At 40.6% G+C, this 72,089-nt stretch overlaps 2 protein-coding genes across 10 annotated transcripts; both read right to left on the bottom strand.

Annotated features, from left to right (window-relative positions):
• Positions 1-20,538: 20,538 nt before the first annotated feature.
• LOC128686883 (uncharacterized) lies at positions 20,539-24,446 on the bottom strand. Its single transcript, XM_053774089.2, has one exon. It carries the CDS (start codon positions 24,438-24,440, stop codon positions 20,709-20,711), a length of 3,732 nt encoding a protein of 1,243 aa, XP_053630064.1. The 5' UTR covers positions 24,441-24,446; the 3' UTR covers positions 20,539-20,708.
• A 65-nt stretch (positions 24,447-24,511) lies between these two features.
• On the bottom strand, positions 24,512-45,758 carry LOC128686884 (uncharacterized). Of its 9 annotated transcripts, XM_070082525.1 has the most exons (5): positions 45,627-45,758; positions 45,178-45,272; positions 41,615-41,741; positions 35,365-35,493; positions 24,512-30,145 (listed from the first exon to the last, which is right to left on the bottom strand). In XM_070082525.1, exons 4-5 carry the CDS (start codon positions 35,491-35,493, stop codon positions 25,115-25,117), a joined length of 5,160 nt encoding a protein of 1,719 aa, XP_069938626.1. In that variant the 5' UTR covers positions 41,615-41,741; positions 45,178-45,272; positions 45,627-45,758; the 3' UTR covers positions 24,512-25,114. The 9 variants fall into 9 exon arrangements, with proteins under 9 accessions (XP_069938626.1, XP_053630068.2, XP_053630067.2 ...); XM_053774093.2 differs by lacking the exon at positions 41,615-41,741; XM_053774092.2 differs by lacking the exon at positions 41,615-41,741 and having other exon boundaries at positions 45,510-45,742.
• Between the last annotated feature and the right edge of the window lie 26,331 nt (positions 45,759-72,089).

Here is a 72,089-nt window from a genome sequence, read left to right on the forward strand (position 1 = left end):
GAGGAATGTATGAGAGTACAGTTATACCAATGCTCTTGTATGGGTGTGAGGCATGGATTGTGAATATTGCAACAAGAAGGCTGGAGGCAGTGGAGATGTCATCTCCGAGGGTGATGTGTGGTGTGAATATAATGCAGAGAATCCATAGTTTGGAGATTAGGAGGAGGTGTGGGATTACCAAAATTATTATCCAGAGGGCTCAGGAGGGGTTATTGAGATGGTTTCAACATGTAGAGAGCATGGAACGAAACAGAATGACTTCAAGAGTGTATAAATCTGTAGTGGAGGGAAGGCGGGGTAGGGGGTCAGCCTACGAAAGGTTGGAGGGGGGTAAAGGAGGTTTTGAGTGCGAGGGGCTTGAACTTCCAGCAAGCTTGTGAGCGTGTTAGATAGCAAATGTAGACAAATGGATTTTAGGGCTTGACATGCTGTTGGAGTGTAAGCAAGATAATATTTATGAAGGGATTCAGGGAAACCGGCAGGCCGGACTTGATTCGTGGAGATGGGAAGTACAGTGCCTGCACTCTGAAGGAGGGGTGTTAATGTTGCAGTTTTATAACTGTAGTGCAAGCATGCCTCTGGCAAGACAGTGATGGAGTGAATGATGAAAGTTTTTCTTTTTTGGGTCACCCTGCCTTGGTGGGAAACAGCCGATGTGTTAATAAAAAAAATAATAATGTAGCATTTTTATTGAAAGTATACATACATGTGGAACATTTTATAAAAATTATCAAATTCTAATAATCTATTTTAAGCTAAAGTTTTAATTAAAAAAAAATGCCTGAAAACAGAATGCCATCTCAACATAAACACCCTTTACTGTTTGCTTTTACATTTGAAACAATCAAGGTCATATAAAAAGCAATAATTCCACTACACTGCAATGTAGTATATTATTTCCTCAACTCAATAATTAAGGAAATGATATGCTAAAGCAAGTGAATTTACTGCAATATGGTTTTCAAGAAGAATAGAAATGACAGTATGTGTAAGAAAATTACACACACACACACACAAACTTCCTGCAGGAGGTTCAGTGGGACAGAGAAATGGTAGGAAAATCAGTAAACGAGATGATGGAATATGTGGCAACAAAGTGCAAGGAGGCAGAGGAAAGTTTTGTTCCCAAGGGAAACAGAAATAATAGGAAGACCAAAACGAGTCCTTGGTTTACCCGAAGGTGTAGGGAGGCAAAAACTAAGTGCAACAGAGAATGGAAAAGGTACAGGAGGCATAGGACCCAGGAAAACAAGGAGATTAGTAGAAGAGCCAGAAACGAGTATGCACAGATAAGGAGGGAGGCCCAGCGACAGTATGAAAACGACATAGCATCGAAAGTCAAATCTGACCCGAAACTGCTGTATAGCCACATTAGGAGGAAGACAACAGTCAAGGACCAGGTGATAAGGCTGAGGAAAGAAGGTGGAGAACTCACAAGAAACGATCAAGAGGTATGTGAGGAGCTCAACACAAGATTTAAGGAAGTATTTACAGTAGAGACAGGAAGGACTCTGGGGGGACAGACCAGATGGGGACACCAGCAAGGAATACACCAACAAGTGTTGGACGACATACATACAGATGAAGAGGAGGTGAATTATTATTATAATCAAAAAGAAGCGCTAAGCCACAAGGGCTATACAGCGCTGCAGGGTAGGGAAGGAAGCAAGGGAATTGGATGGCAGAAGGGAGGGGGGATGATCAGCAGGTTACAGAAAACAGCGGGGCAGGGGATAGTACGGGGGTAGAAGGTAGCAAGAGATTGAAGTAGAAAGGGCTGAAGGTATCAGAATTTGTGAAGTCAGTCAGTCGTTGTCAAAAAGTCAATGAGAGAGTCCGGATGAAAGGTGGGTCCATCAGCGAGAAGGGAAGGTAAAGAGAGAGCAGCGGAGCGAAGACGACGACAGAGGTAAATTCTGCGTGCTCGTTGATAAAGTGGGCAGTCCAACAGAATGTGGCTGACTGATAATGGAGCTTGGCAATTCTCACAGAGAGGAGCAAGACGCCTCTCCATGAGATATCCATGAGTAAGACGAGTATGGCCAATGCGAAGACGGGAGAGAGTAGTCTCCCAACCTCGACACTGGTGATAAGAAGACGGCCAGTAACCTATACTCGGTTTAATAGACTGAAGTTTGTTGCCGAGCATAGTAGACCAACGTTGTTGCCAACGGGTGTGAAGGTGGGAAGATATTGCAGCAAAATAGTCCGTAAATGGAATACCTCTATAAGAAACTGGTAGGTCATGTACTGCTGACCGCGCAGCAGTGTCTGCCTGTTCATTGCCCTGTACGTCAACATGACCAGGGACCCAACAAAAAACAATATCTATGCTTGGTAAAGATGCGGCGTAGCCAAAGTTGGATACGGAGGACTAAGGGGTGAGGTGTATCAAATTTTTGTATAGCCTGTAAAGCACTAAGGGAGTCTGAGACAACCACAAATGATGACACAGGCATAGATGCAATACGGATAAGTGCTGTAAGGATGGCATATAATTCAGCAGTAAAAATACTAGCCGAAGATAGTAAATGCCCTTGTACGACGCTGTCCGGAAACACTGCTGCGAATCCTACGCCGTCAGAAGACTTAGAGCCATCTGTGTACACAGCAATGGCATGAGAATGAGAGTGAAAGTGGTCAAGAAAAAGAGAGCGGGAAGCGACCGTAGACAGTTGGGCTTTCGAGCAAGGGAGGGAGAAAGAACAGACTCGAACAGCTGGAACTTCCCAGGGGGGTAGGGAAAAGTGAGATGCTACATGTACATAGAAAGGTGGTAGTTGAAGAGAAGACAAGAGCGAATGAAGGCGAAGAGAGAAGGGACGGAGTAAACAGGGGCGGCGAACATATAAAGAATGTCTACTAAAAGAGGAGGTGAAGAAACTGCTAAGGGACATCGATACCTCAAAGGCAATGGGACCGGACAACATCTCCCCATGGGTCCTTAGAGAGGGAGCAGATATGTTGTGCGTGCCACTTACCACAATCTTCAACACGTCCCTGGAAACTGGGCAACTACCTGAGGTATGGAAGACGGCAAATGTAGTTCCCATTTTTAAAAAAGGAGACAGAAAAGAGGCACTAAACTATAGACCTGTGTCATTGACGTGTATAGTATGCAAAATTATGGAGAAGATTATCAGGAGGAGAGTGGTGGAGCACCTGGAACGGAACAAGAGTATAAATGCCAACCAGCACGGATTCATGGAAGGCAAATCTTGTGTCACAAACCTTCTGGAGTTTTATGATAAAATAACAGAAGTAAGACAAGAGAGAGAGGGGTGGGTTGATTGCATCTTCTTGGACTGCAAGAAGGCCTTTGACACAGTTCCTCACAAGAGATTAGTGCAGAAGCTAGAGCATCAGGCACGTATAACATGAAGGGCACTGCAATGGATCAGAGAATACCTGACAGGGAGGCAACAACGAGTCATGGTACGTAATGATGTATCACAGTGGGCACCTGTGACGAGCGGGGTCCCACAGGGGTCGGTCCTAGGACCAGTGCTATTTTTGGTATATGTGAACGACATGATGGAAGGGTTAGACTCAGAAGTGTCCCTGTTTGCAGATGATGTGAAGTTAATGAGGAGAATTAAATCTGATGAGGACCAGGCAGGACTTCAAAGAGACCTGGACAGACTGGACACCTGGTCCAGCAAATGGCTTCTCGAATTTAATCCTGCCAAATGCAAAGTCATGAAGATAGGGGAAGGGCACAGAAGACCACAGACAGTATAGGCTAGGTGGCCAAAGACTGCAAACCTCACTCAAGGAGAAAGATCTTGGGGTGAGTATAACACCGAGCATGTCTCCGGAAGCACACATCAATCAGATAACTGCTGCAGCATATGGGCGCCTGGCAAACCTGAGAACAGCATTCCGATACCTTAGTAAGGAATCATTCAAGACACTGTACACCGTGTATGTCAGGCCCATACTGGAGTATGCAGCACCTGTTTGGAACCCACACTTGATAAAGCACGTCAAGAAACTAGAGAAAGTACAGTGGACCCCCGGTTAACGATATTTTTTCACTCCAGAAGTATGTTCAGGTGCCAGTACTGACCGAATTTGTTCCCCTAAGGAATATTGTGAAGTAGATTAGTCCATTTCAGACCCCCAAACATACACGTACAAACGCACTTACATAATTGGTCGCATTCGAAGGTGATCGTTATGCGGGGGTCCACTGTACAAAGGTTTGCGACAAGGTTAGTTCCAGAGCTAAGGGGAATGTCCTATGAAGAGAGATTAAGGGAAATCGGCCTGACGACACTGGAGGACAGGAGGGTCAGGGGAGACATGATAACGACATATAAAATACTGCGTGGAATAGACAAGGTGGACAAAGACAGGATGTTCCAGGGAGGGGACACAGAAACAAGAGGCCACAATTGGAAGTTGAAGATACAAATGAGTCAGAGAGATAGTAGGAAGTATTTCTTCAGTCATAGAGTTGTAAGGCAGTGGAATAGCCTAGAAAATGACGTAGTGGAGGCAGGAACCATACACAGTTTTAAGACGAGGTTTGATAAAGCTCATGGAGCGGGGAGAGAGAGGGCCCAGTAGCAACCGGTGAAGAGGCGGGGCCAGGAGCTAAGACTCGACCCCTGCAACCACAAATAGGTGAGTACAAATAGGCGAGTACACACACACACACACACACACACACGTGCGGGCTTACATACAATTTCTGATTATACTTTAAAAATCATAAACAGGCTATTTTTTTTAATCTATTCTAATAAAACTTTGAACGGTAATGTACAAAAAATTAAGTTGTCTTCTCTCTCCTAAGAGTACAATTTTATAATTAGTTGAGCAATACAGCATTACCAAAAATGTACAGTACTTACAACATTTAGAACAATGCTGTGTACATGTGACTGTGAGCTGCTCAACACTGTAGACTGGTCTATATATATATATAAATATATATATATATATATATATAATCTCAGTAGTAGTACCAGTAACCAGTGTACCAGTAGATGACTCACTACCAACCGTCTCTGCGTGAATCACTGACTGTATTGCTGCTGACCACAGCAGTATTCAAACACCCCCTCACATATGGGTACTGTGGGCAGTCAGTCTTACGAGAGAGAGCAAGGAGGCAGGTCACCGGCTGTTTGGCGCCTACCAATACTTACCGTTATAATTATACGTACTACCAGCCTACGTATTTCTTTACCCTATCCACGTGTTCGAACCCCACATGATATAGATATATATATATATAATTATATATATATATATATATATATATATACATATATATATATATATATATATATAGTAGGTTGGTAGACAGCAACCACCCAGGGGGGGGGGGGTGCTACCGTCCTGCCAAGTGAGTGTGAAACGAAAGCCTGTAATTGTTTTGCATGATGGTAGGATTGCTGGTGTCTTTTGTTTGTCTCATAAATATGCAAGATTACAGGTACGTCTTGCTACTTCTATACTTACACTTAGGTCACACTACACATACATGTACATGTTTATTTATACACACACTCATCTGAGTTTTCTTTGATTTTTATCTTAATAGTTTTTGGTCTTACTACTTTTCTTTTTATATCCATGGGGAAGTGGAATAAGAATCTTTCCTCCATAAGCCATGCGTGTTGTAAAAGTCAACTAAAATGCCGGGAACAATGGGCTAGTAACCCCTTTTCCTGTAAAAATTACTAAAAAGAATAAGAAGAAAACTGTCGAAGTGGGAAGTCTGAATGTGCATGGATGTTGTGCAAATGATAAGAAAGAGGTGATTGTGGATGTTATGAATGAGAAGAAGCTGGATGTCCTGGCTTTAAGTGAAACAAAGCTGAAGGGGGTGGGAGAGTTTCAGTGGAGAGGAATAAATGGGATTAGGTCAAGGGTTTCAAATAGAATTAGAGCTAAAGAAGGAGTAGCAATAATGTTGAACTATAAGTTATGGCAGGAAAAGAGGGACTATAAATGTATTAATTCAAGAATTATATGGAGTAAAATAAAGGTTGGATGTGAAAAGTGGGTTATAGTAAGCGTATATGCACCTGGAGAAGAGAGAAGTGTAGAGGAGAGAGAGAGAGATTTTGGGAAATATTGAGTGAATGCGTGGGGAGTTTTGAATCGAGTGTGAGAGTAATGGTGGTTGGGGATTTCAATGCTGAAGTGGGCAAAAATGTTGAAGAGGGAGTAGTAGGTAATTTTGGGGTGCCAGGGGTAAATGAAAATGGGGACCATTTAATTGAGCTATGTGTAGAAAGAGGTTTGGTAATAAGCAATACATATATTATGAAGAGGATAAATAAATATACAAGGTATGATATAGCACATAATGAAAGTAGTTTGTTAGATTATGTATTGGTGGATAAAAGGTTGATGGGTAGGCTCCAGGATGTACATGTTTATAGAGGGGCAACTTATATATCGGATCATTATTTAGTTGTAGCTACAGTTAGAGTAAGAGGTAGGTGGGAAAAAAGAGGAAAATGGCAACAACAAGCAAGAGGGAGGTGAAAGTGTATAAACTAAGGGAGGAGGAAGTTTGGGTGAGATATAAGTAACTACTGGCAGAAAGGTTGGCTGGTGGAAGTATGAGTAGTGGGGGGGGTTGAAGAGGGTTGGAATAGTTTTAAAAATACAGTATTAGAATGTGGGGCAGAAGTTTGTGGTTATAGGAGAGTGGGTGCAGGAGGAATGAGGAGTGATCGGTGGAATGATGAAGTAAAGGGTGTGATAAAAGAGAAAAAGTTAGCTTATGAGAGGTTTTTACAAAGCAGAAGTGTTGTAAGAAGAGTAGAGTATATGGAGAGTAAAAGAAAAGTGAAGAGAGTGCAAAAGGAGAGCAGATGATAGAGTGGGCAAGGCACTGTCAGTTAAAAACAGTAGGGGAGTTTGTAGATGGGGAGATGGAGAGAATATTTTGAGGAACTTTTAAATGTCGACAAAGGGAAGCGGTAATTTCATGCACTGGCCAGGGAGGTATACCATCTTTTAGGAGTGAAGAACAGGATGTGAGTGTGGGGGAGGTGCGTGAGGCATTACGTAGAATGAAAGGGGGTAAAGCAGCTGGAACTGATGGGATCATGACAGAAATGTTAAAAGCAGGGGGGAATATAGTGTTGGAGTGGTGGGTATTTTTGTTTAATAAATGTATGAAAGAGGGAAAGGTACCTAGGGATTGGAAGAGAGCATGTATAGTCCCTTTATATAAAGGGAAGGGGGACAAAAGAGATAGTAAAAATTATAGAGGAATAAGTTTACTGAGTATACCAGGAAGTGTATGGTAGGGTTATAATTGAAAGAAGTAGAGGTAAGACAGAATGTAGGATTGCGGATGAGCAAGGAGGTTTCAGAGTGGGTAGGGGATGTGTAGATCAAGTGTTTACATTGAGGCATATATGTAAACAGTATTTAGATAAAGGTAGGGAAGTTTTTATTGCATTTATGGATTTAGAAAAGGCATATGATAGAGTGGATAGGGTAGCAATATGGCAGATGTTGCAAGTATATAGAATAGGTGGTAAGTTATTAAATGCTGTAAAGAGTTTTTATGAGGATAGTGAGGCTCAGGTTAGGGTGTGTAGAAGAGAGGGAGACTACTTCCCGGTAAAAGTAGGTCCTAGACAGAGATGTGTAATGTCACCATGGTTGTTTAATATATTTATAGATGGGGTTGTAAAAGAAGTAAATGCTAGGGTGTTCGGGAGAGGGGTGGGATTAAATTATGGGAATCGAATACAAAATGGGAATTGACACAGTTGCTTTTTGCTGATGATACTGTGCTCATGAGATTCTAAAGAAAAATTGCAGAGGTTAGTGGATGAGTTTGGGAGTGTGTGTTAAGGTAGAAAGTTGAAAGTGAACATAGAAAAGATTAAGGTGATGAGGGTATCAAATTATTTAGATAAAGAAAAATTGGATATCAAATTGGGGAGGAGGAGTATGGAAGAAGTGAATGTTTTCAGATACTTGGGAGTTGACGTGTCAGCGTATGGATTTATGAAGGATGAGGTTAATCATAGAATTGATGAGGGAAAAAAGGTGAGTGGTGCGTTGAGGTATATGTGGAGACAAAAAAAAGTTATCTATGGAGGCAAAGAAGGGAATGTATGAAAGTATAGTAGTACCAACACTCTTATATGGGTGTGAAACTTGGGTTGTGAATGCAGCAGCGAGGAGGCGGCTGGAGGCAGTGGAGATGTCCTGTCTAAGGGCAATGTGTGGTGTAAATATTATGCAGAAAATTCGGAGTGTGGAAATTAGGAGAAGGTGTGGAGTTAATAAAAGTATTAGTCAGAGGGCTGAAGAGGGGTTGTTGAGGTGGTTTGGTCATTGAGAGAGAATGGATCAAAGTAGAATGACATGGAGAGCGTATAAATCTGTAGGGGAAGGAAGGCGGGGTAGGGGTCGTCCTCAAAAAGGTTGGAGGGAGGGGGTAAAGGAGGTTTTGTGGGCGAGGGGATTGGACTTCCAGCAAGCGTGCGTGAGCGTGTTAGGGGTGAATGGAGACAAATGGTATTTGGGACCTGACGATCTGTTGGAGTGTGAGCAGGGTAATATTTAGTGAAGGGATTCAGGGAAACCGGTTATTTTTATATAGCCATACTTGAGTCCTGGAAATGGGAAGTACAGTGCCTGCACTCTAAAGGATTAGTTCGGGATATTAGCAGTTTGGAGGAATATGTTGTTTATCTTTATAAATATATGCTTCTAAACTGTTGTGTTCTGAGCACCTCTGCAAAAGCAGTGATTATGTGTGAGTGAGGTGAAAGTGTTGAATGATGATGAAAGAATTTTCTTTTTGGGGATTTTTTCTTTTTTGGGTCACCCTGCCTCGGTGGGAGACGGCCGACTTGTTAAAATATATATTATATATATATATATATATATATATATATATATATATATATATATATATATATATATATATATATATATATATATATTGTTGGAATGATGATGTAAAGAGAGTCGTAAGGGAGAAAAAGTTAGCATATGAGAAGTTTTTACAAAGTAGAAGTGATGCAAGGAGGGAAGAGTATATGGAGAAAAAGAGAGAGGTTAAGAGAGTGGTGAAGCAATGTAAAAAGAGAGCAAATGAGAGAGTGGGTGAGATGTTATCAACAAATTTTGTTGAAAATAAGAAAAAGTTTTGGAGTGAGATTAACAAGTTAAGAAAGCCTAGAGAACAAATGGATTTGTCAGTTAAAAATAGGAGAGGAGAGTTATTAAATGGAGAGTTAGAGGTATTGGGAAGATGGAGGGAATATTTTGAGGAATTGTTAAATGTTGATAAAGATAGGGAAGCTGTGATTTCGTGTATAGGGCAAGGAGGAATAACATCTTGTAGGAGTGAGGAAGAGCCAGTTGTGAGTGTGGGGGAAGTTCGTGAGGCAGTAGGTAAAATGAAAGGGGGTAAGGCAGCCAGGATTGATGGGATAAAGATAGAAATGTTAAAAGCAGGTGGGGATATAGTTTTGGAGTGGTTGGTGCAATTATTTAATAAATGTATGGAAGAGGGTAAGGTACCTAGTGATTGGCAGAGAGCATGCATAGTGCCTTTGTATAAAGGCAAAGGGGACAAAAGAGAGTGCAAAAATTATAGGGGGATAAGTCTGCTGAGTATACCTGGTAAAGTGTATGGTAGAGTTATAATTGAAAGAATTAAGAGTAAGACGGAGAATAGGATAGCAGATGAACAAGGAGGCTTTAGGAAAGGTAGGGGGTGTGTGGACCAGGTGTTTACAGTGAAACATATAAGTGAACAGTATTTAGATAAGGCTAAAGAGGTCTTTGTGGCATTTATGGATTTGGAAAAGGCATATGACAGGGTGGATAGGGGGGCAATGTGGCAGATGTTGCAAGTGTATGGTGTAGGAGGTAGGTTACTGAAAGCAGTGAAGAGTTTTTACGAGGATAGTGAGGCTCAAGTTAGAGTATGTAGGAAAGAGGGAAATTTTTTCCCAGTAAAAGTAGGCCTTAGACAAGGATGTGTGATGTCACCGTGGTTGTTTAATATATTTATAGATGGGGTTGTAAGAGAAGTAAATGCGAGGGTCTTGGCAAGAGGCGTGGAGTTAAAAGATAAAGAATCACACACAAAGTGGGAGTTGTCACAGCAGCTCTTTGCTGATGACACTGTGCTTTTGGGAGATTCTGAAGAGAAGCTGCAGAGATTGGTGGATGAATTTGGTAGGGTGTGCAAAAGAAGAAAATTAAAGGTGAATACAGGAAAGAGTAAGGTTATGAGGATAACAAAAAGATTAGGTGATGAAAGATTGAATATCAGATTGGAGGGAGAGAGTATGGAGGAGGTGAACGTATTCAGATATTTAGGAGTGGACGTGTCAGCGGATGGGTCTATGAAAGATGAGGTGAATCATAGAATTGATGAGGGAAAAAGAGTGAGTGGTGCACTTAGGAGTCTGTGGAGACAAAGAACTTTGTCCTTGGAGGCAAAGAGGGGAATGTATGAGAGTATAGTTTTACCAACGCTCTTATATGGGTGTGAAGCGTGGGTGATGAATGTTGCAGCGAGGAGAAGGCTGGAGGCAGTGGAGATGTCATGTCTGAGGGCAATGTGTGGTGTGAATATAATGCAGAGAATTCGTAGTTTGGAAGTTAGGAGGAGGTGCGGGATTACCAAAACTGTTATCCAGAGGGCTGAGGAAGGGTTGTTGAGGTGGTTCAGACATGTAGAGAGAATGGAGCGAAACAGAATGACTTCAAGAGTGTATCAGTCTGTAGTGGAAGGAAGGCTTGGACTTCCAGCAGGCATGCGTGAGCGTGTTTGATAGGAGTGAATGGAGACAAATGGTTTTTAATACTTGACGTGCTGTTGGAGTGTGAGCAAAGTAACATTTATGAAGGGATTCAGGGAAACCGGCAGGCCGGACTTGAGTCCTGGAGATGGGAAGTACAGTGCCTGCACTCTGAAGGAGGGGTGTTAATGTTGCAGTTTAAAAACTGTAGTGTAAAGCACCCTTCTGGCAAGACAGTGATGGAGTGAATGATGGTGAAAGTTTTTCTTTTTCGGGCCACCCTGCCTTGGTGGGAATCGGCCAGTGTGATAATAAAAAATATATATATACGTACACTATATGGCAAACAGCAATTATTCCCAATCTGACCATAATAAAGTATAGAAAGTGACATGAATTTTACTGCCTGCATAACAAATGCTGTTATGGAGCTCTCAAGGATTGATGGATATTTTTTTTTTTTTTTTTCTTCAACAAGTCGGCTGTCTCCCACCGAGGCAAGGTGACCCAAAAAAGAAAGAAAATCCCCAAAAAGAAAATACTTTCATCATCATTCAACACTTTCACCACACTCGCACATTATCACTGTTTTTGCAGAGGTGCTCAGAATACAATAGTTTAGAAGCATATACATATAAATATACACAACATATCCCTCCAAACTGCCAATATCCCAAACCCCTCCTTTAAAGTGCAGGCATTGTACTTCCCATTTCCAGGACTCAAGTCCGACTATATGAAAATAACCGGTTTCCCTGAATCCCTTCACTAAATATTACCCTGCTCACACTCCAACATATCGTCAGGTCCCAAGTACCATTCGTCTCCATTCACTCCTAACACGCTCACGCACACTTGCAGCAAGTCCAAGCCCCTTGCCCACAAAACCTCCTTTACCCCCTCTCTCCAACCCTTTCGAGGACGACCCCTACCCCACCTTCCTTCCCCTATAGATTTATATGCTTTCCATGTCATTCTACTTTGATCCATTCTCTCTAAATGACCAAACCACCTCAACAACCCCTCTTCTGCCCTCTGACTAATACTTTTATTAACTCCACACCTTTTCCTAATTTCCACACTCCGAATTTTCTGCATAATATTTACACCACACATTGCCCTTCAACAGGACATCTCCACTGCCTCCAACCGTCTCCTCGCTGCTGCATTTACCACCCAAGCTTCACACCCATATAAGAGTGTTGGTACTACTATACTTTCATACATTCCCTTCTTTGCCTCCATAGATAACGTTTTTTGACTCCACATAAACCTCAACGCACCACTCACCTTTTTTCCCTCATCAATTCTATGATTAACCTCATCCTTCATAAATCCATCTGCCGACACGTCAACTCCCAAGTATCTGAAAACATTCACTTCTTCCATACTCCTCCTCCCCAATTTGATATCCAATTTTTCTTTATCTAAATCATTTGACACCCTCATCACCTTACTCTTTTCTATGTTCACTTTCAACTTTCTACCTTTACACACATTCCCAAATTCATCCACTAACCTTTGCAATTTTTCTTTAGAATCTCCCATAAGCACAGTATCATCAGCAAAAAGTAACTGTCAATTCCCATTTTGAATTTGATTCCCCAAAATTTAATCCCACCCCTCTCCCGAACACCCTAGCATTTACTTCCTTTACAACCCCATCTATAAATATATTAAACAACCTACTTTTACCGGGAAGTAGTCTCCCTCTCTTCTACACACCCTAACCTGAGCCTCACTATCCTCATAAAAACTCTTTACAGCATTTAATAACTTACCACCTATTCCATATACTTGCAACATCTGCCACATTGCTCCTCTATCCACTCCATCATATGCCTTTTCTAAATCCATAAATGCAATAAAAACTTCCCTACCTTTATCTAAATACTGTTCACATATATGCTTCAATGTAAACACTTGATCTACACATCCCCTACCCACTCTGAAACCTCCTTGCTCATCTGCAATCCTACATTCTGTCTTACCTCTAATTCTTTCAATTATAACCCTACCGTACACTTTTCCTGGTATACTCAGTAAACTTATTCCTCTATAATTTTTACAGTCTCTTTTGTCCCCTTTCCCTTTATATAAAGGGACTATACATGCTCTCCGCCAATCCCTAGGTACCTTCCCCTCTTTCATACATTTATTAAACAAAAGTACCAACCACTCCAACACTATATCCCCCCCTGCTTTTATTTAACATTTCTGTCATGATCCCATCAGTTCCAGCTGCTTTACCCCCTTTCATTTTACGTAATGCCTCACGTACCTCCCCCACACTTACATTCTGCTCTTCTTCACTCCTAAAAGATGGTATACCTCCCTGACCAGTGCATGAAATTACTGCCTCTGTTTCTTCCTTAACATTTAAAAGTTCCTCAAAATATTCTCGCCATCTACCTACTACCTCCATCTCCCCATCTACTAACTCCCCTACTCTGTTTTTAACTGACAAATCCATACTTTCCCTAGGCTTTCTTAACTTGTTTAACTCACTCCAAATTTTTTTCTTATTTTCATTAAAATTTCTTGACAGTGCCTCTCCCACTATCATCTGCTCTCCTCTTGCACTCTCTCACCACTCTCTTTACCTTTCCTTTACTCTCCATATACTCTGCTCTTCTTATAACACTTCTGCTTTGTAAAAACCTGTCATAAGCTACCTTTTTCTCTTTTATCACACCCTTTACTTCATCATTCCACCAATCACTCCTCTTTCCTCCTGCCCCCACCCTCCTATAACCACAAACTTCTGCCCCACATTCTAATACAGTGGACCCCCGGTTAACGATTTTAATCCGTGCAAGAGGGCTCATCGTTATGCGAAATAATCATTATGCGAATGAATTTTCCCCATAAGAAATAATGGAAATAAAATTAATCCGTGCAAGACGCCCAAAAGTATGAAAAAAATTTTTTTTTACCACATGAAATGTTAATTTTAATACACACAAACTGAAAAAGGCATGCACAATTACATGACACTTACTTTTATTGAAGATCTGGTGATGATTGATGGGATGGGAGGAGGGGAGAGCATTATCTTCTTACTGTTTAGAAGGGGAATCCCCTTCCATTAGGACTTGAGGTAGCAAGTCCTTTTCTGGGGTTACTTCCCTTCTTCTTTTAATGCCACTAGGACCAGCTTGAGAGTCACTGGACCTCTGTCGCACAACAAATCTGTCCATAGAGCTCTGTACCTCCCGTTTCTTCAAGACTTTCCTAAAATGGGCCATAACATTGTCATTGAAATAGTCACCAGCACGGCTTGCAACAGCTGTGTCAGGGTGATTTTCATCTATAAAGGTTTGCAGTTCAAACCACTCTGCACACATTTCCTTAATCTTTGAAGTAGGCACAATGGATTCCACAACTGGCATAGGCTTCTCAGGGTTAGCCCCAAACCCTTCAAAATCTTTCTTAATTTCCATACTAATTCTCACCCTTTTTACCACAGGGTTGGCACTAGAAGCTTTCTTGGGGCCCATGGTCACTTATTTTCCAGAAACACCACCGAAAACACTGTAATAATACGAAATATTCCGAGTGTATGCTTGGATGTTACCGCGGAGGCTGGCTGGTAAACAATGGGACGGCCGGCACATGTGAGGGCACATTGGACGCGTCTCGGACGAAAATCGGTATGCGGGTTTTTAATCGGTATGCGGGGCAAAAATTTTGCGATAAAAGTAATCGTTATGCGGAAAAATCGCTATGCGATGCCATCGTTATGCGGGGGTCCACTGTACTGATATATTCATGGATATTAACCCTTTCAGGGTCCAAGGCCAAAATCTGAAGTGGTGCCCCAGTGTCCAAGAATTTAAAAAAAAAAAATTGTTATTTTTTCTTATGAAATGGTAGAGAATCTTTTTGTGAAGGTAATAAAACAAAAAGTACAAAATTTGGTGGAAAATTGACTAAATTATGCTCTCGCGAATTTTGATGTGTCAGCGATATTTACGAATCAGCGATTTTGCCGACTTTGACTCCCATTTTAGGCCAATTACATTATTCCAGTCGACCAAATTCTTAGCTATTTCACTAGTATTACTTCTATCCTATTGATTGAGCAGAAGAAATCGCCAAGTCAAAAGTTTCAACTACAAAATAAAGTGATTGGAAATTGGTAATTGGCCAATTTAACACAAAGTTCAAAATATTCCAATTTCAAAATAGAGTCCAGAATAAACAATGTAGGTATTCCTGGCACTAAACTAACATTTCCTCTGTTCATTAGTTATGTTTTGAGGCTTTACAAATAAATTCCATTTTGATTTTTTATTCACAATGAATTTTTATTCACACCAAAAAATAGAAGATTTACTGTTATGCAATATTGTAATAATTGTATAAATATCATCACCACATTTGTGAATGTATATTAGACCCACCTGCTGGCGTGTATTAGACGTGTGAGGTCGTTTGTTTACTCTTGAACATCGGCAAAAATTTAACACTTCCGCTTTGAGCTCAGTTTCAAGCTATTTCCAGTGCTAAAACCAATCAAAATCATCTCTATTTCTGTAATATGTTTTCAATTCTATCAAATGAGACCAAGAAATCGCAAATACAACTATAAAGAACATACGAAAAAACACTGCAAAGTCGGTATTTTAATCGAAAATCACGGTCTCAGTTTTTTTTCCTCATATTATACACAGTGTGCTGCAGGATTGTTTTATGTGGTGCACACATACCACACAGATGTATTCTCTCATATCTAGGCCCAAATTTACCACTCACAGTTTATCAGAGCGAGCCGAGCTCATGGCGTAGATCTACGGTTTGGACCCTGAACATAAAGCCGTAGATCTACGGGATGGACCCTGAAAGGGTTAATATGGAGACTGATAATGTTGCACTTAATCTAATTTTACTAATATTTACATTACATAATAGAGCTTCATTCTAACAAAGCTATCTAAGGTTAGCCTAACTTTAACCCTTTACTAGTCATATATTTTAATTTAACCCTTTGACTGTCACAACCCCAAATCCTGAAGTGTCTGCTGGTGTTGCAAAAATATTTGATAAAAAAAAAAATTCTTCTTATGAAATGACAGAGAATCTTTTCCTGATGGTAATGACACCAAAAGTATGAAATTTGATGGAAAGCTTAAGGAATTACACTCTCGTGAATTTAGCGACCTCGGCAATATTTACGAATCGGCGATTTCACCCAATTTGACCCCTATTTTCGGCTAATTCCATTGCTCCAGTCGACCAAACTCATAACTATTTCTTTAGAACTCCATTTGTTCTATCGACTAAGTACAAGAAACTGCCCATTTACCTATTTCAACTACCCAATAAAGTGGTCAGAAATTGGCAATTTGGCTAATTTCATGCAAATTACAAAATATGCCAATTTCAATATAGGGTCCAGAATGAACAATGCAGACATTCCTGGCTCTAAAATAACCTTTTCTTTGTTCATCAGTCATGTCTCCAGGCCCCTCTGATATTACTCTTGATTTCTATTTTGAATTTTTATTCAAACAAAAAATAGAAGATTTACTGTTATGCAGACTACTGCAATATTGTAAAAATTGTACAAAATAACATCAACCCATTCATGACTGCATATCAGAATGGCTAGTTGGATATTTATTGGACAATGACATCATTTGTTTACTCTTGAACATGGGCAAAAATCAAACATTTCCCCTACTTTGAGCTCCATTTCAAGGTCCTTTTCATAGTAAAACCAATCAAAATCACCTCTATTTCTATAATATGTTTTCCATTCTATCAAATGTGACTACAAAAATGAGAATATAACCATAAAAACTATATGAAAATAGTATACCTCAAAGTCGGTGTTTTAATCCAAAAACACGGTCGGGTTTTTTTCTCATGCACTGTGCGCTGCAGGATTTTTTTATATGGTGCACACTGACCACACAGACCCATTCTCTCATATGTGGGCCTACCAGCTTTGTCCTGCTTGATTTGAAGCCACTAGAATTTTTGTGTATACATACGTCAAACACATTGGCTTGTAAGACGTATATATATGACCGAAACAGTCAAAGGGTTAATGATGTTCAGACACGTTTTTATAGTCACAGTAGAAAAAATAGTATAAACTGTTAGGCAAAATAAACATTACTAAATGTAGGGGTCATACAGTGCCTAAGGGAATGGGAGGCTTTCAGGTTTGATCTGATGAAGGGGAGCACAGGTCCAATGCCTTAGATTAACCCTTTTAGGGTCCAAGGCCCAAATCTGGAGTCACGCACCAGTGTCCAAGAATTTTCAAAAAAAAAATTTGTTATTTTTTCTTGTGAAATCGTAGAGAATCTTTTTGTGAAGGTAATAAAACAAAAAGTACGAAATTTGGTGGAAAATTGATGAAATTATGCTCTCGCGAATTTTGATGTGTCAGCGATATTTACGAATCGGCGATTTTGCCGACTTTGACTCCCATTTTAGGCCAATTACATTATTCCAATCAACCAAATTCTTAGCTATTTCACTAGTATTACTTCTATTCTATCGATTGAGCACAAGAAATCGCCAAGTCAACTGTTTCAACTACAAAATAAAGTGATCGGAAATTGTTAATTTGGCCAATTTAACACAAAGTTCAAAATATTCCAATTTCAAAATAGGGTCCAGAATGAACAATGTAGGCATTCCTGGCACTAAACTAACATTTCCTCTGTTCATTAGTTATGTTTTGAGGCTTTACAAATAAATTCCATTTTGATTTTTTATTCACATAATGAATTTTTATTCACACCAAAAAATAGAAGATTTACTGTTATGCAATACTGTAATAATTGTATAAATATCATCACCATATTTGTGAATGTATATTAGACCCACCAGCTGACGTGTATTAGACGTGTGAGGTCGTTTGTTTACTCTTGAATATCGGCAAAAATTTAACATTTCTGCTACTTTGAGCTCAGTTTCAAGCCATTTCCAGTGCTAAAACCAATCAAAATCATCTCTATTTCTGTAATAATATGTCTTCCATTCTATCAAATGAGACCAAGAAATCGCAAATACAACTATAAAAAACATACGAAAAAACACTGCAAAGTTGCTGTTTTAATCGAAAAATCATGATTTCATTTTTTTTCTCTCATTATACACAGTGTGCTGCAGGATCTGTTTTATGTGGTGCACACATACCACATAGATGTATTCTCTCATATCTAGGCCCAAATGTACCACTCACAGTTTATCAGAGTGAGCTGAGCTCATGGCGTAGATCTACGGTTTGGACCCTGAACGTAAAGCCGTAGATCTACGGGATGGACCCTGAAAGGGTTAAGAGCCCTTCACCAGCATCAAGGAACTTCGCTTGATGGGAGACCCTTGCTAAATGGTCAAGTTCTGGTTATTAAAACGTGACAGCCACTTGATTATGTTCTTTTCTTCATGTGTTCATTTGTTCCTGCATAATTATAAGAGAACCAATGGACAATTTATAAAATGGTTACATAGTTTAGTTAAAAAAGTACTTAACTGATGTGTTTTTGTAAACAATGGAATGTTACAGGCATTTGTCTTGCACCACCATTTAAACATACTCTTATTTGCACATTTAAAGTTATGTTGTAAAAATTTTTTCGCAATGACGAATACAATAAAGACTGTGGAGCAAGTAACACACACACTGTACACACTGTCAACCTGCCATTAGGTCAAACTTGATCTTGAATATGTTGTATCTTGCTTAAAGGCTGCATTAAAATGTGGATAACAGTTCTTTACACACACAATGTACAGTAATGTGAAACATTAAGCCAACATATAAATTAGTAAAAGGAATTATTTGGACAGTTTTTTATGACTAATGTATAAAAAGTCATTACAGTGGACCCCCGGTTCGCGATATTAATCCGTTCTGAGAGCTCATCGTAAACCAAAATTATCGGAAAGCGAATCAATTTTCCCCATAAGAAATAATGGAAATCAAACTAATCCGTGCAAGATACCCAAAAGTAGGAAAAGAAAAACTTTTACCACATGAAATATTAAGCTTAATGCAATAGAATAATTACAATAACAATAGAATAATTGACACTTACCTTTAATGAAGATCTGGTGATGATTGATGGGATGGGAGGAGGGGAGTGTGTTGACCCTATTGTTTAGAAGGGGAATCCCCCTCCATTAGGACTTGAGGTAGCAAGTCCTTTTCCGGGGTTACTTCCCTTCTTTTAATGCCACTAGGACCAGCTTGAGAGTCACTGGACTTCTGTGGCACAACATATCTGTCCATAGAGGCCTGTGCCTCTCGTTCCTTTATGACTTTCCTAAAGTGGTTCACAACATTGTCAGTGTAATAGTCACCAGCACAGCTTGCAATAGCTGTGTTAGGGTGATTTTCATCCATAAAGGTTTGCAGTTCAACCCACTGTGCACACATATCCTTAATTTTTGAAGTAGGCACAATGGATTCCATTAAAATGGTATAAAATACCGACAGGTTGTTTAGGTAAGACACATATGCAACAGTTAGGTATCTTTATTTCGAAATAAAGATACCTAACTGTTGCATATGTGTCTTACCTAAACACAATGGATTCCACAACTGGCATAGGCTTCTCAGGGTTAGCCCCAAATCCTTCAAAATCTTTCTTAATTTCCATATTAATTCTCACCCTTTTTACCACAGGGTTGGCACTAGAAGCTTTCTTGGGGCCCATGGTGACTTATTTTTCAGAAACAAGCACCAAAAACAGTGATAATACGGAATGTACCGAATGTATCCTTATATGCGCGCACACTGGCTGGCTTGTAAACACTGGCACACACGGGGTAGTTCAGGCCACACGTGGACACGTCTCGTACGAATCGTATCGCATACCGGGTTTTGTAACGGGAACCGAGGCAAATTTTTTGCGATATAATGCATCGGATACCGGATTTATCGGATACCGATAGCATCGCGAACCGGGGGTCCACTGTATATGTTTACTCACAGAATAAAGTCACTTTAATTCAAATAGTTTTATTTACATTTGAAATACCGTAGTGTGAAACAGTTTTATTTTACTTACTGGTACCTTTTTCTTGAAGTTGGTGAAAGGTTCTTGATCCAAGGAGTTAGAGCTACCTTCCCCTTTCTTCATCAAAACTGATTACTTCATTTTGCAGGGGCTGTATGGCCCCTACAGGTTTAGTGCTTCCATATGAATATATATATTATAATCAGAGAAAGAGGAGGCAATCAGGTTCAAGGCAAGGGAAAAAAATACATCCAGGTCTTTGGATCAAGGCACCTCCAATGAGGGGGAAATATAATACATAATTAAATGATTAATAATAATGCTCACACCTCTCTCTCTTTGCCACTGCAACTCAACTGAGGATATGGGCATACCAAAGTCATGCTCTTTCAATTATTTTCTTGTTTTTCAGTTCAAGTATCAATTTTTTTACTAGTATGACACCACTATATTTACATTTTTTTCTTTTTGTAAGAATTCAATTTTTCTTCAAAAATTGAATTGTTGGTGAAAGACTGAACATGTCCAAAATGCTTTGCATAATAAAGGGCTTTCTATAGTTATGTATATGTCAGCCATCTTAATTGTATAATATACTGAACTCCACTTTATAGAAATAAAAGTTTGTTTTTCACCACCTATCTGATCCTGTGGGGATCAAAGATGTAGATATGTATACTAAATACTGTATATTAAATTATTTACTAGCAGAAATCTGACTGGTATTTAAATGCTATACAACAGATATTTACAGAATTAGAGAAAATAAAAAAAATAACAGATAAATAACACTTAAAAAATTAAATACATGTATATATTTCAAGATGCGAGAGAACACGGCAAGAAAAAATATTAGATACAGTTTTTTGGGAATTAATTGTATATTCTTTATAAGAATTAGGTTGACAAACTCTATAAAGAAAAAAACATTCTCTCAAAGGATGAGTATAGATCATTATCTTACAAAAAATCATGGTTGTGTTTCTTCCAGAACAATATAGCAAATGTTGGCCATATTGGTAATATTTTCAGATCCCTCTGTAACCTGTACCATATTGTATTCTTGCTCATTTTCCAGTGTCTCTACACTGGCTCCCTCATATGTTGTAATTGTCCTCTCCTCCACCTGAGCACAGTGTTGGTGTTGGTAAATTTGACAAGAGTCACCATCTTGGTACTGTTCTTCAAAAAGACCTTTCTGTCCCTCCTCATAAAGTACATGCTGACCAGTGTGCTCCAAATCATATTTACTCTGCTGGATTCCAATCCCTTCAGTCTCCTCATTATGAGGCAAATTCTGGGATGCGCTTGAACTTCTATGTTGCCTTTTACGCAAGCAGTTATTTTCTTGTTGATGACGAGCATAACTTTTAGATAGTGTGTCCTCCCAGGCTACACCATGTTTCTTTATCAAGTGGGTCCGTAGCTTTTTACGGTCAGCATAAGCTTTTGTACAGTAAGTACATTCACTCATTATTTTCTCCATATGCCGCCTTTTTTCATGCTCTGTCATATCACTTTTACGCTTGAAAGTCTTCCCACATTGTTGACATGTGTAGATCTTAGTACTGTGAACATATATTCTATGTTGACGCAGTTGGTGATATTTTTCAAACTCTATATGGCATTTAACACATGGCCACTTGTTGTTAGCATGTTCATAGGAAATATGGCATTTTAAACTTGATTTTACGTTAAATTTCATAGCACAAAAATTGCAGGAAAATCTTTTTTGATTTTCATGCATATTTGCTATATGTATGTCAATGTACTTGGCACTGTACATCTTACCACACTCTTTACATTCTACTGGTGGCAACACATTTAGGCCATGCTTTTCCTGCATGTGTTTCTCCAGCTGGTTACGTGTCTTAGAGTGGTATATACATATTTTGCATCGATGCTTTAGTGGATACTTCGGAGATTTCTTGTGCACTTTTGACATGTGAAGATGAAGGGATCTTATTCCATTTAGTCTCCTACCACAGAGATTACACTCCACCATCACTAACCCATTACCTTCACCTACTCCACACACATCCCCATGGGATGAACATTTGTGTCTTACTAGCAAGAGGCGATTAACAAAGGTATTTCCACATACACGGCACACAAAACTTTGGGTTTTGTCAAGTTTCTTCCCCGAAGCATTTGCCTGAAACTTGGGCACTTCAGATTCATTTTGTACATCTAAATCTGAACCAATTGCCTTGGACATATGTAAGCGATTGTCAATAACACCTCCATACCCATCTTTGTTCAAAATAACAACAGAATTTTCATGACATGTATCTACATGGTAATTCAGATCTTCAGAGCTACAACAAATCTGGTTACACAGTTTACATGTAACTTTAGTTTTAGCCCTCAGGGTCCTTGGTAAAGAATTAATACCAGGTGAAGGCACCAATTTATTATCTTTGATTACCTTGGTCTCACTCATTTTTACTGATTTTGAATGCTGAAACTGTTCATGTTTTTCTAAGTCACTCTGTCTGATGAAGGACTTTTCACAAATACTACAGCACAATTCTACTCTACAATCTTTCTTTGAATTCTCTTTTTCAAGCTTAACAGTGTCCTTAGTTCCTATATAATTATGAAAATCATCTGGTACTCGTAAAGACTGATTTTCAGTGTTTATTTGTGATTGCTCTTCTTTTCCACAGTCTATGATACGTTGCATTCCCATTTCTTCACAAGTTATTGCATCATTATCTTGTATACTGTTGCTATGTACCATATCACTCACTGAGCTTTTACCATATTGATCATGCCACATTACTTCACTTTTAATTTGTATTGGATTTTCCATATGCTCTCTCTCACTTATGTTCCTCTTATTCATCAAATTTGCATCCTCTAAGACAGACGACAAAAAATCTTCATCAACGACCATATTGTGGTACTGCCGCAAATGCACCACAAATTCATCGTGTAGTGAAAAATTGCTACTGCATGCAGCACACTTATGAGCATTTGTCATCTCATATTGAAAATTCTGTCTTAAATCCTCATTCTGCTTCACATTAAACTGTTGTATTTTCTTTGCTAGAAGCGTTTTCAGTGTCGGCTGTAAATTAAACCATCTCCATTTCTGGTCTACTCGATGGACAGCAGCTTGGTGAAGATTCCATTCATCTTCACCATACAAATCCATTCCACAAAATCCACATATTCTCATTTTATTATAAGAGTGCTCCTTTTTCAATCTCACCTTTGCCATTTTCCCATCAATATTATTCAACAAAGAATGACTCTCTTTTACCATATCTGGTTTTGGTAAAATGAATCTGCACTTTCTATGAGTGGTATGAGAGGACTGCAATGGCTGTTTATTTTTTAAAATCTGTAATATTTGGTTTTTCTTTAAAGCTTTATCACTGCCATTTGAACTAACAGTAACTGTTAATAATTCACTGTCATCATCAGGCCACAGCTGCTTCATCTGTGAAATAACTGATAATAATCTCTGGTATACTGCATCGCCATCTGAAAGTAGAGCATAGCATTGTCGACACACACTAATTAAATTGTCATTGGTTCTTCCAGTGGCAAGTAATGGAGAGGATATGCCTAAGCACTGCAAGAGAGAAATGGGATTTAACAAACTCAATGGTAGTGGTTTGTTAAGTGATAACCAAGTGTTCCCTTTGCTCCTTTTTAATATATGTCTGCAAAAACAACAGCTATGGTTACTACCATCCTGTGTTTTACAGTTTACATCATTAATTTCGCTCACTGTTTTGTTGTTAGAAGTTTTCATAATTTCATTTACCGGCCTATTGTTTTCTGCAGCAATGTTGTTATCTATACCAGTTAATTCATCAAGTTGCCTTGAGATTAAAGCTTCATCATTGTCAGAGTAATGAACAGTGTTTTCCATGAAGTTTTGTCGACCAATTGAAAATTCATTATTTACATTTTTTAATTTTTTATTAACTCTTACTTGAATTTGTGAATATGTAGAACATGGGAAAACTTTGTTAGCATTTTGTGGTGTGGAAAAATTTCTTGCCTTTGAAGAATTACTGACTTTTCCGACCTCCATTTCTCTATTTATTAACATAGTGCTAGAAGGATCAACACAAGTACCATTCAGTCTTGGAGAATAATTTGCAGATTTATTACAGAGGGGTACTGCCAATATGTTTTTTGAACTGTGTTTAATGCTAATTGAAGCCTTTCTCAAATCAGATGCAATATACTCTTGGCTGTCACCTACAATGATGCTCCGAGTCTCGGCAGTAAAATCTTTTGTTTCTAAAGAAGATACATTTACACAAGACAAGTTACCATCACTACTAACACAGTTTTGTCCACCATTCAAAGCGTCATTTGGATGACAGTCATTAATGCTAATAGTAACCAAGTCTTCTTGACTGTTACTGAGGTCACCAATACATATATTGGTTATGCTTAGACCTGAGGTTTGTTCAAGCTCACCAAGTTCATCAATGTGTGTTTTCTCCATAACAGTTTCTAAGTTTTGTTTGGGTTTAACAGGTACATCTAAGTGTGCTTTACCCACAAAAGCTATGTTTTGTTCTGGCTTACTTGGAGCCTCATCATTCATGTCAACCACAACAGTTTCCAATTCCTGTTCCTCTTTGCCAAGAACATTACAATGTTTGACAACCATGACAGATTCCGGATCTTTTACATGCTTGCTCGAGGTTTCTTGAACATCTTCAGCACTCATGGTTCCATTGTCCACCTTGAAAGAAAAAAAAGTAGCCTAATGCACACATAAGGAAAACAATAATTTTAAGGTCGCATCATTTGTCTTTTTATTATTTGTAAAGTATTAGAACCTTCTCATAAAATTACATTTTAACTGAATGTAGCCTAGTTAAAAATGTATTCACATTTCAAGTAAATTTTTTATTTTTTAGTATATGAAGAGCTTTCAGAACCCACAAATATGGGTCCCTGATATGTCATATTACACAGGAAGCTGGAAAATTCTGGTCAACCAGAATTTTTGCAAAGACTGAAGGGAAGACACATGGTAGATCTAGCATTGTAAACTTGGTATAATAAGCTCTCCTTCCAATGTACTGTATACAAATTACTAGTTATAGAGAAAACTTTGTTGGGCGATGCTGAATCTTACTTTTAACTGGCCCAAATTTGCTACTGAAATCTGTAAACTGTACTGTATAAAGCAGATCATTTTCACTAGGTCAGCATACTGGGTAGGTACAGAGCCCTAAAAGTATAGATGTCAATGAAGGTGGTGATAATGTGTCACAAAATCGTAATGTGAAAAAAAAAGTTATATACTGAAAATTTTAAGACAGGATTGTGGAATTTATACATTCAGCAAGAGAGAAGATGAGAATGAGAGAGTAAGAGATGAGAGAAAGAGAATTGTTATTCCACAATAATGTAGCAAATATTTGCTATATCAGCGACATTTTCTGTTCCCTCTATAACTTCTACCATATTATACTCTTGTGGATTTTCTAGTGCTTCTACACCAACTTCTTCATACTCTGTAACTACTGTTTCTTCCACTGGAGTGAGTTGCTCCTGGGAAATTTCATGAGGGCCACTATCCTGGTATTGTTCAGATGGGTTTTCTTTCTGTTCCTTCTCATAGTGGACATGCTCTCCAGTGTGTTCCAAGTCGTGTTTATTCTCCTGGACCTCCATCTTTTCAGTCTCCTCAAAAGTTGAATTCGGGGATGTATTTGAACATCTCGGCTGCTGCTTATGCATGCAGCTATTTTCTTGTTGATGACGAGCATAATTCTTAGATGGTGTGACCTCCCAGGATGTACTATGTTTCCTTATTATATGAGTCCGTAGCCTTTTATGATCTGGAAAATCTTTTAAACAATAAGTACACTCGCTCAGTATCTTCTTGTGCACATTTTTTCCATGTGATATCATATCACTCTTACGCTTGAAAGACTTCTCACACTGTGAACACTGATAATTTTTAGCACTGTGAATGTACATGTTATGCTGTTGCAATAGATGATACTTTTCAAACTCAGTATGACATTTATCACATTGCCACTTCTTGTTTTCATGTTCATCAGAAATGTGATGCTCTAAACTTGACTTCGTCTTAAATTGCATTGCACAAAAGCTACTCGACATTTTTTTCTGATTTTTACATATATGTATATCAATGTCCTTGTCGCTCTGCATCTCACCATGTTCTTTACACTTAACTGGTGGTAACATATTCACACCATGTTTTTCCTGCAAGTGTTCTTCCAACTGGTTAAGTGTCCTGCAGTGATGTATGCACATGTTACACTGGTGCTGTAGTGGAGGATTGTATGGTTTATTGTGCACTTGAGACATATGAAGATGAAGGTATTGTATTCCATGCAGTTTCCTACCACAGATATCACACTCCATTATTTCCAAACAATTTTCTTCAAACGCATGACATGAACGTTTGTGTTTTACCAGCATGATGCGGTTTTCAAAGGTGTCTCCACACATGTTACACTTAAAACTTTGGATTTTGTTAGGTTTTTGCTTTAAGGCAAATTTAGATTCTTTATTTACATTGTCTACATCTAAATTAATGGTCTTTGACATCTCTACAACATTGTCATTGTCTCCTCCATAATGATCTTGTAGAGCAACAGTGTTTTCATGGCAAGTATCTCTGTGATTATTAAGATCTTCAGCGTTATCACAAATCTTGTCACATAATTTACATGAAACTTTAGTTTTAGTTGAGTTTATTGGTAATAAATGGTTAACACCATGTGAAGTTTTCAAATGACCTTTAACTCTCATTGTTTTACTCTCATTGACTGATTCTGGATGATGTAACTGCTCATGCTTTTCTAGGTCCACCTGCCTCATGAATGACTGAGTACAAATCCTACAACATAAATCTGTTCTACTTTCTTTCCTAAAATTATCTTTATGAGGCATTATAGTTAATTTATTTCCATTAGTTCCTATATAATTGTGACAGTCATCTGATACCGGTAAAGCTGAACTTTCACCGTTTCTATGTGGTTTTTCTCCCTTCCCATTATGTAATATGTCTTGCTTTCCAGCATCTTTACAATTTATTGTATCATTATCTTGTATACTGTTGGTATGTGCTATGTCACTTGCTGAACTTTTTCCTCCATCTTGATCATCTGACATCACTTCACTTTTAATTTCAATTGGATTTTCAATATTCTCCCTGTCACCATTGTTACTCCAGTCCATAAAACCTGCATCATCTGAGATGTAAGACCAAAAATCTTCATCAATGATGTATGACAAAAATTCTTCATCAATGACCATATTGTGGTAATGCTGCAGATGGTCCACAAACTCATCACGTAGTGAGAAAGTTTTACTGCATGCAGTACACTTCCGTGTATTTGTCTTTTCATATTTACCATTTGCTGAATCCTCTCCCTGTCTTTTATTAACCCCATGTATCTCCTTTGCTAGGAGCATTTTGAGTATTGGCTGCAGATAATACCACCTCCATTTTCGCTCTACTCTGTGAACAGCAGTTTGGTGGAGATTCCAGTCTCTTCCATACAAATCCATTCTGCAAAATTCACATATGCGCATCTTATTGTTTGAACATTGTTGTTTCAATATCAACTCTTGCATTTTTCCATCAACATTACTTGACACTGGATGGCTTTCTTTCACCATGTTTGGGAAAGTTAAAATGGGTCTGCACTTTCCCTGGGTATTCTTTAAAGATCTGTCATTTTCATTTAAACTGAAAGGAGCTGTTAAGTTTTCACCGTCATTATCAGACCACAGCTGCTTCATATTTGATGTGACAGATAATAATTTCTTGTACACTTTATCACCTTCTGAAACTAGAGAATAGCAGTATTGACACAGAACAATAGACGAGTTCCTCTTGGTGCTTCCACTAGAAGGTAATGGAGAGGATATTCCTAAGCATTTCAAGAGAGAGGTGATATCTAACAAGCTTGATGGTAATGGTTTGTTAAGTGCCAAACAAGTATTCTCTTCATCTTTCTTTAACATATGACTGCAAAAACAACAGTTATGTCTATTTCCATCCTGTGTTTTGTAGTAGGCATTGTTAATTTTACCTACAGTTTTGATTCCCCTTTTAGACATCTTGTTTTTTGAAGCAGTGCTGCTATCTACATCATTTAGATCAGGTTCATTTGATATTAAGTCTTCTTCATTGTCAGTAAAACTTCCTTGACTACTTGAATGTTCATTATCTAAATTTGTAAGATTTTGTTTATCAACTTTGATGTTGGCTTGTGAAACTTTAGAACAGGGTAAATGTTTGTTAGTATTTTGTGGTGGGGAAAAAGCTCTGGCTTTAGAGGCGTTACAGGCATTTCCATTCCTCCTGTCTCTAGATATTAATTTAGTGCCAGAAGGATCAAAATATTTACCACTTTTCCTTAAGGAATATCTTGTATTAGTATTATATATTATTGGTGCAGCACCATTATCCACAGCAGCCAATTCATCATGCTGCTTAACGCTTAAGACTTCACCACTGCCAGCTGAATTACGAGACTTCTTGGAAAGATTTCCTTGGTTAGTTGAAGGCTTGTTATCTAAATCAGTAAGATTCTGTTCATCATTAGCTTTTCTTCGTTTACGTGATAAAACTTTCTTAGCATTTTTTGTAGGAAACACTCTTACCCTTGAAGAGTCACAAGCTTTTCCATCATCCATCTCTCTAGTTATTAATACAGAGCCAGAAGGATCAACATATACACCATTTTCAGTTAGGGAATTGTTTGCAGAAATATATTTTTTACATGGAGCAGTGTCATGCACAACAGCCAATTTATCATTAAGCTGTGTTGTTATTAGAACTTCATCACTGCCAGTTGAATCAACAAGTGTTTTTTGGATTAAACTTCCTTTACTGGTTACAGGTTCATTATCTAGCTTTTTGCGACTGTGTTTAGCCTTCACCTTCGGTTTGACATGTGGAGATGTAGAACATGATAAATGTGTGTTACCATTTTGTAGTGTAGGAAAGGCTTTTTCCTTAGGAGAGTCACTAGTTCTTCCACTGTCCATCTCTCTTGTTATTAATATAGTACCAGAAGGATCAACATAAACACCACCTTTGTTTAAGGAATAGTCTACAGAAACATTACGAATTGTGCGTGGACCAATGGTTTTGACAACAAGAGAGCCCCTCTTTTTAATATTAACTTTAGTATTACTCAAAGCACTATCTTGGCCAATATTTGGCAGCTTAGATGAAACAATTGGCAAGCCATTACTTGGAGCACTAACAAGATTTTTTTTTAATCTAGGTTTATTCCTCATTAAAGCAACATTTTTCAAATCAGATGCAATATGCTTATGGTCATCTGCAACACTGATGTCTTGAGTCTTACTTGTCAAATCTTTTTTCACCTTATTACCAACAGCAGTGTGTAAAGAAGGCATATTTACACTAGAGGGGCTGCCATCACCACTAGCACATTTTTTCTTTTCATTCAATGTGTCAGTTTGAAGAGAATCAAATATGTTGATAGTGACTAGCTCTTCTTGAGTGATATCAAGGTCACTAATACTGATACTATTCATACTTGCATCAGAGTTTTGCTCCTGTTTGTTAAATACATCAGCATCTCTTTCCTCTACATTAGTTTCTATATTCTCTCCATTTTTAACAGGTGCATCTTCATGTGTTTCATTCACAATTGTTTCAATGTTTTGTTCAAATCTACCAGGTGCATTAATATGTATCTCTTCTACAACCATTTTTATATTTTCTTCATTTTTGCCAGGTGCATCAATGTAAGCTTCCTCCACAACAGTTTCCATATTTTCTTTACACCTGTCAGCTGTGTCAATGAGTTTTTCTGTTGCACCTATTTCCATTTCTTCAAGTTTGCCAGGTTCAACCGAGCGTGTTTCAGCTACATTTGTTTCTATGCTTTCTTCCTTTGTGTTAGGGTCATTACTGTGTGTTTCAGTTACAACTGTTTCTAGGTTTTCTTTAATTTTATCAGGTGTGTCACTGAAGATTTCTGCCACAACCATTTCTAATTTTTTTTCAGGCTTGACAAGTGCATCAATGTGTGTTTCTTCCACAAAAATTTTTAAGTTTTGTTCGCATTTAGGAAGTATCTCATTGTGTGTGTCCTTAACAAAAGTTTCTAATTCTACTTCAATTTCACTAAGTTCATCAATATGTGTATCCTCTACAACAGCTAGTGAGTCCTGTTCAGGTTTAATGGGTTCATCAATGTGTGTTTCACCCACAAGAGTCTCTGTGTTTTGTTCTTGTTTACTTGGAGTTTCAACATGCATGTCAACCACAACAGTTCTCAATTCCTGTTCCTCTTTACCAGGAACATTAGAATGTTCACCAACCGTGACAGATTCTGGGTCTTTTACATTCTTGCTCGAGGTTTCTTGAACATCTTCAGCACTCATGGTTCCATTGTCCACCTTGAAAGAAAAAAGTAACCTAATGCACAAATAAGGAAAACAAATAAATTTAACATATTTATAAAAATTCTTAGCATAAAAATCTCTGGTAAAGTAGTGTAGCACATGAATTAGAAACATTGGGAACTATATTTGCACGGGAAGTTGAAAATTCTGGTCAAACAGAGTTTTTACGCAGAATGAAAGAGAAAAAAAAATGGGTACCTGTACATCCTGGTGTGGCAAGCTGCCTCTCCATCAGTTTCAACTTACTAGAACTTACACAGACCAAAGCAAATTAGTAAACTTAAATTTTTTATATGATCCAGCTTTGCTATTAAAATTTATACAGCATACAACCTCTAAAAAAAATCTACCATAATAAAATCCCTCTCTTAGGAATCCATCAATATTTTACATCCACATGGCACAGCATCATAGTTAATCATGTACAGTATATCAGAGATTTATTAGTTTGGGTATAAAAAAATTATTTCCATATATTTCCAAACTATAAACTTAGCTATAAATTCTGCACATTATATAAACATGTTCATTCAATACATAAATTATGAAGAAAAATAAAATTTTTGTGTACCAGCGAATTAAAAAATATGTAGTCTTGCATATATATATAATCATTGGATTATCTAAGGTTTATCTAGTACTACTCACAAGAAGCTTCATCAGTCATCAAAGAAGTACACAGCTTTCCTAGGGTAGATAACTTGAAGCATCTGCCCCATCAACACATGAATCACTGAGGAAAACCCAAGAAAAATGCCATCGATAGTGCACAGGTTTGCACATAGGTTAGCATATACATTTAAAGGGGGCAACATATTTGAGAAAATTAGAATAATCATCAGCTTTGTGCAAAGTTCCTGTGAGATGTTGCCACAGTTCAAGCATTAACAGATAAGCACCCACACAGGACAACCGTGTCGCCAACAACAATTTTACTAATAACCTCATTCGGACCATTAATTTTGCAAGAGTTAGATGCTCATAAAACAATTGTGTCATTCCCAGCAGGTTCTACAAGGGGTTACATTGGAATATGCCCACAACACGTCAAAAAAATAGTTAATCCAGTGCTTGATCCAGCCTCAAGAGATCCTCCTTTCAGATCAAGCCTTTCCATGATACATGCTTGCCTCCCTCCAGGTTAACTGAACCTTCAGACATCCATACCCTAAGTGGAGCTTCAAGAGGTAATGTACTCTAACAGTGAGAGAGAACAATCGCCAAGTCCAAAGTGTAGGGTAAGAAATTGTCAGCCAAACTTCTGGTGATCGATACAATCAAATTACCTGATAACCTCATTTGTTTGAAAACCATGGCCGACTTACATACTAACATTGCTCCAACAACTATTGATGATCTTGACATAACCTTCTGGGGCATGAAACTCTGTTCTACTACCTATAACACTGCCTCAAAGTAAGTGTAGTGCCAGGAGACCTTTGCAACTGGGTTCCTGGAGAAACGTTTCCAGTTGGTAAGACACTAAGTTATCCTGACTTTGCAAAACGGTACATTTCACACCACCACATGACTGATAAAATTCATTAATGAGAAGGTAGTCAGAAGACACTAAGAAAAGAATTTACCAGAAGGCCTCACTTTATAGAGTTTCGCTAATGTAGTGGTTTTCAATTATACCTATTCTTCATTTATTCAGACTTCCTACAATAAATATATTCACCATTCGCTTAAAGCTAAAGACTAAAATATTTTAACCCTTTCAGGGTTTGGGCCGTACTAGTACGGCTTACGCACCAGGGTTTTTGACATACTAGTACGCCTAAATTCTAGCGCCCTCAAATCTAGTGAGAAAGCTGGTGGGCCTACATATGAAAGAATGGGTCTATGTGGTCATTGTGCGCGGTATAAAAAAAAATCCTGCAGCACACAGTGCGTAATGAGAAAAAAAAAAATTTGACCGTGTTTTTGGATTAAAACAGCGATGTTGCACTGTATTTTCGTATGGTATTTACTGTTGTATTCTAGTTTTCCTGGTCTCATTTTATAGAATGAGAGACATATTACAGAAATTGAGATGATTTTGACTGGTTTTACAAAGAAAACTACCTTGAAATTGCGCTCAAAGTAGCAGAAATGTTCGATTTTTACCAAAGTTCAAAAGTAAACAAATCATGCTATGCGTCCAATACACGTCAACTGGCGAGTAATATTCTTTCACAAGTGCGCTGATAATATTTATACCATTTCTACACCAATGCAGTAGTCTGCATAACAGTAAATCTATTTTTTTGTGAGAATATAAATTCAAAGTGGAAAGCAAAAGAATGTAAGAGGGGCATGGGGACGTGACTAATGAACAGAGGAAATGTTATTTTAGTGCCAAGAATGTCTTTCTTGTTTATTCTGGACCCTATTCGGAAATTGGCATCTTTTGAAATTTGTGTGAAATTGGCAGAATTGCTAAATTCTGACCACTGTATTGGATAGTTGAAATCGGTAAATGGGTGGTTTCTTGTACTCATTCGATAGAAAAAATGGAGTTCTAGCAAAATACTGTAGTTATGATTTTTGTCAACAAGTACACTGGAATTGGCCAAAAAAGGGCTCAAAGTGGGCAAAATCGCCGATGCGTAAACATCGTTGAGACCGCTAGCTTCGTGAGAGCATAATTCCGTAAGTTTTCCATCAAATTTCATACTTTTGGTGTCATTATGATCGGGAAAAAATCTATCTTTTCACAAGAAATTTTTTTTTTTTTTTTTTTTTTGAAATTTGGCCAACCCTGAGAACAAGTCTCTGAGAGGGCCTTTCGACCCTGAAAGGGTTAAGGTAAGTAATGTGTGTACTGCATATGCATTTTTTAGGCCTAGCTCTATTGCTTACTTAATATATGATAATGTACCTTACCTTTGATATATCTTTGAGCCCAGCCAGGGGCCAGGCTCGTCTGGAGCTTGCCTGGTCAACCAGGCTATTGCTGCTGGAGGCGTACACATATTATCAGGCTTTTATATGCATTTGAAAGTGAAAAAAGGCTATGTTTCACTTTACAGCAGTAGCCTGGAACCTAACCTGTTGTATAAGTGGGACCCTCCTATAAGTTCTGGCCATTACTCATAAGCAATCCTCAGAGGAAACTCTTACAGCAGATGACTGCCTAGTATCTAGATCAAATCATGGCTTCTGTGAGCACAGTTACTGCTTGTACAAAAAATGACATCGCTTTGTAAACTCACTCACACCAGTTATGGAGTTCATGGAAAATGCCACTGATGGAGGTTGTATTCTAGCTGATAGCAACTCGTGCAGTCAAAGGTGTATTCATAAAGCTATCTTCACACAATGTACATCATAAAATGTTACACATCCTTGGTGAGAATGCTCACTGTAGAAATTGCAAACTGACAAAAAAATTCACTGATATTTAACCTCATCTGATTTCCTCTTTGAGAGTGGAGAGCAATACATCAACAAGCCAGACCATTGAATCTTCCACCATCCACAACTGTGGAATGTGACTTCACACTTAACTTTGGAGTCCCAACAGATATCTTGTCTGATAAAAAGTTACATTAAGTGAACTATGGGACTGACTCCACTATTACCCATCTTGTTTCCTTAGAGAAGAGAATGAAGCCTATACACTTGTATACTATTTGCTGTACATACAAAGCATCTTTGCAGAACTCATCACATAAATGCTCAATGACAGGGTTATAGAGGATTCAGTCCTCATGAAATACTCTTCTCATCTTAGTACTCTGATCAATTACAGAAAACAAAAGGCAAAGATTATCCCACACTGATTCCCAATGCCTGCTTTCAACAATTTGTTGCATATCCTTAACCTACTTCAAGGATTCTGGTAAGTTCTGCTTATTAGGAAATCTATGAACGAAAGCTGGATGCTGCTTTCATAATCGATCGTAAACAGGATAGGAGGTTCCATCTTGTTGACAGTATGAAAGACGGAGTGAATATTCAGTCTTCGTTGTAAAATTACTAATGAACAGATCCTTGCTGGGAACAGCTGTGTGACAATACCATCTCTTCTCCCTGCTGTAGTACCTACTCACAGCTTATTTTTTTTCCTCCTTCCTCCCCAAAAGATAAATTCTTCTTGTGTGAGACCATACCGATCCCAAGCATTGTTGAGCTATAGCATGGCCAAGCAAAATATAGGCTTACCTTGCAATATTTTAAACATCCTGCTGGGATGTCACGCTATGGACGTCTGCTGACAGCCACGAATAGCCGAGACACTCAAGTCCCTCCCTCTGCCTCACTCCCACTTTGATGCCCCTAGTGACTACACCTACACCTAACACTCCACATATCTACAGTTCTAAATAAAGCCAGGAATAGCCATCATTTCAATGGCCCTTTAAATGCTGTACAACAGCTGGCATCACTAGCTAACTGAAATGCCATTCAGGCTATGAGTTTTCACAAAAACTATATAGTTTTTACCTTTTTTAATTAAATAGTCAACTATATGTGGACAAGCTAGGAAAAATCCAAAAGGCAAGCTACCTGGAGAGGGTTCCGAAGGTCAATGCCCCCACGGCCCAGTCTGTGACCAGGCCTCATGAATCCCAGAAATAAAAGGAATATTTACAAAAATGCTTGAAAACATTAAACATGAACTAATTCACTGACAATAGATAAACAGGAGACAATATGATAACTACATAAAAGAAGACAAAAGAATAGACAAGGGCAGTCTCCAAATTAAACTATGATCTTCATTCTTTACTAGAGTACTATATACAATGGTATAAACCTTGGCAATAAATACCAACAAGTTGGTTTAGAAAGACACATAAGCAAACACTGACATATTTATTAGAAAACGTTCCGGTCCTGGGACCTTGATCACTTTTAACATATAGAGGTAGAAAGACATTATATATAGGCAGAGAGTGAGGTGTGAGTGATGCATGGTGACCTGAAGAATGCCATGTTGGGATGAGGATGGGTAGATGATGAGATCATGTGACTCTTGTGTTGTTGAGTTGGTGGTGCTTAGCCTGTTTAAGTATCATGCATGCTAATGTATGTTAGAAGTGATCAAGGTCCCAGGACCGAAACGTTTTCTAATAAATACGTCATAGTGTTTGCTTACGTGTCTTCCTAACCACTATATACAGTACCACCTTCTTTCCAATCATATCACTACTGTAACAATTATAGTGATAAAAGAATATTATTGCTTATGCACTTATAATATACCTGGGGAAACAGATACTGACATCTGACATACATCTCGCCGAGTCCTCCCCAGAATCACTAAGGATATCGACCACAAGTGTCCCAGGATCATTGTCATCTTGGCTCAAGTTTTCTTGAATGCCTCTGGGTTTTGTGTCTGCGCTGTCCATCTTGAAAAATAAATAAATAAAACAATGCACATCTTGGAGGCAAAATATCATGATGATAATGATATATGTATCACATTCAACAGTACAGTGAATATCAAATATCTGCTGGTGGAAACCCATTGCTACAATTACCCTTGCCCTGAAGTCGCTTGATCCTGTACAGTACATGGCTTGAGTGATGTGACCTGTCTTTATATATGTACAGTTAACTTTCACAATGAGAGGGTTACGTGAAAGAAAATCAATACAATATAAAATAGTGCCACTTTAATTAAGTAAAGAATATGTGGGAATACAGCAAATCCTCGAGTTAATGGACAAAAAGGGTAAAGCTGGTTCCCAGAAATGGCAATTGTGATACACAAATGAAATTATTTTGCCATGACCATAACAACAACAGGCAATCCTGCAAACAATGAACTTTGTCCAATGTTTCCAAATCTGACCCAGAAGATTTTGTCCCATTTTTCCTAAATCTGTTAAATAAAGGTCCATTAAATCAAGGGTTTACTGTAACTGAATTATGTTCCAGACACCTCCAAATGCTTCTGCAGTTGGTTCTTTATAACCCTCTTCTAACAGTTCATTTATGTCTTCTTCAGACATATTCATACCCATCTCTGCTCACCTTCACTGTCAGAAGTACACTTTCCTGGATCTAATTCCCATTAAGAGGGGGGGGGGAACAGAAATTGTTCACCAAAGAATGACATGAATGAACACAGTCTGCATTTGTGGTTAATTAGGGTACAATAATTCATCTTTTAACACTTTTGCATTTATAAATGCATTTGTAGTGTTAAATTTACACCAGAACCCTGGCAAACCAATCTTGGAGCTGCCCTCTATTAATGTGATGAGTTTTTCATTACTTGTGTATATGTGGCACTGAAATCTCTAAATAACTCCTTGATCTAGTGGCAATATCAAAGTTGTCATATTAGATGGTAAAACCACAACCTTCACATTTAGATAAGGCACAAAACTGGAGGATAACTTCAGGAATTGTCAAGAATGAGAACCTTGAACATAAGGTTCTTTTTGACCAAGTTCATCTTCACTGCAGTAATAAAATAATGCCTGAACCATTCAACAGGGACTCAATCATCCATGTTGCCTTATCAGACTGCCAAATAACAGGCAAGCAGGTTTTTGTCTTTACCTTTTCACATACAGGGATTCTCTGCATGATAAATTAACACAGACATGCACTTTAAATCACCTACTGTGTAAATAAAAGAAAGCTGAAGCATTCATTAGCCATCTTGAAACAAGGTAGAAATTTTTCTTGCTAATTCAAATTCTTGACGATACACACTATTAAATGCTTGAGACCGTAATCATTCTCAGAAGTAATTTTGACAAAATTAATAGGGTAGCATCCAGTGGCTACATGATCAGCTGATGCACTCTCACCACTAAACTTAATACTGTGAAGCTGACTTTACTTTTTAAAGCTTCAAATAATCCAGCACTAAACATACACTGTTATGAATGCTCTATTTTCTTCTCACACAAATTTATAGTAGGAGAGAGCTTTCTGCCTTTTTGTCTTAGCACTAAATAGGGCTCCTTTCTTCATTTTCTCCTCAATCTACACATTAACTTTTCTTTCTTATTTAACAGTATTAACCTCTCTGTCATTCTTTAGAGTAAGTCAATATCTGTGCTATTTAATGCACAAGCTCTTATTTTCTTCCTATTTTTCTAATTGTGCAAAATGGTAGATTCTCTGCATCAAAATTACTGGCAGCCTCTATCACACATTGCACCGCATCAAGGTATACTGTATATAAAACTTACTTTCTTCAATACCATCAGAGTTTCATGCTTATTCTTCCTAGCACCTCCAGCATCACTGATACTATTCCTCTTGCATGCCATGAATATTATAATTCAAAATAGTTTAATGAGCACAGAGTGCAGAAAGTAGGTGATGCTGTTAAAAAGCAATTGTTAGTGGGTAAGGGAAGGACCTGTCTCTCATCACACTTTCTATCCTTAGGCCCAACTGCCCAACCTGTGTTGGAGGAAAAAAAAATTCTACAGTGTAGTACCCAGATTTTGTTTGGAATCTTAACCCAGTGATTAGGAACTCAAGGTAACCTAGTAGTCAAGATGTCATCAGAAACCCGGTGATTAGAAACTCAAGATGATCTGGTAGTCAGGATGTCATCAGACTGAGTCTTATTTCTATTAGGAATTCTTTCATCCTCTACCCCAGGTTGCAATCAACACCAGTTGGTTAACACCCAAGTACTTATTCACTGCTAGGTGAGCAGGGGCAACAGGTGTAAGAAAACATGCCCAATGTTTCCACCAATCCGACAATCGAAGTCTGGTCCCTCAGTGTATGAGCTGAAGCTGTTATTAAGTACCCCCATAATCACCTATGTTATTTTAACTCATGGCAGATTGTACCAAAATTTCACTTGATAATGGATTCCTTCATGCTTTACAACATGTAATACTGTACAGTGGACCCTCGGTTATCAGCCGTAATCCATTCCAAAAGGTCGGCCTAAATCCGAAAAGGCAGAAAACCGAATAATATTTCCCATAAGAATTAATGTAAATCTAATTAATATTTTTGGGTGTCTGAAATGGATTAACAAAAAAATACATTTTTTTAACCCTTAAATGGTCCAAACGTATATATACGTTTTTTCAGCATCTGAAAGTATGTAAAAAAAATGTAATCTTTTTTGTTTTACATTTGAAAACGTGTAAAAAAAACTTTTATCTACATTTTTTTTTGTTATATTTGAAAATATGTAAAAAAAAGTAGATGTACTTTTGTAGCACTACGAATCTGAACGTCAATCTCTTTGGACCGTTTAAGGGTTAAAGATTAACTATAGTTTTACATGCAGAAAACAATGAGAAATAAATATAAAACACAAATTTTAATGATAAATAAACATTACATACCTTTATTGATTTCAGGTACGTCTTGCTACTTCTTACACTTAGGTCACACTACACATACATGTACAAGCATATATACATGTACACACCCCTCTGGGTTTTCTTCTATTTTCTTACTAGTTCTTGTTTATTTCCTGTTCTCTCCATGGGGAAGTGGAACAGAATTCTTCCTCTGTAAGCCATGCGTGTTGTAAGAGGCGACTAAAATGCCGGGAGCAAGGGGCTAGTAACCCCTTCTCCTGTATATATTACTAAATGTAAAAGGAGAAGCTTTCGTTTTTCCTTTTGGGCCGCCCCGCCTCAGTGGGATACGGTCGGTGTGTTGAAAGAAAGAAGACATACCTTTATTGAAGACTCTTTTTGGCATACTGAAGAAGGTGAGGAGGGGAGAGGGAGTTGGGAATCCCCTCCATAAGGTATCAAAACCTTCTCTAGGATTACATCCTTTGTCATTTAATGCCACAGTACATTCATTACTTACCTTAAAATATTTGTAGTCATAATGTAGGGTGAGAAGTGAGTAGTATTTATCTGTAGGAAATCAGTGTAGGCAGCGGTAGATGTAGGTATGTACAAACACACACATGTAGCCCCCCTGGGCTACACTACACAGTCATATTATTACACTACACAGCCATATTACCATGTTCAATGAGTTTAATTGCTTCTAACAACTACCTTTTGATGCCATCATAAACAAAGGGAGAAGTAATGAATAATTCATGCCGAGAATTGTAAACAAACGCCTATGAAGGGCAGTAACTGAGCCAGACGCCAGATTCACAGTTTTCTCTAACGCTGAATCAGAGAAAGCGTAATGTTTACTCTCCACCTGACTCACCACTCGATAGCATATAAACATGCAATGTTTATATGCTATGTAATGTGTTTCTTACATAATTTTGAAAAAAATATCATAGATGGATTAATGAAAATATCTATATTAACCTAAAATAAGACATTTAATGTGCCCAAGAGTGATTATTATTATGCCTGCACTTTAAAGGAGGGGTTTGGGATATTGGCAGTTTGGAGGGATATGTTGTGTATCTTTATATGTTTATGCTTCTAGACTGTTGTATTCTGAGCAACATACATCATATATAAACATTGCATGTTTTTATATACAGTGGACCCCTGGTTAACATAATTAATTCGTTCCAGAGAGTGTGTCTTATACTAAATCAGACAATCCGAATTAATTTTCCCCATAAGAAATAATGGAAATCCAATTAATCCGTTCCAGACACCCAAAAGTATTAAAATCTTTTTTTACATTAAATATACATTTCCCTACACAGAAAACAGTCATGCAGAATAAGCAATACTAAAATGACACTTACTTTCATTGAAGACTTATTGATGTGTGACGAGACGGGAGGAGGGAAGAGGATGGTGGTGTACTATTGTTTGGAAGGGGAATCCCATTCCATAAAGACTTCAAGTACCAAGTTCTTTTCTGGGGTTACTTCCCTTCTTTGTTTTTTAATGCCACTAGGACCAGCTTGAGTCACTGCACACCTGTGGCACTAAATATCCATCCAGAGAGCTCTGTTTCTGGCGTCTTTAAAATTTCCCTATAATGGTACACAACATTGTCATTGAAGATGTTTCCAGCACGGCTTGCAACAGCTGTGTCAGGGTGATGTTCATCCATAAATGTTTGCACATAAGAAAGCAGGAACACTGCAGCAGGCCTGTTGGCCCAGACTAGGCAGCTCCTTCACAAACCATCCCAGTAACAGAATCATATTTGCCCAACCCAATTTTCAATGCTTCCCAAGCAATAAGCTTTGATAATTCTATTCACTCGTGCGCAAGTCCTACTCAAATCAAATCATGTATGTGGGGAAGTACCCTGGCTGGTGTGTGGGGAAGTACCCTGGCTGGTGTGTGGGGAAGTACCCTGGCTGGTGTGTGGGGAAGTACCCTGGCTGGTGTGTGGGGAAGTACCCTGGCTGGTGTACCACCATCACTATCACCCTCTACCACCACCACTTTCGTATCTTTCTACAAAGTTTTTCTTGACTTCTATAGTGTTTCTCACCCTCTTTACCAAAGGGCTGGCACTACGAGGTTTCTTTGGGCCCATGGTGGCTTATTTAGCAGTTACAAGCACTAAAAACAATGGAATAATACAAAATGTATCACATATATGTGTGGAATCGTCCTCAGTGGCTGATAAACAATGGCACACTGGTTGTACATGGAGTGTCACAGTGCGCACACACATTCAGGACAAATGACTAACCGAGTTCAGTGTCGTTAACCGAGCCAATATTTTGACGCAAAAATGTTACTTAATCCGATTATTACTTAATCCAACGATGTCTTAATCCAGGGGTCCACTGTACTACATAATGTGTTTCTTTGGGCCTATGGTGGCTTATTTCGCAGTCACACTTATTAAGCAACCACAAAAAAAAATGGATTATAACAAAATGTGTGGCGGGCGGACGCGTCTAATATGGCCGATTTCCGAGTTGCCAGCCGAAATCCTGGATAGAATTTCGGCCAAAAAAGCGGCCGAAATCCGATTCGGCCAATATCCAAAACGGCTGATATCCGAGGGTCCACTGTACTAAGATTTTTGTCCTCTATCAACTTTTTCCACAACAATTTATTTACAATGCAAGAAATTTGTACAGTGGGTGGTCACACTATAATAGGGTTTGCTGAATACATACTCAATCCTTTATGCACTATAGCTTGCTGAATTAGTGTTATGTATTGTGTTGGGAAGCACTAAATGCAAGGGGTCATACAAGGTCTAAGGAATAGAAGCAATCAGGTATGATCTGGGGAAAGAGATGAGCAGCACTAATTCCTAAAAATAGTATCAGGCATCCCCTTTCAAGCATTTGACAAAATATGTATCGAGTACAGGATGATGAATTATTATTATATACATGGGGAAACATTAAAGCTGTAAAGGGAATGAAAGACAATCAGGGTTGATCTAATGAAGAGGAGAGTAACACCAATTCCTGGGTTTAAGGCAGCCCCATTGAAGGCTTATAAAGCACCATCTAAGATATGGTTTTAGTAATCAAATTTCAGCACACTCCCTCTTTTAACACTAATGAACAGACACACAAAGCCCAGCCCTATCTTAGTCATACTGCCACCTTCTAGGATGTAACCCACAAGTCAACTAACACCCAGGTACCTATTTACTGCTAAGTGAACATACCTAACAAAATGCAGGGGTGGGGATTGCTCTCAAGCACAAGTGAAACGGGCACATTTCCTTACACGTGCTGCCCCTCTTCACCTAGCCGTTAGTACCTGGGTGTTAGCTGACTGTTGTGGGTTCCATCCTGAGGGAGAAGATGGTAACAGTTACTGACAACTACACTGCCTGTAATATTCCAGGGGTCAACACTCCTGTTGCCCAACAGATCAGGGTCAGATCAACTAGGCTGTTACTGCAGTCCCATGTACAAACCTCAGCCTTGCTGGTCAGGAACCAACTTTAGGAGTTTATCCAGTTACTTCTTGAGACATCTAGGGGTGTATTGGTAATCCCCCATAGAACTTGTTCATCATCTTACACTTTTCAATACATACAACCTATATACATCATGGAACAAGCAATTCTTTCGTGTGCAAACTTACTTTGGGAGAAAAGGAGTAAATTTAGATAGGTTACACAGCCCATGAAGGCGTATCTCATGCCTGGCCCAGTGTTAACACAGATGGGTGCATTTTTAGGTTAAGTAACCTAATCGAATATCACCTAACCTAAGTTAAAGTTAACGATATCTGATCAAAAGTAACATAATACATAACCTAACCAAGTCAAACCAATTTTTATTAGTTTCTCCCAAAATAAAAATATGCACAAGAAATGCTTACTTATTCCATGATGTATATAGGCTGTATGTACTGAAAAGTCTATAATAATGTCCATGTTCTGCCAAGCAGTTGTCAGTAACTATAGCCGAAGGGATTAAAGAACTCAAAAGAAAATAAAACCAACAGTCTTCAATGATACATAGACTAGGTTGAAAATTAGACATGTGCAACATCTGTGTCTAAGTTTTCATCTTGTTGATATTGTATACCACTCATGTACACAGACTAGGTTGCTAATCTATGTTAGTAACAAGCTAATAATCTGAATAAAATGTTCAAATAACTTCAAATACAATATATCCGACTCCACATAATAGACTTCAGAAATAACAAAATGAACTGGCCCAACTGATTCAGAAACAATGGTCAAAGTCCATCAGTTACATCATTATTAGTAATTATTACTATCACAACAAAACAATCCCTTCTCTATTTACCACAATCACCATTACCAGCTGTCCACTCAGACTATTAATTCTTTATGTTAAGGCTCATGACCTTAGAAAATAAATGATTTTTTTGAGCATTCAGTTAAAACACAAGATAATTTCTTGTTTTAAAGATAGATTAGACCTTACAGATTAGTAATTATAGGCAGACATGAGAGGTTAATTGAGCATTTATTTGGTTTAAATATAGCTAAGTTTATATTATTATTATAATCAAAAAGAAGTGCTAAACCACAAGGGCTAGCTAAGCTTATAATTAAACTTCACATGTATAATGTATAAAAAACTTCCAATGACCTTGAGGGTTAAAAGAAGTTATTAACAAAAAGAGGTGATTTAACCTAGGATAACCTAATAAAGTCAAATAATGACTTATTTTCATTGGCTTCCCCACCTAAAAAAAAATAAGCAAAGTTGCAAACAAAGATTCATTGAGAAGTTCTCCTACGCTATACAAATCAGGTGCATCATTTGACCAGTAATCACAAAGATAGCCAATAGTCACAAAGACAACCGTAAGTCACAAAAACAGCTGTAAGTCAAAGTCACAAAAACAGCTGTAAGTCACAGTGACAAAGACAGCCACAAGTCACAGTGACAAAGACAGTCACAAGTCACAAAGACAGCCACAAGTCACAAAGACAGCCACAAGTCACAGTGACAAAGACAGCCACAAGTCACAGTCACAAAGACAGCCACAAGTCACAATCACAAAGACACCAACAAGTCACAATCACAAAGACAGCCACAAGTCACAATCACAAAGACACCAACAAGTCACAATCACAAAGACAGCCACAAGTCACAATCACAAAGACAGCCACAAGTTACAAAGACAGCCACAAGTCACAAAGACAGCCACAAGTCACAAAGACAGCCACAAGTCACAAAGACAGCCACAAGTCACAATCACAAAGACAGCCACAAGTCACAATCACAAAGACAGCCACAAGTCACAAAGACAGCCACAAGTCACAGTCACAAAGACAGCCACAGTCACAAAAACAGCCCCAAGTCACAATCACAAAGACAGCCACAAGTCACAATCACAAAGGCAGCCACAAGTCACAAAGACAGTCACAAGTCACAGTCACAAAGACAGCCACAAGTCACAATCACAAAGACAGCCACAAGTCACAAAGACAGCCACAAGTCACAAAGACAACCACAAGTCACAATCACAAAGACAGCCACAAGCCAATCACAAAGGCAGCCACAAGTCACAAAGACAGCCACAAGTCACAGTCACAAAGACAGCCACAAGTCACAATCACAAAGACAGCCACAAGTCACAATCACAAAGACAGCCACAGTCACAAAAACAGCCCCAAGTCACAATCACAAAGACAGCCACAAGTCACAATCACAAAGGCAGCCACAAGTCACAAAGACAGTCACAAGTCAATCACAAAGGCAGCCACAAGTCACAAAGACAGCCACAAGTCACAGTCACAAAGACAGCCACAGTCACAAAAACAGCCCCAAGTCACAATCACAAAGACAGCCACAAGTCACAATCACAAAGGCAGCCACAAGTCACAAAGACAGTCACAAGTCACAGTCACAAAGACAGCCACAAGTCACAATCACAAAGACAGCCACAAGTCACAAAGACAGCCACAGTCACAAAGACAGCCACAAGTCACAAAGACAGCCACAAGTCACAAAGACAGTCACAAGTCACAAAGACAGTCACAAAGACAGCCACAAGTCACAAAGACAGCCACAAGTCACAAAGACAGCCACAAGTCACAAAGACAGCCACAAGTCACAAAGACAGCCACAAGTCACAAAGACAGCCACAAGTCACAATCACAAAGACAGCCACAAGTCACAAAGACAGCCACAAGTCACAAACACAGCCACAAGTCACAAAGACAGCCACAAAGACAACCACAAGTCACAAAGACAGCCACAAGTCACAAAGACAGCCACAAGTCACAAAGACAGCCACAAAGACAACCACAAGTCACAAAGACAGCCACAAGTCACAAAGACAGCCACAAGTCACAAAGACAGCCACAAGTCACAAAGACAGCCACAAGTCACAATCACAAAGACAGCCACAAGTCACAAAGACAGCCACAAGTCACAAACACAGCCACAAGTCACAAACACAGCCACAAGTCACAAAGACAGCCACAAGTCACAAAGCAGGTCTCAAAGTCAATAATGAAGCTTTTATAATGGTTCGACAGAATTATGTACACTTGAATCTAGGTTATCTTCCATCACCACCAGACAAGTGATAAATTTATTCTCATTTTCCCCTTAAATAAGCAGATTCAGAGCTTTCGTAAGTTTATTTATGTACAATTATACAATCTTTGGCTGACTGCAATTGTCCATAATAATAATGTGTAAATTACCTAGGATAACCCCCCAAAAAAGTTGAAAGTGAGTTATTTCCACTGGGGTTCTTTTTGAAGCCTAAAATAGCCAAGCTTACCGTCAGTTTTTTGGCAGATATTGTCCGTATATCTTGCTCTTCGCTAATTTCCACTTGTCCTCCTCTTTCCCTTGGTTACATCCATGATACTTTGGCTGTAAAATGATATAAACTAAGAAAACTGAAGACGGAAGCCCAATATTTACGTTTGCTAACTGCAACACCCACGAGCTTAAATATTTTACTTCAAAATTTCAAAGTTGTTATATCGATTTCCAGAGTGGCTATATTACAGTCAACTTGACGAATCAATTATTAATTAAATTATTATACGAAATGCGTGCATAGCAGAATATTGGTGTAGTTTAAGTTAGACAAGAGACGTGGACGACCTTGTGCTGGATCAAGTATAAAATGGAGTCGTAAGTGTGAGGGCGCAACACCACTCTCATGTATCACAACAACACACCATCACTCCATATATTCACTGTGTTTATATAGGCACTTGCTTCATATACTCTGGATGATGACACCTGCGTGAATATCACAAAGGAGGGATGTCTGAGACGTAAGGAAATTATGCGCAGTTGTGAGGCGAGACCGCTCGGCTCATAACCGAAAGTTCCCGGATTCGACTCCAAGCCCGAGCCAGCCAGGTATATATGAAAAATGAAAATTAAAATATTTATTTCCAGGAAATGCACAGTTAAAAGAAAATCCCTAGCTATACAGAGCAAGTGTAAAGTTTATATTTAGGACCATCTACCATGGACTTTACAAAGTATAAATTTCACATTGGTCACAAATCATGAACATACAATACTGTCCTATGTTGATTAGATTTAGGATTACTCAGTGAAGTCAAATAATGAAGCATAAGTTCACTGGTATCCCAGCCAACTACTGTGGGTCACATGAAAGGAAAAACTACATTATAAATACAGGGAACCGATAAACTTGTAGAGGTCAAACAGAGCCTGGAGAATGAGAGCTAAATTTAATCCAAGGAAGGAGGGTAGCTCTAATTCCTTGAATAAAGAGTTCTTTGCTAGGATCAGGACATCCTACTTGATGGGAATATAAATGTGCGAGAAACTAGACAGCTGGAGGGGTAAAGGTGTTGGGTAAAAAGGTGTACGGACGCTGATATATGTATCAATTGATCTTAAAAACATAATATACAAGAAAGAACATTTTTACAGCATAATACGGTAATTATGGAGATACGGTATTTATGTGAGGTTGGCCATTTCTTCTTATGAATGTCCAATATTGTGGTGGTTTTGTCATAGACATTGTTTTATGTTGTGCAGATATAAGAAATGCAACTTAACCTAATGAAATTCAACTTAAACTGACCGAACCCTACTTAACCTTACTCTACCAGCGGTAGATGTAGGACTGGCAGGCATTTATATACATTCAGTTCGTTTTTGTTTATGTTCACTATGATTGACCAAAATTAATAGTCCCTAACGTGCCGCATATCTCAAAATAAATATTATTTTTACCTAACTACTTGCTAAAAAGCTTTCAGTATATCCTGAATCGCTCAACTAGACGTGTTTTCGTTCCCAACTGGGTTCCCACTAGTCTACTGGTGATAAATATTATCAGTTAAGAGATAAGATAAGATTTCGTTCGGATTTTTAACCCCGGAGGGTTAGCCACCCAGGATAACCCAAGAAATTCAGTGCGTCATCGAGGACTGTCTAACTTATTTCCATTGGGGTCCTTAATCTTGTTCCCCAGGATGCGACCCACACCAGTCGACTAACACCCAGGTACCTATTTGCTGCTAGGTGAACAGGACAACAGGTGTAAGGAAACGTGTCGGAATGTTTCCACCCGCCGGGAATCGAACCCGGGCCCTCCGTGTGTGAAGCGGGAGCTTTAGCCACCAGGCCACCAGGTATAATTCTCTGTATATACCAGATAGGGGCCAACAGGTGTACTGCAATGCTCTTGTGTGTTCATGTTGAGACGGGAGCAAAAAGTAGTACAGTAATAGTAGCATATACTACTCCATATTTGTAGTATTTCAGTAACTAGTACCACTCTGCTGAACTTAACAATTATATCTCCTTATTGTAATTTATATAAATTAAGTTAATTTTAAGTATAGTATTTTTTTTATATTTTATTTAAAAGTCAGGTACAAAATATATGGGTACATAATCAATATGTAACAAGATACAAGCAGTAAAACAATAATCTGCAGTGACTACACAAATATCGAAGAAACACTTATATAATGACATCAGAACTGGCTGCACTCCAATCAAACACTGCTTTTATGTACTGTACTTCACGTGAAAAGATGGTCTTAAACGATAGTCCTACCTAGTAATGCTTACACTCCCCCCCCCCTTGAAAACATACCACTTTCACCTTAGTATACTCATTGACAAATCTCTTATACATTTATAAGAGCATTGAGGACTTCATTGACAACATGTATAAACACAATCCAGCCATCTAAAAGGCTGACTATAATACAAGGAATGTCTGAACATGATGGCACACATCCACCATTGAAACCAATCCACACCCTAACCCTCATATACCCCATGATAACAATCAATATCGTGCACGGTGGTGGGTTTAATACACTACCGCTGACACTTCAACCCCCTTCCCCTCACTTGCCTAGTAACTATGTCTGCCGTCACCACTCATAACCACCTTCAGTTATTGAATTTAAAAATACATTAGAATACAATAAAATAAAAGAATATAAGAACCCCTTATCGACTCCGCCACAGAAAAATAATTTTTTTCCATTTTCTAAATACACACTGCTGGTTCATCTTTGTGCTGACACAAAATATCCCCCATCCCCTATGCCTTTTATCTCTTTATTCCAAAGCTAAATACCAGATTATACATTTCATCAATCAAAATTATATTACAATAAGCATAAAAATATCAATACTTATCATCCGACTAATAGGTGTACATTGTTATCACTCTGAATTCTATGAAATTTACATAAGAATTAATACATATATCGACAATCCTCACACTCCTTCCCGTCTTCTAAATACAGTGTACATACATCCAATGACATGTCGTTATGATCCAATCATAATTAAATTACACTTCCCCTTTTCCCCAGTGCAAGATAAATGCCACTTGCACTAGACGTCACAACACCTTACATTTATTCACTTAAAACGTATAAAATAAGAACTAACATAAATATAACTTATAACAATATATAGATAGTAATTATTTGACAAAGTGAAGAATACCAACTAATATGGTAACAGTACACTAGAAATTAGAACTCACATACTAATACATATTCCCATTTTTATGTATTATCATGTTCAACAAGATATATATATTTATTAACAATGTTCCAGAGCATTATCAGACTTACTCTGTCACGCACTAAGTTACATAATATAACTTATGGCTCCTAATAAAACATGTACAGGGCAGTACTACCTCAATCATTAACAAAACCATCCTGGCAAAAGACACTTCAGAAAGCCACCCCCTGCCATCCCCTGACCCCATGCTATCTGTATTAAAAAACACAAACTCACGTTCCCTTTCATGCTCAAGTCCGTACCTGGCGTCTTAAGTCAGAAAACCCGTCTCTTAACCAAATGTCACCAGTTCACCCCCTTTACGCCCCCCCCCTCATTCCTAACGACTTTACACCCATATGCTCCACTACCACACACTTTTATTCCACCTTCCATCCTCCACTAATCTCAAAACGGAACAAAAATGCCAGTTTAGGGAGAAACAGCCCAATCCAGCTCTAAACTACACCCAACCCTAACATTACACCTACCGTCAGATTACGATAACCCAAGGGAAAACTATTTACCCACACCCTCCCATATAGTAGCCTATTTCTGCATACTGTACGATACACACTCGCCGCAAGCGCCCGCACCCTACATTCACCCCCCACCTCCCGCATGCATCAAGACACATGCAAAAAATCTGCCACTACATACATCACTGCCCTTCGAATGTCCTTGGAAACCCCGCCCACATCAAAATGCAAAGCCCTCAAAGTCGAAATGTTTCTCCCCCCCTCCCGCCACTATACCCAGGACCCTCGCTAACCATGTCCTTACAAACTCAAAGTTTTCACAAAAATATACAGCATGAAAAGCCGTCTCCTCTTCCCCACAATGCAAACAAGTGCCCGCACCTACATAACCCATTCTATATAGCGCTGACCTTGTAGCTAGAATTCCCATAAAGAATCTATAAGCCACTTCACGAACCCTTGGCATTAATCTGATCTTCCGAAAGTCTTCCCAAATGCCCCTCCAATCATACATCGGGTATGTAGCTACTCCCTGTATCACTTTACCCTGCCAACCTGTCCTCCCAAGCCTACTTACCCTTACTTTTTTTTGCTTCCCTTACTGCCAACAAATTTCGCACCATATCTTCACACACCAGGAGGCAGCTCTGATGAAAATTCACACTCACACGAGCTTTTAAATCTCTGCACAAAATTCAATTTAAACCAGCAAATAATAGAGCCTACTAGACTGGAGAATACACTAGACCTCATCTTCACTAACAATGATGATCTGATAAGAAATGTCACCATATCAAAAACAATATACTCAGATCACAACATAATTGAGGTTCAGACATGTATGCGTGGAGCCCCAGACCGACATAATGAGACTAGTCACGAGGGAGCATTCACCAAATTCAACTTCAATAACAAAAACATAAAGTGGGACCAAGTAAACCAAGTCCTAACCGATATAAGCTGGGAAGATATACTAAGCAACACAGACCCCAACTTATGCCTAGAACAGATTAACTCGGTGGCACTCGATGTATGCACAAGGCTTATTCCTCTAAGAAAAAGGAGGAGTAGATGTAAAATAGAAAGAGACAGGCGCTCCCTTTACAGGCGACGGAAAAGAATAACAGAGCGGCTAAAAGAGGTCAATATATCTGAAATGCGTAGGGAGACACTGGTCAGAGAAATAGCAAGCATCGAACTTAAGCTAAAAGAATCCTTTAGGAGTCAGGAATCGCGGGAAGAACTAAAAGCCATAAATGAAATCGAAAGAAACCCAAAGTATTTCTTCTCCTATGCCAAATCAAAATCGAGAACAACGTCCAGTATTGGGCCCCTAGTTAAACAAGATGGGTCCTACACAGATGACAGCAAGGAAATGAGTGAGCCACTCAAGTCCCAATATGACTCAGTTTTTAGCAAGCCGCTAACCAGACTGAGAGTCGAAGATCAAAATGAATTTTTTATGAGAGAGCCACAAAATTTGATTAACACAAGCCTATCCGATGTTATCCTGACGCCAAATGACTTCGAACAGGCGATAAATGACATGCCCATGCACTCTGCCCCAGGGCCAGACTCATGGAACTCTGTGTTCATCAAGAACTGCAAGAAGCCCCTATCACGAGCCTTTTCCATCCTATGGAGAGGGAGCATGGACACGGGGGTCGTCCCACAGTTACTAAAAACAACAGACATAGCCCCACTCCACAAAGGGGGCAGTAAAGCAACAGTAAAGAACTACAGACCAATAGCACCAACATCCCATATCATAAAAATCTTTGAAAGGGTCCTAAGAAGCAAGATCACCACCCATCTAGAAACCCATCAGTTACACAACCCAGGGCAACATGGGTTTAGAACAGGTCGCTCCTGTCTGTCTCAACTATTGGATCACTACGACAAGGTCCTAAATGCACTAGAAGACAAAAAGAATGCAGATGTAATATATACAGACTTTGCAAAAGCCTTCGACAAGTGTGACCATGGCGTAATAGCGCACAAAATGCGTCCTGAAGGAATAACAGGAAAAGTCGGTCGATGGATCTATAATTTCCTCACTAACAGAACACAGAGAGTAGTCGTCAACAGAGTAAAGTCCGAGGCAGCTACGGTGAAAAGCTCTGTTCCACAAGGCACAGTACTCGCTCCCATCTTGTTCCTCATCCTCATATCCGACATAGACAAGGATGTCAGCCACAGCACCGTGTCTTCCTTTGCAGATGACACCCGAATCTGCATGACAGTGTCTTCCATTGCAGACACTGCAAGGCTCCAGGCGGACATCAACCAAATCTTTCAGTGGGCTGCAGAAAACAATATGAAGTTCAACGATGAGAAGTTTCAATTACTCAGATATGGTAAACATGAGGAAATTAAATCTTCATCAGAGTACAAAACAAATTCTGGCCACAAAATAGAGCGAAACACCAACGTCAAAGACCTGGGAGTGATTATGTCGGAGGATCTCACCTTCAAGGACCATAACATTGTATCAATCGCATCTGCTAGAAAAATGACAGGATGGATAATGAGAACCTTCAAAACTAGGGAGGCCAAGCCCATGATGACACTCTTCAGGTCACTTGTTCTATCTAGGCTGGAATATTGCTGCACACTAACAGCACCTTTCAAGGCAGGTGCAATTGCCGACCTAGAAAATGTACAGAGAACTTTCACGGCGCACATAACGGAGATAAAACACCTCAATTACTGGGAGCACTTGAGGTTCCTAAACCTGTATTCCCTGGAACGCAGGAGGGAGAGATACATGATTATATACACCTAGAAAATCCTAGAGGGACTAGTACCGAACTTGCACACGAAAATCACTCACTACGAAAGCAAAAGACTTGGCAGACGATGCACCATCCCCCCAATGAAAAGCAGGGGTGTCACTAGCACGTTAAGAGACCATACAATAAGTGTCAGGGGCCCGAGACTGTTCAACTGCCTCCCAGCATACATAAGGGGGATTACCAACAGACCCCTGGCAGTCTTCAAGCTGGCACTGGACAAGCACCTAAAGTCAGTTCCTGATCAGCCGGGCTGTGGCTCGTACGTTGGTTTGCGTGCAGCCAGCAGCAACAGCCTGGTTGATCAGGCTCTGATCCACCAGGAGGCCTGGTCACAGACCGGGCCGCGGGGGCGTTGACCCCCGGAACTCTCTCCAGGTAAACTCCAGTAGTGCCTTCCCCTTCCACCATTCTCGCACATCCTCCATGACCTCTCCCACCCTTCTACCCCTCTCCCCTCCCACCCTCAAGTACTGCTGCTTCGCATACACTGCCTTCACTCGTGTGTCCAAAGGTATAAGACCTAGCCCACCCTGCCGCACGCCCATCATCACCACCTCCTTCTGTAGCCATGGCTTCCCATAACCCCACACATACCTCAAAACCACCCTCTCCAGTTCCTGAATATCACACGACCTCAGGGGATATACTTCTGCCACTCCCCACACTTTACTGTACACAAGTGTGTTTACTACCACCACCCTCTGCTGCAATTTTACATCCCCAGCCCTCCACCCGTGCATCCTACCCATCGCTCTACTCACAACTTCCTTGGAATTTATTCTCTGCGCCTCCCCAGCATCTGCCATATACACAACCCCACTACGTTCCACCCATACAATTCCCCCCCCCCACCCACGTGCCTACTTCTAATAACTTTGACTTTGCTCCATTAACCCTCATCCCTGTCGCCCCACCAAAAATCTCTATTATACGTCCCACATTCCCCAATCCTATTTCCCCTCCCACCAAAACTGTGGTGTCATCCACATACCCCACAATACCACATCTGCCAGGACCCACCTCTCCCTGTTCCCACACTCCTTTCTCTATAAACCTATAAAAAGGGTCCTGCATGCATGCAAAGAGGATTTGAGACAAGGAGAAACCCTGTCGCAAACCCATCCCCAACTGCAACGGCAACCCTAACTTCCCATTAACCTGTACCCTGACCGTCGCAGGCGTATACAAAGTAGTCACCCAGCGCACAATCTCATCCCAAAACCCTGTTTTTGTAAAATACTCCACAACATATGTCTATCTACACTGTCATAAGCCTGCTTCCAATCAATCCCCAAGATCCCCCCCCCTTGTCTACCCTCCACAAAATCCTTAATTCTTCCATGCCCCTCACGCATACTTCGACCTGGAATCCCACACTGTCCTCTATATAGGACTCGGTCAAGCACCTTTTTCATATGATTACCTAAAACCTTCGCAAAAACTTTCTAATCAGCACACATGAGGGAGATCGCCCTAAAAGCACCCAAGGTCTTCCCCCCCCTTATAGACCAAAACAACTACCCCCGTGCCCTGCGATTCCCCCAACACTCCCCTTTCCTTCATACAGTTAAACAACGAGACCAGACATTCCTTCATACAATCTTAATGTGTAATATAGAAATCATCCCTAAACCAATAATCAGCATAATTGCTCATTCCATCGGTGGTACTAAGCACCTGCCCCACCCTATATCCCCCCACCCCTTTACACACCTCTAATTCCATAATCGTGGTCATCTGTTGCCTATTCCTAAATCTCCTCAAAACACATCCTGATGGTTTGTCACCCCTTAGAACCTCCTCTAAACCTTCCCTCACACGTATCGCATCAAAACGAGAATTTTGTATATCCCTCAATCTTCCCCTTAAAACCTCTATTTCTCCATGTCTAGCTTCCCCTCCCCCTTCATAACAATCATTGAGCTGCCCCTCAAAATATTTCTGTAAACCAAACCTCCACCTCGCCTCATCCCGTCCTCTATGCTGATAATACTCCTTAATCTGCAATTTAGTGTGCTTCTCCCACCATTCCTCTTTGTTGCGAACCTCCCAGAGTTGCCTCCACCATTCCCTAAAAAACAACCCCTCCCCCTCCCCCTGAAGTAGCCTCACATTCATTTTCCAATAACCCACATACCTACGAACCATCCCTTCCCATGCCATCTCTGCCAAAACAGCACGATGGTCCGAAAAACCTAAATCTATCGTCATTACATGTTCTACTGTTATATCTCGAGTTATATATATACGATCCAACCTGGCAGCATAACCCCTCCGCATAAATGTATGCTCTACTCTCCACCCATCGCCCCTGACTATGTCATAAACCCCCTGCATCCCTCAACAAATCCCTCACTACCCCAAGCACACACCCTGCCCCTCTCGGCTCCACATCCTTCTTCCAATCCCCACCTATTATAGAAACCATGGGTAAACCCTGCATGTAGAAAAGCAAAACCTCCCTTACAAAATTCACCTTTACCCGTATGTTACTATCTGCCGGCATATATATCCCCAGAAAACATACTCTAATCTCGCCCCATATCCCCTCCACCCTCACAACCCTCCCCTCCCCCCCTCCAGCCACCAGGCCCGGTGGCCTGGTGGCTAAAGCTCCCGCTTCACACATGGAGGGCCCGGGTTCGATTCCCGGCGGGTGGAAACATTTCGACACGTTTCCTTACACCTGTTGTCCTGTTCACCTAGCAGCAAATAGGTACCTGGGTGTTAGTCGACTGGTGTGGGTCGCATCCTGGGGGACAAGATTAAGGACCCCAATGGAAATAAGTTAGACAGTCCTCAATGAAGCACTGACTTTCTTGGGTTATCCTGGGTGGCTAACCCTCCGGGGTTAAAAATCCGAACGAAATCTTATCTTATCTTATCTTAGCACGTGGAATGGGCTGGACTCCCTCACTGCCACTGCCACCCCACCCTTTAATTTTCCTGAACCACCAGCATACATCCTAAAACCGTTCAGCCTCAACTCTCTGCCACACTTAAAATTGTGTTCTTGAATAAAACACACATCAGTGTTAAAACGCCGCAAAATATCCTCCAACCAGGTAAACTCCAGGCGGGAGAGATACATGATTATATACACCTGGAAAATCCTAGAGGGACTAGTACCGAACTTGCACACGAAAATCACTCACTACAAAAGCAAAAGACTTGGCAGACGATGCAACATCCCCCCAATGAAAAGCAGGGGCGTCACTAGCACGTTAAGAGACCATACAATAAGTGTCAGGGGCCCGAGACTGTTCAACTGCCTCCCAGCATACATAAGGGGGATTACCAACAGACCCCTGGCAGTCTTCAAGCTGGCACTGGACAAGCACCTAAAGTCGGTTCCTGACCAGCCGGGCTGTGGCTCGTACGTTGGTTTGCATGCAGCCAGCAGCAACAGCCTGGTTGATCAGGCTCTGATCCACCAGGAGGTCTGGTCACAGACCGGGCCGCGGGGGCGTTGACCCCCGGAACTCTCTCCAGGTAAACTCCAGGTTTACCGTCAGCTCTAAGGCCATTCACGTTTATAGTTAGACACTTAAAGATTCAGAAAGGGTAGCTTTCCTCTATGTCTCTGTGTCCTGTCTGTTACACTTTTTGCTGCTTCTGTCTTTTCCCATGCACTCTTTCCCGCCTGGACCCCCTCCCTCCCCTGTGCACTACCCTGCCCCTTCTTAATCACTTCCGCCCACACCTTCTTCCCTGAACGCTGAGCTGGTGTTATAACCTCCTCAGCCGACCAGCCTCCAGCTCTCTTTCTAGATGTACCCTCAAACTTCATATCAGTATTTCCACTCCCCTTGTGCACCTCAGCTTCCACCTGTAGCAACTGCAACATGCCAGACTCTGACCCCGGAGGCCCTGGAATCTGCTCAATCAAGTCCTTCTCAACCATCAGAATTCTCCCATCTGTAGATGGGTTCTCCTCCGCAGGCACGTCCAGGAAAGACTTAATCATCTCCTGTAGGGGCGTAGATAACTCCTGTAGGTCACCGGCCTCTCCCTCCCCCACAGGCTGCTGCTCAACACTCGGGTCTATCAGCGGGGGAGCATCCGAAGCCACTGGTAGAGTCACACAATTCTCTTCCACGCCCTCCACTTCGTCCGCCCAATTACCTTTGCCTACTGCACTCATAGTCTTCGGCAGAGGTGCCGCCAGAGACTCTGTGACTGCTTGCCGTTCCCAAGGCCGAGGCGCTGCTGCTTTACCACACCCAGCTGCCATGTGGTCAAAAGCGCCGCACAGGCGACACGTCTTGTGTTGTCCCGCGTAGGTCACATACATCTGTGTCCTAAAATCCTCCAGGACAACATACGAGGGAATAGGTCTTCTCAATGTCATCTTGACGGTGTAAGATCCAGCAGGCAACCCTGCATAGATTCCATCCGTCCACTGGCCTAAAGTTATAGCATGCACCTCACCATATCGTTGAAAAATCTCTCTGATATCCACATCATCTGCCTCAAAAGGAACGTTGCGGATCCTCACCCAGGTGTAGTATTTTGAGGCATCCCGCAGGTGTACCTCCAGTCCAGATGATACGGTGATGCTCTTCTGGTACTGAGTCACCGTCCTTTCATACGCCTCCACTGTGCAGAACTTTACAAAGATTCTTGAAGAACCATTAAGCGCTATTCCATGTAGTTCTTCACTGTCAATGCCAAACGTATTGCGTATAATCGTTGGTAATAAAATAGAGGCATTCGTCGGATAAATTGTCCCTTTAACAAGGTCAACACACACGGTGTTGCTCCTCCTGCGGTAGCTGGCAGCCATCTTGGTGAAAACAGGAAGTTGCGCAACAGAGAAAGCAGGAGCTTTTGGCTCAGCGCGTCCACACGGCCCGAGAGCGATGAGGACAATGTAAGTATAGTATTGGCTAAGTTTTGCCCGAGATGCTATGCATTCTTTGTGCCTTCAGTTTCTGTTATGTCCTGTGTAGTAATACTGAAATTTAGAATAGTATCTACAATTGTATTTGACCAACATTCGCCAATACCCCCACAAATGTTTTACCGTACTGTCTTACTAACACTTCTATATTTTTTTTTTTGTTTGCAAAAATTCCACTAGTACTTATACGTATGTTATAAGTAGTTATAAGTGATTTTAAGGCTGCCCGATATGCTCTGCATAACGTAAGGCTTTCTATAAAGTATATCAGTAATATAATATATAAATAATATCTTTATTTCTACAAGTGCATGTACAAGGTATACAAGCCTAGCTGACATCAGTGACATAGTACTATACAGAAAGCATTTCGTGCAAATTAGGTCACTATCCCAGGATGCGACCCACAGTCGACTATCACCCAGTACCTACTTTACTGATGGGTGAACATGGACAGCAGGTGTCTTATGGAAACACGTCATATTTTCTGCACTAATTGTAAGTCATTCTTTGTAGAAATAAAGTTTATTTTATTTTAATAGGCCGGGCACAACGTCAAAAGGATAAAACGTGCAGTAGTTACGACGAAATAACCAGGGATCATTAAGAGAATGGAAGGTAGAGCTGTTCACGTGAAGTGTGGTTCTGTTAGTTTCTAGTACATGCATTAGGTCCAATGACAGATGTAACATTATTCAATTTATGCTAAACAAATAGCATGATGAGTGATGCTGCCCTCACCAGGGGCAAAGTCCCTGCCCCTGGGGACGACGGTATTACCCATGACATCATTAGATTACTGAGGTGTGTACCTGGTAACACACTGTTAGAGCCGTACAGTATGTGGTATGCTATGGGCCAGTTACCTTCCTCGTGGACCAATAACATTATTGTACCATTTCCCAAACCTAATCAACATGTGTTTCGCCTCATCTCGCTGACTAGCTGTTTGTGTAAAACATTTGAAAGGATGATACTTAAGAGATTACCATACAGAATTAACGAGACTCGTCACCCAATATTAATGACATTCGCTGCCTGACCACGGTGGAGTGCGGTTGTGCTCTGCACCCCTCTGCTGTTTTCAGGCGAGCTACCACAGTACATCAACAACCATTGAGTAGTGAGGACGTGCGCTGCTCATTTTGGGATATCAAAATGGCTGAACATACAGTACGGAGAGTAAATACTATCTGCATAGAGATGGTTCGTGGTACGTTAAGTGGAGATACGATGAACGTACTTCTCCCTAACATCATCAGGGACACATATGGTATCCCCAACGAGGAATTATATGGCATCGCTCTTAATGGTTTGACAAGAATCTTCGTGAAATTTCTAAGAGCCGGCTTCTACACAAGAATTGTCGAGCAGTACCAGGAACAACACATGAGTGTGAATTCAGCGATGGATGTTGTGTTACATGATGTTTCTAAGTACTTCACATGGGTGAAGGTATGGAATGTACCCTTCGAGGCCACGGCATATGGCCTACAGGAGTTTTTTCGCAGTTATGGGACAGTGCATTCTGCAACCATGGGGGTATGGAGGGATGGTCCATATGAAGGAATGCCGGAAGGTTCTTACACCCTTAAAATGTCTTTAACAAGGCCTATACCATCCTATGTAACGATGACCGGTTGTAGAACACAGGTTTATGTGTACTATGCAGGTCAGAGAAAAACATGTCGTCTGTGTAGCTCTTATGAGTATGGGGTGCACAATAAACTAGCCACTTCGGTGGCAAAATCTAAATCTTATGAGCACATGGCAGCCCAGTGTCCTAGGAGGCGGGCTCCTCGAATTCTGGAAACGCCGATTGTGATTCAACAGTCGTGTGATTTGGTGCCTGGCTCTGTTGCCTCGGGAGGCCGGAGGCCTGATCTCTGGAGCGAGGAGGTCGACCGGGAGGTGGCAGAGGCGGAGACGTGTGTCACTCTCCCAGGGGAGTCGGGGGAGTCGAAGGTGATATCTGAGGAGTCTTTTGTCCAGGAAGCTTCGACTCAGGAGGGTTTACTGGCAGATGTGATCAAGGATTTTTTGGATGGGGAGGAGCCCGGTGCAGAAGGTGTCCTCAGTTTATGTGAAGTTGGAGCGCTGGAGGGACAACAAATTGTGGAGAAAGACTTGAGTAAGAAAAGGCTGGAGCATGTGGTGGCCGTGGAGGTACACCAGGAGGATTCGTCTGAGGGTGAGATGTGTGTAAGTGGAAGTTCTAGGAAAAGAACTGCGGCATCAGAGATAGACGAGGTTATTACCCCGGGGCAGAGGCCGGGGAAGAAGTCATGGGCAGCGGTTGTGGAGCCGATGCCACATAGTGGTAGAGGTGAGCCTGAGTTGCACAGTGGGAGAGGGAGGGGGGAGGTGACTGCACAGGATAACTCGAGTGGTAAGGGAATACGTAATGTGAAAAGTGCAGCAAGTAAATCCCAGCGGCATAGGGGAAAGCCGCCCCTTCTATAATTTTCAGAAGTGTCACGCTTAATGTTAATGGACTTAAGACTGAGGTTAAGAAAGTTTGGTTGGAGTGGTTTTTACGGCGGTTTGATGTAGACATTTGCTTTTTGCAAGAGCATAATCATAGGGCTGGTTGTGTGTTGAGGTTAAAAGGATATCAGATGTATGTTACCAGTGGTTTGCAATTGAAAGGTGGGGTAGCAGCGGCGATAAAGGAGACCAGCCCCTTGCGTGTCATCGGCTGGGAAGAGGGGGGGAGGGTCGTGAGGGTGGATGGTGTCTGGGGTGAGAGTCGAGCAAGTTTTGTAGGAGTTTACATGCCAGCAACTAGTAATACCAGGGTAAAAGTAGATTTTGTCAGGGAGGTACTGATGTATCACTTGAGAGGTTTGCCTGCTATAACAGTAATTGGAGGTGATTGGAATTGTGTGATTCGGAGTGGTGATGTCGAACCTAGAGGGGCGGGTTGTGTGTTGAGTGTTCTGAGGGATGTATTGCGAGATATTGGGGTTGTAGATGTGGTGGGGAGGGGGGATACCTAGTGGAGCACACGTTCGTCCATAGGGGATATGAAGCGCGATTGGACAGAATCTATATTAAGCAGGGAATAGACATTGTGAGGGTGCAAACCCTTGACGTGGGGTTTTCTGATCACAGGGCGGTAATAGCAGATTTGATGTGGGATGGAGTGGTGCGTATTTATTCTGGGTACTGGAAATTAAATGTAAGGCTTTTTAAGGAGGAGGGGGAGGGGCCTTTTTTCAGTAATTGGTGGTTGCATTTTTGGGAGGCTAGGGACAGGGAGATAGATCTGTTAGATTGGTGGGAAATGCAGGCCAAACCTGGAATAGCGAATTTTTTTAAGGTAAGGGGACGAGAAGAGGCGAGGTGGCATTTTGGGTTGCAAAATTATCTGGAGGGACAGTTGCAAGACTGTTATGTTGGGGGAAGTGGTAGGAGGGATGATATGGACAGTCTGCTGAGTAGAATAGCTGAATTACACAATGATAGGTTTGATGCAATTAGGGTTAGAGCAGGGTTGGAGAATGTATTGTGGGGTGATAAGCCGTCCGGGTTTGTTTTACGTAAATTTCGGGACCGACAGAGAGTAACCACCATTCTACAATTGGAGACAAGCCCTGGGGTGGGAGGGTATCCAGAGGGTCGGGTCCTATTCAACACGGAAAGTATGAGTCTCTATGCTGATAGTTGGTTTAGGGAGAAATGGAGTTGGAGGGAGGGGGGCTCCTGGGAGGGTATTTTTGAAGGGGGGTTCCATAGTGTTTTAAGTGAGAAGGATAGAGTGGAATTAGAGGTTGGTATAAGTGAGGTTGAGGTGGAAGAGGCAGTTTTCGGGATGAGTACGGGGAAAACACCGGGAATAGACGGTATACCAAATGATTTTTACAGAGCACATTGGGGGTGTATTAGGCAGTGTTTTGTTAGGGTATTGGATCATATGTTAACTAGTGGGAAGTTGGGCACATCGCAAAGTACGGGTGTTATAGTTTTGGTGCCAAAGCTGAGGGGGGGAAGAGAGTTGAGTGCTTACCAAGCAATATCTCTGATGTGCGCAGATTACAAGGTTTTTGCAAAAATTTTGGGTAACAGATTGAAGAAGGTCATGGGGTCGGTGATACATGGGGGACAGTTTGGTATCCCTGGGAGGAGTATGCGGGTAGGTCATGGACGTATTCGGGATTTCCTTGAGGGTAGTAGTAAGGGAGGTATTCTAGGTCTGGATTGGGAGATAGCTTATGATTATGTGGATAGGGAATTTTTGATTGAGAGTATGGTGAGAATGGGTTTTGGAGGGAGGGTGGTTAGATGGGTGAGGACATTGTATGTGGATGCATCAATGAGAGTACAGGTAAATGGAAGGTTGGGTAGTCCTGTAAGCATGGGGAGGGGTTTAAGACAGGGGTGTCCACTCTCCCAAATTCTCTTTGCGTGCATACAGAATCCTTTCTATGTTCTGGTTGATGGTGGGATGGGAAGAATGGGGGAGAGTGGAGGCTTTTGTGGGAATATTGTTGGTTATGTAGATGATACAACTGTTTTACTTAATGAGATAGAAGACTTAAGTAAAGTGGGAAGGGTAATTGAGATTTTTGGGAATGCTACTGGGATGAGAGTTAATAAACAGAAATCACGGTTGCTGGAGGTAGGAGCTTGGGTAGGCGGGACATTGGGGGAGGAGTTTGGCTGGATAACTGTAGAAAGGCTAAAGATTTGTGGGATTTTGTATTTGGCAGATGTACAGGAGAGCAGAAAGGTTAATTCAGAAATGGTAATGGACAGAGCTTTGAGTAGGCTCCGGAGTTTAAGGGCCGGGGATGTAACCTTGCATCAAAGGGTTGTGGTGGTAAATACGCTGATTTATAGTAAGGTGTGGGGAGTGGCGGAAATTTATCCCTTACGAAGTCAGGAAATTATGGAATTACAAAGAAGAGTCTTAAGGTATGTGTGGGGTTTTGGGATGGCGTGGTTGGGCAAAGATGTGGTAATGACTGCGGTAAGACAGGGAGGATTGGGACTGTTGGCATTAGGATCTAGGGTGAAGGCACGGTATGTGAAGCAGAGGTATATTCGGGCAGTGGGGGAAAGGGGTCTTCGGGTGGCGGAGGTGATGGGGGATATCCGCAAATGGTGGGGTGGCAAGGACTTAGTCGAGTGTGAGGATATGTTGAGGTTTATGTTAAAGGTATGAAATGTTAAAAAACTCAAGGTAAAACGGTTGGTGGGTGTGGGTCGTCGTAAGGAATCAATGCAAGGGATGGCAGTGTATCCCACATATGATTGGCGAGTGATATGGGTGGAATTTAGTAAATTAAGAATACAGGCAAGAGCGAGGGAATTAGTATATAGATTTCTTATGGGGACGTTAGCATTGAAAGAGGTGCTAAGACAAATGGGTTTTGTGAGAGAGGCGTCATGCGGTTTTTGTGGGGAAGTTGAAACGGCTTTCCATGTGGTATATTTTTGTTCTGAATTGGAGGTGGTAAGGTTGTGGTTGAAGAGGGTTTTCTTGTTATTGGGGGGGGGACAGATATCACCCCTTAGGGCTTTAATGTTAGATATAGGAGGGGTGCCCAAAGAGGTGGGAAGGGCCATTAGATACGTAATAGTTGATTACTTGTATATTTCTTGGGGGATGAGGGAGATGGAGGGAAATATTAGGATAAAGGCGTTAACGGCGTGGTTTTATAGGACAGCGTGTAGGAATAAACTATTATATGGGGGAAGGTGGGTAACTAGTTTTCCGGAGGGATATCGTGAACTAACTGTTGAACGTCTACTCCGTTTGGCGACGGGGTGAGGGGCAAGGGGTTGGTCTCTTCAGTGGTGTGTCCTCTTGGAGTGATTGGTAGCCTGATGAGGAAGGTAGATTGGTTGGCAAGGTGGTTGATGTGGGTAAAGTTTATTTGCAGGGAGCCGTCGGGGGCACCGGGGTATTAGACCTTATGATTTTGTAAAATCACAGAGTCAACAGTTGTATGTGACCTTCTGTTTTCCTTTTTTGTTATCAGAACCATTTTGCATAGGGGGTTTATATTTATATGTATATGTGAGGATATGTTTTATACTTTTGAATATGTTGATCGAGTTATCCTTGTCATACGTATCTTTTTATATCATATTGAAGGTGTACATTATGAACTATGTACGAAAATATATAAGTATTTTTCTGGGGTTTCTTTATACCCTTCATTTTGTATGAAAGGTCATATTAATAAATTGAGTTTAATCGGTAACATTAACTTTATGTGTGTGTGTGTAGGTGTGTTTGTGAGAACCAATGTCTTAGGTATAGTTCTCTTATTGAATGTAATATATTTTTATTTTATTTGGTGACTAGTCATTTAGCGTTATATTTCTATGTATAATCCAGTTTGTTCTGTCCGAACGCGTGCACACACGTATGTGTGTATATGCATGTGTATATGTATACATATATATATGATTGTAGGACTTATTCATACATGTTTTATAGTATCTCCGACTGATTGTTTGGAAGTCGGTATGTTTCTTCTCTTTTTTTCATAAACTGGGTGGGTTATTTTCAGTAGAATTTTGTTATATTTAAGTGTTAAAATGTATTTTGTGTGTACCAGACATTGTCTGCCACTTCTGTTATGGATGTTACATATTTAGTTTAGGTCCAGTTTATTTAGTGATAAGTCTTTTTGCGTATTTCTTTCTAGTATAATCTAGTCTGTTCGGGAAGAAAGCATGGTTACATACATGTAGGTGTATATGTGCATGTGTATGTACATACATATAGACATGATTATAGGATTTATTCCTACATGTTTTATAATGACTCCGACGTGTTGTTCCAGGGACATAGAAGTGTAACTAAAGATTTTGAATTAGGAACCCCACAGGGAGGTGTGCTTAGTCCCACCCTTTTCAACATTTTGATTAATGCCTTACTTAATGCCATGCCTAGCCAGCCCCATCATTATATGGTTAGTTTTGCTGATGACATAATGATTCACACTACCGGATTCTCCAACATCCAAAACATTCTTAATCATGTACTAGCCTCGTGTCAGGACCTGGGGTTAATAATCTCAGGGGATAAAACAAAGATACTCAACAGGCGTCCTCCTCGGCAGAGAGGCACAGTTCGTCAGATCCAGTTGCATGATGGGTCTCTTCTAGAATATGTAAGCAGATACAGGTATCTAGGCTTTGAGGTTCCACTACTTGGACCTGTTGTAACGAGACTTTGTCGCCAATACAAAGAAAGGCTGAGAGCACTTAGAGTTGTGGCAGGTTTTTCATCCTAGGTATGGTGCTAATGTTAAAATTGTGAAAATGATGTATCTTGCTTATATTAGATCATTGGTTGATTATGCAGTGCCACTACTTGCACTCGTGTCTGACTGGAAGCTTGGAGGGCTGGAAAAACTGCAAAACGAAGCAATGAGGATCATCCTAGGATGCCCTCGTACTGCCAAAATTTTAAATATGCGGAAAGAACTTAATATTCCAAGCATTAGAGATCGTGTTACTGAAAGAAATATTCTTATTGGGGTCAATATGCTTAGGCTAGCCCATTCAAACCCCTGCACAGAAGCCCTCCAAACTTTCCTCAGCACTGGTGAACATCCTTCCAGATGGATCGAAAAAACTGGAACCGACCTCCGCATGAACCAGCTACATGATCTATATCAAGTTGGACAACAGAGACATTTCCCTGCTCCATGGGATATTACCCCATTCCAAACTACCATTCCTCCATTTCCCCCCAAAACTCTTCTTAAATCACAACCAAAGCTTCGTCTTGAAGCCAAACATGATGCCTTAAGCTGTATTGATAACTTAGTCACACAGAACAATCTTTCACAAATTATTTACGTCGATGGTTCTGTTCACCAGTCCACTGGTGCAGCTGGTAGTGCTGCTGTTGTCACACAGAGTGATGGCTCTCATAAGAAATTGGAGCACGCATCAATAACTGGGCCTCTACCCTTCAAACAGAACTGTTTGCCATACTCCTTGCACTCAAATGTGTCCATGTATCTAAGGTTGACACTTTAATTGTAACTGATTCTCTGTCATCCATAAATGCTCTCAACTCATTAAGTATAAATTGTGGCATGCTTTTGTCAGAAGCCAGACATAGATATGGTAAGATTGTGGACAGTGGAGTCAGAGTGCACATGCTGTGGATTCCATCTCACATTGGTCTTCAGATGCATGATAGAACTGATAAATTGGCTAAGCTGTATGCTTTCAAAGAGGGGGTAGATTACAATCTTGGGTTGTCATTTAGCAGTTTGAGAACAATAATACGAAAAGAACTTCAAATGAACTTTATTGACTTAAGACTTAGGGAGATTGACACAAGTCAGTCCATCTATCATCATTCCATCATGCAGGAGGAGCCACATGTCTATGGTGCATCCAACAAGATAAGCAGACTCTTGGATGTCACTACTGCCCGGCTCCGGCTGGGTTACAAGTATCTTTGGCAGGTTAAATCACCACCACCAGATGTAGACCAAACGAAATGTAAACTTTGCCAGATGGACTATTGTCACACATTGCGTCATTATGTACTGGAGTGTGATCAAATTAATGAATTTAGAAACAACTCACTCAGAAATGTTCAAGAAATGGCAAAGTATTTTATCCACAGTGGTATATTGCAGACCATTCTGGAGAAATACCCTGACTTTGCTAGCTGTAAATAAAGCATTACCACATGTGTGCATGTGTGTGTGTGTGTGTGTGTGTGTGTGTGTGTGTGTGTGTGTGTGTGTGTGTGTGTGTGTGTGTGTGTGTGTGTGTGTGTGTGTGCGTGTGTGTGGGTGTGTGTGAGGGTGTGTGTGCAGGTGTGTGTGTGTGTGTGTGTGTGTGTGTGTGTGTGTGTGTGTGTGTGTGCATGTGTGGGTGTGTGTGTGCGTGTGTGGGTGTGGGTGTGTGTGTGTGGGTGTGTGTGAGGGTGTGTGTGTGGGTGTGTGTGAGGGTGTGTGTGTGTGGGTGTTGGTGTGTGTGTGTGTGGGTGTGTGTGTGTGTGGGTGTGCGTCCTTGCGTGTATGCATATATTTGTACGCTCGTGTGCACATGTCCGTGCGTGCGCCGTCGTGTATGTATGTGCGCGCGCGCTAGTGTGGGTGTATGACCCACTTAATATTTGTATTTATAACTCATTACAAGTGTGACCAGGTGTGGACGTATCAGTGGTTCATTACTTTGTAATTTGTTCATGACTGTAACCATGTATAGGAGTGAAGCTGATTCATTACCTCTGTAACTTGCCATGATTGTGACCAGATCTACCTGGAGTTCATTACCTTTGTAACTAGTTCAGCTATCATAACTTTGGGGTCCAGTCACTGGACCCATTATGTACCTTTGTAATCTTTTGACTACCGCCCACAGGATGGGTATGGGGTGCATAAAGATATTAAACTAAAGTGTGTGTGTGTACTCACCTAGTTGAGGTTGCGGGGGTCGAGTCCGAGCTCCTGGCCCCGCCTCTTCACTGATCGCTACTAGGTCACTCTCCCTGAGCCGTGAGCTTTATCATACCTCTGCTTAAAGCTATGTATGGATCCTGCCTCCACTACATCGCTTCCCAAACTATTCCACTTACTCACTACTCTGTGGCTGAAGAAATACTTCCTAACATCCCTGTGATTCATCTGTGTCTTCAGCTTCCAACTGTGTCCCCTTGTTACTGTGTCCAATCTCTGTCCACCTTGTCAATTCCTCTCAGTATTTTGTATGTCGTTATCATGTCCCCCCTATCTCTCCTGTCCTCCAGTGTCGTCAGGTTGATTTCCCTTAACCTCTCCTCGTAGGACATACCTCTTAGCTCTGGGACTAGTCTTGTTGCAAACCTTTGCACTTTCTCTAGTTTCTTCACGTGCTTGGCTAGGTGTGGGTTCCAAACTGGTGCCGCATACTCCAATATGGGCCTAACATACACGGTGTACAGGGTCCTGAATGATTCCTTATTAAGATGTCGGAATGCTGTTCTGAGGTTTGCTAGGCGCCCATATGCTGCAGCAGTTATTTGGTTGATGTGCGCTTCAGGAGATGTGCCTGGTGTTATACTCACCCCAAGATCTTTTTCCTTGAGTGAGGTTTGTAGTCTCTGACCCCCTAGACTGTACTCCGTCTACGGCCTTCTTTGCCCTTCCCCAATCTTCATGACTTTGCACTTGGTGGGATTGAACTCCAGGAGCCAATTGCTGGACCAGGTCTGCAGCCTGTCCAGATCCCTTTGTAGTTCTGCCTGGTCTTCGATCGAGTGAATTCTTCTCATCAACTTCACGTCATCTGCAAACAGGGACACCTCAGAGTCTATTCCTTCCGTCATGTCGTTCACAAATACCAGAAACAGCACTGGTCCTAGGACTGACCCCTGCGGGACCCCGCTGGTCACAGGTGCCCACTCTGATACCTCGCCACGTACCATGACTCGCTGCTGTCTTCCTGACAAGTATTCCCTGATCCATTGTAGTGCCTTCCCTGTTATCCCTGCTTGGTCCTCCAGTTTTTGCACCAATCTCTTGTGTGGAACTGTGTCAAACGCCTTCTTGCAGTCCAAGAAAATGCAATCCACCCACCCCTCTCTCTCTTGTCTTACTGCTGTCACCATGTCATAGAACTCCAGTAGGTTTGTGACACAGGATTTCCCGTCCCTGAAACCATGTTGGCTGCTGTTGATGAGATCATTCCTTTCTAGGTGTTCCACCACTCTTCTCCTGATAATCTTCTCCATAATTTTGCATACCTTGCGTTCCTGTCAGTGACACTGGTCTGTAGTTTAATGCTTCATGTCTGTCTCCTTTTTTAAAGATTGTGTGTGTGTGTGTGTGTGTGTGTGTGTGTGTGTGTGTGTGTGTGTGTGTGTGTGTGTGTGTGTGTGTGTGTGTGTGTGTGTGTGTGTGGTGTGTGTGACTCAACAATCAATATTTGCACCAATAACTCATTACAGTTGTGACCGGGTGTGGAAGTGTGAATTGCTCATTACACTATAATTTGTTCATGATTGTAGCCATGTATAAACGTAAGTAACCATTCTACAGAATTCATTACCTTTGTAACTTGTGAGCTCATTACCTTTGTACCTAGTTCAGCTATCAAAACTTTGGGGGCCCAGTCCCTGGACCCATTACGTACCTCTGTAATCTGTAAATACCTTTGTAACTTGTCATGATTGTGACCAGACTTACCTGGAGTTCATTACCTTTGTAAATTGTGAGTTCATTACCTTTGTAAATTGTGAATTCATTAGCTTTGTAAATTGTGAGTTCATTACCTCTGTAACTTGCTCGGCTATCAAAACTTTGGAGTCCAGTCCCTGGACCAACTATGTACCTTTGTAATCTTTTGACTACCGCCCACAGGATGGGTATGGGGTGCATAATAAACATATTAAACTAACGTTCTGTTTTGTAGTCGGTATGTTTTACTACGGGAGAATTTCGCTATATCAATATGTTAAAATGTTTTTTGTTTGTTTTTGTGTGTGTACTGACATTGTCTGCCACGGTTTTTTGATTTGCTATAAATAACAAAGTGGAAAATAAATGCATATTGTAGGCTTGGTGCGTCTTTGTTAATAATAACAATGCATATTGTAATGTAGTTTTGTGTAATCTTGCTTAACATAGGTGCATGGGATATAATGCATAGAGGATGAGGGACAGTTTGAGTCAGCACAAAGTTAAATGTCTGTATGCTTTTGACAATGAAATTGATAATTCTGTGTAAGAACTGATACTGTGTTCTTTTATCTATTTAATGTATTGTATTGTTTTAAATAAAATATAAAAAAAAATATTAATGGATTCACACATGGCAATGGTGTACCAAATTATGCTGCAACACTTAAAGACTTCCCGATGTTGCAAATAGAGAAGTCATTGTAAAGAAACTCATCTGCATTGTTACAAGAATACAAAGGTGAAACTCAAGAAATGCAAATTGGCACTTCCCAAAGTGGATACCTAAAAAAAATCAAATACCAAATGCCCCAGTAATATCACTATTAGCTATGGTGATGATATTCTTGTGCATACAACACGCATCGTGAAATGCAAACCACTCTAAACCATATACAGACAGCCCATGTTGCCCCATGCATGTTCACATCACGGTAAGGCCAAGTTCTTGTGAAACAATTCATTGGCGACTTCGACAACTATGCAACAATCACATACCTACCAAAATAAGTTATGGTGTCCCTAGTCTGACTTGTTGCCCTCTTCACCTTCAAGCACTTCGTTGCTGGGTTAAGCAATGACTGTACGACTGAAGACACTCCTCTCTCTTGTCTGTCAAAACTTTTCCGCACTCTCTCCCTACCGCTAGACGCATTATCTCTTCCTGGGACGCTTACTTTTATCATTCTCTGTCAGTTGAGCAACTGGTGTGAGTATTCTTCAGCCTGGTCATGAACCGGGATGCGGGGGCGTTGATCTCCCTGGCCCAGTTATCTTCAACTCTTGTTGTTACATGATTTTTCTTCATCTTTTTATCCCTCAGTTTGACTAGATGTATCGTCGCAGCCTCGTTTCTTTTTTATTCATTCCTCCAGCAATGTCTTCCCTTTCTCTCCAGGTCTTCTCCGTCAAATGCTTTTTCCTTAACACATCTCTTAGTAAGACCCCAATGAAAATAAGTAGATACGATGCTTTCACCAGAGGTTCGGTAAGCTGTGGGAAGAGGGGGAGGAAGAAGGATGGGTAAGGGTATAAAACCCTCTTCAGGTATAACAATGGAATGTGGGAAAAGGGTTGATGGAGGTGAGAAGGGGGGTAACAAAGGTAAGTGGCCCAACCACTTTGGCGCATATTGATAAAGGTGTGTGTTGTGTTATTCATGGTAATCACAGGATGGGGTATACCACACCACCCATCAACGGCACACATATATACAGACTGCAAACATGCGTGGCAGTGAACTGGTAGTGGGTGTAGCTTTTGTTACTGCCTTTTTTTTTGCGCAAGAGGCAGGTTGCTTAGGCTGGTTACAGGGCGCTTGCTGGAGCTAGTGGTAGGACCAAGTGCTTCCGAGGTGGTGTCCTGCCATAGGAGGTTTGTGGATGTTACTTGGTTTGTTTGGTTAGCTGTGAGGTTCCTTAAACAAGCGAAATATTACACTTATAGTTTATCATACTGCGTAAAAACGCGTCTTTTGTTGTGGTTAGCATCCTGGGAAAGACAGCCAAGGGAATCGAATCGAAATACAGTATGACTTGATAAGGAGAGGCAGTGGATGGAAATGGTTAGGGGGGTACGAGGGATGAGAGAGGAGGGGGATGAAATATAAGGAGTCCACCACTTTTGATATTACTTGGTAAAGAGTGTGATGATTAGTTTACATCATGAGATTGATATAAGAGGCACACAGCGCTGTTAAGCATTCATATACACGTATACATAAAAGGTGTCTACATACATACTCATGCATAGGCTGTGGGTATACTTTACTTTTTTTTTTTCATGAAGTATAATTCCTTGTGTAGGAAGTCGTTGCTCATTAGGCTTGGAGGGTGGACGAGGAGTTGCAGCCCAGCCACCGTGGAGAGAAGACGTCGTCGTTCCTGCGTTCCTGCTCTTCAGCTGAGCAACTCTGAACACTGTTGCTCGAGAATTTACTTGGGTTATCCTGAGTAGTTCTTCACCAGAGCTGAGAGGAGACTTGCTTGCAGTCACTTCGAGCCCCATCCCATCAAGAGGGTAAGGCGGTGACTTGCTTGCTTGTTCACCCCTCTCATCCCCATCCCCCCATCCTTCCCCATCCTCCCCTCACCCATACATCAACACTGGCCCACACACTTAACACACTACATACATTGCTATCCTTCTGACTGTCCTATCTTCTTCTTTTTCGGCAACTTCGCTTTGGCGAGTTAACACAAGGCATTTTGACCATCTGGTAGCCCGTGTGGTTTTTTAAAATCCAGCCGATCTTTGCCTTGGGCCCTTTCCCCTCACTACTCGAGGGTAGGCTATATTAGGGGCTGACCTTCATAAGTCAGCTGAAATAGGATGTTAGGCTAACATTAAGGAAAGATACCTTTTTGTTAAGCAACTCCTCTGCCAGATGCACCTTCCCAGGCATCATGGCGAGGATTCGTGTAAGATTACGTATTAATGGAAATCAAATGTCCATGAAAGACATTCTCAATTGTATTTGCTCGAACTCAACTGTTGCTCCAGTGGATGTTTTTCAAACCCACGCTGGAGCAGTACTTCTCCTCTCTTCAGAAGAAGAGTTACTTCAACTACTAAAGCATGATGTCTTGGATAAACTGAAGACTTTTGGTGTTACCCCAGTTGCACCTGACAGCTATCAAGCTCAGAGGACCGTCTTTGTGGCCAGAATCAACAGTTTTATGAAACACAGCACTGCTAATGAAATTGTTGATAACATTAATGCCGAGAATTCTGACCTTAGGGCTGTAGAAGCACACAAATTCTCGAATCACAACAACAATAAGGTAACTTTAAAATTAATACTCGAGACACCTGAGGAGGCCAAACTTGTGTGTCAAAATGGCTTCAAATGTTTCAGTACCAGATGCACATCTGACCAAATTTCTATGGAACGTTTTGTCAGTGTGACACAATGTTTCAAGTGTTATGCCTTTGGTCATAACAACAACAAATGCAGTACACAAGGGCAAATTTGTAGCATTTGCTCTGGCCAACATTCCTATCGTGATTGTACCAATAAAAATGCACCTAAATGTGTCCTCTGTAATGGAAAACATCATGCTGTTTCTGCTATTTGTCCTGAAAGAAAAAAGGAAATGCAGAAAATTCTTGACGCCAAGAAACTATCCACTTCTAAGAAGACCACTCCCCAGGCACCGCCAACCATGTCCCAAACTTCCTTCCCAGCTCTGCCTGGATCAAGTGGGACTCCTCAGGTCTCTACCAATGGTTCCAATGTTTGGAATTCTGCCCCTCTTGGAGCGCCCCAATCTAACCCTCACTTACAACAGACACAACAACAAGGTTCAGTCGCATCTCATATGTCTCGGGTATCCACAGACGGGGATATAACGAGAGCACAACTAATGTACTTGTTGGCCAAAGACATAGCAGGTGGTGACATGCAACTCTGCTCTCAGGTTTTAAATGATCTGTTAATGGATAATGGGATCACTCCCATCACTATCCCTGAAAATGTGAAGGCTATTATGACTCAGCCTTCTCATAACAAGAAGTATGTACCATACTCTACATCTAAAAACAAGCCTAAGTCATCCCTGGCCCAGGGATCGCCCTCCTCGCAAACCCAGGTTGTCAACTCTCAACCCAATAAGTCAACACCTGAACATAACAATGCCCCAGAAAGTGGTGCCTACTCTCCCGCTATTGTAGCTGATCCTGTTGAACAGGAACTTTCCCAAGGTAACTCACCTTGCCGATCTAATATTCCCTTGGAGCCTACACAGTCTCCCATTAACTCTCACGAGCCTCTGCTTCCTGAAACTGAGAATAGCATACCTCAGTTTTATGATGATGACTCTAACGACTCT

The sequence above is a fragment of the Cherax quadricarinatus genome, chromosome 7, assembly GCF_038502225.1.
Source record: "Cherax quadricarinatus isolate ZL_2023a chromosome 7, ASM3850222v1, whole genome shotgun sequence".
Classification (NCBI taxonomy): domain Eukaryota; kingdom Metazoa; phylum Arthropoda; class Malacostraca; order Decapoda; family Parastacidae; genus Cherax; species Cherax quadricarinatus.

Bases quoted from the DNA above. Each gene is read 5' to 3' on its own strand.
- LOC128686884 (XM_053774093.2), bottom strand. From the start codon at position 35,493: ATGGACAGCGCAGACACAAAACCCAGAGGCATTCAAGAAAACTTGAGC. The intron at 30,146-35,364 runs GTCAGTATCTGT...TTTTCTTTCAAG, and splicing joins CGGCGAGATGTATGTCAGAT to GTGGACAATGGAACCATGAG.
- LOC128686883 (XM_053774089.2), bottom strand. From the start codon at position 24,440: ATGAGTGCTGAAGATGTTCAAGAAACCTCGAGCAAGCATGTAAAAGAT.